At 42.4% G+C, this 51,569-nt stretch overlaps 2 protein-coding genes across 2 annotated transcripts; both read left to right on the forward strand.

The window, feature by feature from the left end:
* Positions 1 to 17,341: 17,341 nt before the first annotated feature.
* LOC121477818 (zinc finger protein 248-like) lies at positions 17,342 to 25,771 on the forward strand. The gene is made up of 5 exons (XM_041732356.1): positions 17,342 to 17,356; positions 22,900 to 23,026; positions 23,303 to 23,398; positions 24,551 to 24,643; positions 25,752 to 25,771. The coding sequence occupies exons 1-5, from the start codon at positions 17,342 to 17,344 to the stop codon at positions 25,769 to 25,771; spliced, it is 351 nt and encodes a 116-aa protein (XP_041588290.1).
* Positions 25,772 to 27,601: 1,830 nt separating this feature from the next.
* On the forward strand, positions 27,602 to 29,110 carry ZNF334 (zinc finger protein 334). The gene has a single exon (XM_041732357.1). It carries the CDS (start codon positions 27,602 to 27,604, stop codon positions 29,108 to 29,110), a length of 1,509 nt encoding a protein of 502 aa, XP_041588291.1.
* Positions 29,111 to 51,569: the final 22,459 nt, after the last annotated feature.

Genomic DNA, 51,569 nt, shown 5'->3' on the forward strand with positions numbered 1-51,569 from the left:
GTGTGTGCAGTGTTCTTCATGTGGCTTCTTCACATGTGTTTTTTTCTTTCCCTCTTTACTTTTTTTTCTTCTTTCCAAGGAATTTTGTGGGGAAAAGTGGTAGCTGGATTGGCCCCCATGGGTTGGAGGCAAAGCTTCAAGATCACCCCATCCATGCCAGTGAAGACCCTTTGTTTTTTGTTTCTTAGCCTTTTCCAGAGTAAAGCAGACCAAGGTAGATCTTAGCCAGATCTGCTTTCCAGGGCTGGAGGAAGCTGGGGTTGGCTTCATTTGCCTTCATTTATTTCTCAATAAATGTACTCTATGCTAGTCATGACTGTGGAAATGTATAAGAACACTCTTTCTTGACATGGGTATGGTTACATTGGCTTTCCTGTCCCAGTCATTTGGTAAACTATACACTTGTTTTACACACTTCTCCATAAGTGGTTTATATTTCACAAATTTATTTATTTTAAAGATTTTATTTATTTGAGAGAGAGGGAGAGAGAAATAGCAAGAAATAGCATGAGCAGGGACAGGGGAGAGGGAGAAGCAGGCTCCCTGCTCAGCGGGCCTTGACCCCAGGACCCCAGGATCGTGACCTGAGCCTAAGGCAGATGCTTAACCGACTGAGCCACCCAGGCACCCTGTATTTCACAAATTTAAAAAGTAAAGAAGGGATCCCTGGGTGGCTCAGCCGTTTAGTGCCTGCCTTTAGCCCAGGGTGTGATCCTGGAGTCCCAGAATCGATTCCCGCGTCGGGCTCCCTGCCTTGAGCCTGCTTCTCCTCCCTCTGCCTCTCTCTGTCTCTGTGTCTCTCGTGGATGAATAAATACAATCTTTTAAAAAAATAAATAAATAAAAATAAATAAAAAATAAAAAAATAAAAAGTAAAGAAAAAATGAATTACCAGACTTGATTCCACAAAAGCTGAGTACCTGATAGTGAACTACTTGAAGACAGTTGGAAAGATCATTGACTTGTTTCAGTTTCCCTGATAAGTGATGATCTACAGTGCTTGTGTGGTTTGTGGAACTGAACATGCCAGGTTTCAAATCCCATATCTGCCACTGAGATGCTCCTCTGACCTTGAGCAAGTTATTAAATCTGTGTGATTCTGTTTCCTCTTTTGAAACACCAAAGTGCTGTTAGGAGGACTGAATGAGATTAGGAAGGAAAAGCTGTAGCACCTTGCTACTCAAAATGTGGTGAAGACCTAGCAGCATGAGGACTGATAGGAATGCAGAATATTGTGCCCCACCCCCCACCAGCTGAATAATTTTAACAAGGTTCCCAGGTGATTCTGTGCACATCATCTAGCACCTAACAGACACATAGGCATCCATCTGATCAGTGTTGTTATTACAAGCTTCTTTACTAAAAATAGAAATGGAAGATAACCTTCCAAACTCTTTCTATGAGGCCAGTATTACATTGATCCCAAAACCAGACAAAGACCCCACCAAAAAGGAGAATTACAGACCAATATCCCTGATGAACATGGATGCAAAAATTCTCATCAAGATACTAGCTAATAGGATCCAACTACATTAAAAGGATTATTCATTACGACTGAGTGGGATTTATTCCTGGGCTGCAAGCATGGTTCAACATCCACCAATCAATCAATATGATACACTACATTAATAAAAGAAAGGATAAGAACCATATGATGTCTCTCAATAGATGCAGAAAAAACATTTGGCAAAGTACATCATCCTTTCTTGATTAAAACTCTTCACAGAGGGAACATACTTCAATATCATAAAACCCATATATTAAAAGCCCACAGAAATTATCATTCTCACTGGGGAAAAACTTATAGCCTTTCCCTTAAGGTCAGGAACATGGCAGGGATGTCCACTATCACCACTGCTGTTCAACATAGTACTAGAAGTCCCAGCCTCAGCAATCAGACGACAAAAAGAAATAAAAGGCATCCAAACTGGCCAAGAAGAAGTCAAACTCTTACTCTGTGCAGATGATATGAGACTCTATATGGAAAACACAAAAGACTCCACCCCAAAATTGCTAGAACTCATTCAGGAATTCAGCAAAGTGTCAGGATATAAAATCAATGCACAGAAATTGCATTTCTATACACTGAGACAGAAGAAAGAGAGATTAAGGAGTCAGTTCCATTTACAATTGTACCCAAAACCATAAGATACCTAGGAACGAATCTAACCAAAATGGCAAAGGATCTGTACTCAGAAAACTATAGAACAGTCATGAAAGAAATTGAAGAAGGCACAAAGAAATGGAAAAACATGCCATGCTCATGGATTGGAAGAACATATATTGTTAAAAATGTCTGTGCTACTTGAGCAATCTATACATTCGTTGCAATTCCTATCAAAATGCCTTCAACTTATTTCACAGAGTTGGAACTAAAAATTGTATGGATCAGAAAAGACCCCAAATAGCCAAAGGAACATTGAAGAAGAAAACCAAAAATGGTGGCATCACAATCCCGGATTTCAAGCTCTATTACAAAGCTGTAATCATCAAGACACTATGGTACTGGCACAAAAACAGACACATAGATCAATGAAACAGAATAGAGAACCTAGAAATGGACCTTCAACTCAACTAATCTTAACAAAGCAGGAAAGAATATCCAACAGAAAAAAGACAGTCTCTTCAACAAATGATGTTGGGAAAATTGGATAGCCACAAGCAGAAGAATAAAACTGGACCATTTCCTCACACCATACACAAAAATAGACTCAAAATGGATGAAAGACCTAAATGTGAGACAGGAATCCATCAAAATCCTAAAGGAGAATACAGGCAACAAATTCTTTGACCTTGGCCGCAGCAACTTCTTGCTAGATATGTCTCAAAAGGCAAGGAGAAAAAAGGTATAAATGAACTATTGGGACTTCATCAGGATATAAACACAGCAAAGGAACCAGTGGGGAAAAAAAAAAAACAAAAGACAACCGACAAATGAGAGAAAACATTTGAAATGACATATCAGATAAGGGCTAGTATCCAGAATCTATAAAGAACTTATCAAACTCAATACCCAAAGAACAAATAATCCAATCAAGAAATGGGCAGGAGGGGATCCCTGGGTGGCGCAGCGGTTTGGCGCCTGCCTTTGGCCCAGGGCGGGATCCTGGAGACCCGCGATCGAATCCCACGTCGGGCTCCCGGTTCATGGAGCCTGCTTCTCCCTCTGCCTGTGTCTCTGCCTCTCTCTCTCTCTCTCTGTGACTATCATAAATAAATAAAAATTTAAAAAAAAAAAAAAAAAAGAAATGGGCAGGAGACATGAACATTTCTCCAAAGAAGACATGCAAATGGCCAATAGACACATGAAAAAAATGCTCACATCACTTGGCATCAGGGAAATACAAGTCAAAACCACAATGAGATACCACCTCACACCAGTCAGAATGGCTAACATGAACAAGTCAGGAAATGACAGATGTTGGCATGGATGCAGAGAAAGGGGAACTTTCTTACACTATTGGTGGGAATGCAAACTGGTGCAGTCACTCTGGAAAACAGTATGGAGACTACTCAAAAAGTTGAAAATCGAACTACCCTACGACCCTTCAATTGCATTACTGAGTATTTATCCTAAAGATGCAAATATAGTGATCTGAAGGGTCACCTGCACCCCAATGTTATAGCAGCAATGTCCACAACTGCCAAACTATAGGAGGAGCCCAGATATCTATTGACAGATGAATGGATAAAGATATGGTCTATATATACAATGGAATACTACAGAGCCATAAAAAACAATGAAATCGTGCCATTTGCAAAGACATGGATGGAACTGGAGTATATTATACATAAGTGAAATAAGTCAACCAGAGAAAGACAATTATCATATGATCTCATTCATATGTGGGATTTAAGAAACAAAACTAGATCATAGGGGAAGGGAAGGAAAAATGAGACAAGATGAAATCAGAGAGGGAGACAAACCATAAGGACTCTTAATAATAGGAAACAAACTGAGAATTGCTAGAGGGCAAGGGGTGGGGGAATGGGGTAACTGGGTGATGGACATTAAGGAGGGCACATGATACAATGAGCACTGGGTGTTATATAAGACTGAGGAATCACTGACCTCTACCTCTAAAACCAGTAATACATATATGTTAATTAATTGAATTTAAATTAAAAAAAAAAAGAAATGTGGGGGATCTCTGGGTGGCGCAGCGGTTTAGCGCCTGCCTTTGGCCCAGGGCGCGATCCTGGAGTCCCGGATCGAGTCCCGCGTTGGGCTCCCAGCATGGAGCCTGCTTCTCCCTTCTCCTATGTCTCTGCCCCTCTCTCTCTCTCTCTCTCTGTGTCTATCATAAATAAATCTTAAAAAAAATAAAAAATAAAAAAAAATAAATGTGCAAATGTATCTGAGGTCAAAATGAATTAATGAGCTCTATCTGAAATATCAATCATAAAATAATTATTTGTTTAAAATAAAGAAATAAAATAAATAAAAATAGCTAAATGAAAGATGCTGCATCTCACAAGAGAAAAAACACACAAGCCTCTACTTAGGTTCTTAACTATATCCACCTTTAGAATCATGAGGTTAGGGTTTAAATCCTCATTTTAATATATAAGTAAAGCAAAACTCATACAGGTGAAATGGAGGAGTTCCTTTGGGCTTCAGATATTTAACTCTAAATTTCATTATCTTTTCAATGCATATTTATGCCTAAAATTAAAAATGTATGCATCATTTTATCTTTAATATCGAAAGAATGTAAAAATATCCTTGGGGCACCTGGCTGGCTCAGCTGGTGGAGCGTGGGATTCTTGGTTGTATGTTCAAACCTCACGTTGGGTGTAGAGATTTCTTAAAACTAAAATCTTTAAAATAATAAATTAATTAAATAAATAAAAATAGCTCAGTCTGAGGTTCTAGATCAAATTCATTTGACCCCCCTCATCCAAGCTCCAGAAAAACAGGAGCTCAAGAGAAAGAATAAGGGGTTAGTTCTAGGAGCACCTTGAAGAGCACCCTGCCTAACCTGAGACCTCTTAGGACAGAGTAAGAGAATCCCTGGTATGTCCCAGATAGCTTGGCTTGAAGCACTTCCTGAGTCTCCTGTTTATAGTGAGCAAAACTAGGATAATATAACCACATCCACAGGCCATCGAGTACAGTGTGCCAGTGGAAGCTGTGGGCAAACTTTGAGAGGTGAGTGGTAAGTCAGGGCAAAAGAGACTGGTAAAGGACAGGGTCTGAGGGGAAAATAAACATTATTATAAGGGTGTTTGAGGGGTTGGCCCTGGAATAAGAGCTCACCAACCCCAGCAGATGAAATGTATCTCCATTCTTCCCTACATTATACACCAATTCTATTTTCTGCTTCCTCTTTCCAGATTCTGCTCTGGTCCTATACCCTATGTGTAACCATACCTGATTGATTCTTTTCCCCTCCATCCTAGCCAAGGTGAAGAAAAGCTTTTCCTCTTAGCTAAAGAAGCACTAAAAGGTAGTATGGGGGTGAACTTTGTAATATACCTAAATCTTGCTCCGTGTTTTAAATAGCAATAAAATTAGGCTAGAATGAGTAACTTGCCACATATATCGTAAGTGACAGAATTAAGACTAGAAATTGGGGGGAACCTCCTCCCACTGTTATTAGATGAAATGGATGAATTTCTAGGAAAATATCAATGACCAAAACTGATGAGAGAGGTGCCTGGGTGGCTCAGTGGTTGAGCGTCTGCCTTTGGCTCAGGGCTCCTGGGATTGAGTCTCACATCAGGTTCCCTACAGGGAGCCTGCTTCTTCCTCTCCTATGTCTCTGCCTCTCTTTCTGTGTCTCTCATGAACAAATAAATTAATCTTAGGAAAAATATGATGACAAAAAAGTATAAAATCTATATAATTCTTTATTTAAAAATTTTTAAAAATTGATTCTATAATTTAAGTTTTAAGGGCCCAGATATTATCACTGATTAATTGTACCAAATACGTAAGGAAGAAGTAACCTAATATTAAAGAATTGTTATAGAGAATAGAAAAAGAAGAAATACTCCTCAACTTATTTTATTGGCCAACATAATTTTGACATCAAAACCAAATAATGAGAAACGCCTGGGTAGCTCAGCAGTTGAGCATCTGCCTTTGGCTCAGGGCATGATCCTGGAGTCCCGGGATCAAGTCCCACATTGGGCTTCTCACATGGAGCCTGCTTCTCCCTCGGCCTGTGTCTCTGCCCCTCTCTCTCTCTCCCTCTGTGTGTCTCATGAATAAATAAATTAAAATCTTTAAAAAATGTATTATAAGAATGTAACATTAAAAGTCAACCTCCTTCCAAGTAGAGTTCTAAACAAAATATGAGCAAATAAAATTGGGCAATATATTTGCCAGTTTTATTGAGACATAATTGACAGTCTGTATAAGACTTATACACTACTGTATAAGTTTAAGATGTACAGCATAGATGTGCAGCATGACTTTTTTTTTTTAAGATTTTATCTTTTTAAGTGATCTCTACACCCAACATGGGGCTTTTACCTACAACCCCGACATCTAGAGTCACATGCTCCCCTCACTGAGCTGCCCCTGACTTGAGTTTCATATTTTATGAAATGGTTACCACAATGAGTTTAGTTAACATCCATCATCTCACATAGACACACAAAAAAACAGTATTTTTAAAAGGCAAGAATTCATGACAAAGTTGGATTTAGTCCAGGAATACAGAATTTGTTTAACTCTAAAAATTAACCAGTGAAGCAAAAATATATTAGCATCATAAAGGTCATATCAGTAATATAGAAAATGCATTTGTTAAAATTCAGAGTCTAATCATAATTTTTTAAATTCATGATTTTAAAGATCCTTAGCAAACTAGGAATAGAAGGAAAATTCCTAAATATGATTGATAATGGACATTTATAAGAAACCAACAGTGAGTATACTGTCTCATAATAGGTACAAATTTCAATATAATACAGCCTCTTGGAGTTTCCAAAATTGTAAAGAACCTCATCAGTTATAAGCAGTAAAGAGCACTAATTGTAGCTTTGTTTATGTTACTGAGATTTGGCTAGGTCATTGTAGCAGATAAACTAAAATTCACCCATTTAACAAGCAAGCTTGGGATTGTTAATGTCCTTGAATGAGCACAGTGTTACCAATGCTTTAGAATATTTTGAATGATTTTGTTACTTTGGCCCTTATTTTAGCATTCACTGTTATTAAAATTTAAAATATTTTAATTACTATACCATTCTCAACCAAATATTCATTAAATGGTAGTGCTCTTAGGGGGCTTAAAATTCATGAAGACCAATTACTTTGAAGTGGAAATTAGATGTTATAATATACTACAAAGACACTTAAACAAACACCATAATACACTGTGCAGTTAATTTAGTGGCGAACGCTCAATACAACATTAGAGCTAAGGCCGATGAAATAAAAAAAAAAAAAAAGCAGTATTAAAGCAGATACATCCCACAATGGGTGTGAATTTATGCTCCCTGAGAATGCATTCTTCCTATTATTCATCTCTTCCTATGGGGATACGAGTACTGAATAATGCAGGTTTTGAATTTCTCCAGGTCTTATAAGCAAAATCTTTGCATAGACTGTTCCACTGTTACATATGAAAGTAATTTTTAATTTGGGGAGTTCAGTTCAGTTTCTGTATTTGGTTTTTACATTTGTTTTTAAGCCCTTAGAAGACATTTATGATTTTTATAAAAAATAGATCAGCACCTTATGTTTCTGTGTAAGAAGAATTTTATTTTTTAAAATACTATAAAACATAAATAAAATATTGTAAACTCTCTCCATGTCAGTTAATGTATCTCTGCATTATAATCTTTCATGGTTACCTGATATATTCCCTACCTTATGGATTCCTACAAGCTCTTTTTTCTTTTTCTGTTTTTCTAGATTTTTTAGATTTAGATTTTTGACAGTGTGGTGCTGATAACATAAATTGTAAGAAATGTACTTAAACATGTAACTTTAGACAATTATTTCTTTAGGTTGAATTTCTAACAATAGAATTGCTGCGTTAAAGTACATGCACCTTTAAATCTTGATATAGGGTGGCCTCCAAATTGTTTTATAAATTACATTCCAAATAGAAATTTATTAGAATGAACATTTTCCCAAACTTATGTCCACCCTGGATGTAATTTTTCTTTATAATCTTTGCCAACCGTAAAGGCCAAAAAATGTATTTAAACATTTGCATTTTTTATTTGTAGTTTATCGGCTGCTTCTGCATATTTATTCCTCATTTGCATTTTCCCTTTTATTACTTTCCCCTTCATATCCATCGATCATTTTTATGGTAGTGTGATCTTCTTATAAATGTGTAAGAGATAATTAAATGAAGTCAATAAACCATTTCTTTCACATATTTAACAAATATATTGTCCAAGTGTGTGTTTACTTGATTTCTTTCTGAAAGTAAGATTTTAGATTTTTCTAGAGTAAAATTCAGCAGTTATTTCTTTTATGGTTTGATAGCTTGCCATCCCTGCCCAGAGATTAAATGAGAAAACTCTTTCATATTTTCTCTGGGTTCTTGGTAGGTTACTGTTCAAATGTTAAATCAAGAGTTGATGTGAAATGTATATATTATAATGTGTCCATACTAGAGACATAAGCTTGCCCTCTCCTCCCACAGCCCCTCATTTCCCAACATGATTTCTTGACTACCTCATTTCTCCCCTCCTCCCACAGTGCTCTTCTTGGAAATTCCACTATTAACATGCTCTAAATTTTTATGAGGGCTCAGGTACCTATTCTTCTAAGAGCAAGAGGCAACGTTTTGAATATTACATTCATATCATACATACACATGTCTGAGGAAATACTGCAGGTTTTTTGTTTTTTGTTTTTTGTTTTTTGGACACCTGGGTGGCTCAATGATTGAGCATCTGTCTTTGGCTCAGGGTCCTGAGATCAAGTCCCTCATTGGGCTCCCTACAAGGAACCTGCATTTCCCTCTGCATAAATAAATAAAATCTTTAAAAAAAAATTTTTTTGAGTCTCAGCTTTTTTGCTAGGGTTTGTTTGTTTTTTCCAGATGAAATTTAGATGTGTCCTGTTAAGTAAAAATAAAGAAGAAGGAAAGAAGGAAGGAAGGAAGGAAGGAAGGAAGGAAGGAAGGAAGGAAGGAAGGAAGAAAAGGAGGGAGGGAAAGAAGGAAACCATGTCACTCAAGTTACTGAAATTTGGGAGGTTTCTTTGTTTAAGTTATTGAGATTTTGATTGAAATTTTGTTATAAAAATGTCGAGCTTTCACATCTAGGACAACAATATGTGTCTTTATAATACAATATATGCCATATCTTTAATGTCACCAGCAGATTTCTTTCTAATAGTTTCTTTTAGTTTCTTTTGTGTAATTCTGCCAAATTCTTGCTTATTTTTTTGAGTATAGTTGACACACAATGTTATATTAGTTTCCAGTGTACAGCATAGTGTTTCCACAGGTTTATACATTAATCTGTGTTTACCACAAGTGTAGCTAAATTCTTAATAACCTAGTCCTAGATACTGAATGCTGTCAATGGAACTTACTTCCTATTACTACCGTTCTTTTTTTTTTTTTAAGATTTTATTTATTCGTTAGTGACACAGAGAGAGAGAGAGAGAGGGAGGCAGAGACACAGGCAAAGAGAAAAGCAGGCTCCATGCAGGGAGCCTGACCTGGGACTCGATCCCAGGTCTCCAGGATCAAGCCCCTGGCAGAAGGCAGCGCTAAACCGCTAAGCCACCAGGGCTGCCCTATTACTACCATTCTTATGTGGCATAAGAGAAGCAATTGATATAAGAGTATATTGACCTGCACATCATCTTAATCATGGGATCAAAGGTAACATTACCAAAAATGGGACAAGCTAACATCACGTATATGAAACTGATCTGATGTGATTTTACTAAGAAGAACACAGCTCTCTGATAATAGAATTTCTGCCAAGAAATGTGATAACCTAGGGCACCTGGGTGGCTCAGGGGTTGAGCGTCTGCCTTTGGCTCAGGTAATGATCCCAGGGTCCTGGCATCAAGTCCCACATCAGGTTCCCCACAGGGAGCCCACTTTTTCCTCTGCCTATGTCTCTCTCTCTGTGTCTCTCATGGAGAAAGAAAGGAAGGAAGGAAGGAAGGAAGGAAGGAAGGAAGGAAGGAAGGAAGGAAGGAAGGAAGGAAGGAAGGAAGGAAGGAAAGAAAAGAAAAAGAAAAGAAAAAAGAAAAGAAAAGAAAAGAAAAGAAAAGAAAAAAAAGAGAAAGAAAGAAAAGAAAGAAAGATAACCTAAATCTAATTGTGAGGAGACAGACAACCCAAATGAAGGAACATTCTTCAAAACAACTGTTACTGACAACTAGGTGGTTCAGCGGCTGAGCATCTACCTTTGGCTCAGGGCATGATCCCGGAGTCCTGGGGTCAAGTCCCACATCGGGCTCCCTGCATGAAGCCTGCCTGTGTCTCTGCCTTTCTCTCTGTGTATCTCATGAATAAATAAATAAATAATCTTAAAAAAAAAAAAACCAGAAACAAAACTGCTCTGTCTTCTGCAAAACAGCCACTGCCATGAAAGACAGTGGAGGCTGAGGAACTGGATTAAGAGTCTAAGCAGTGTGACAGCTGGATCTAATGAATGATTCTGAGTTGGATCCTGGATCAGAAGAAAAAAAAATGTTATAGAAACTATTATTGAAAAAAAAAAGAAACTATTATTGAGACAATGGGTGAAATTTGAATATGGCCTACATATGAATAATCACTGTGTGGTAGTTACATAAAAGAATGTCCTTGTACTTAGGAGATGCACACTGAAGTTTTAGGAGTGATAGTTCATATTTGCAGCTTACTCTCAAATGGTGAGGAGTTGGAGAAGACAGAGGGAGAATTGAGAGTGCAAGTGTGGCAAAATGTTAACAATTAACGTGGGACTCGATTCCGGGTCTCCAGGATCAGCCCCTGGAGGAAGGCAGTGATAAACCGCTAAGCCACCGGGGCTGCCCTATTACTACCATTCTTTTTTTTTTTTTTTTTTTTAATTTATGATAGTCACAGAGGGAGAGAGAGAGGCAGAGACACAGGCAGAGGGAGAAGCAGGCTCCATGCACCGGGAGCCTGATGTGGGATTCGATCCCGGGTCTCCAGGATCGCGCCCCGGGCCAAAGGCAGGCGCCAAACCGCTGCGCCACCCAGGGATCCCTATTACTACCATTCTTATGTGGCATAAGAGAAGCAATTGATATTGATCTGCTCATCATCTTAATCATGGGATCAAAGGTAACATTACCAAAAATGGGACAAGCTAACATCGCGTCATTTAATCAATAAATGATTTCCAAGTGTTCATGCAGAATGAATCATGCTTGCAACCTTTCTGTGGGTTTGAAATTTTTCAAAATAAAAAAGTTAAAAGGATCAGAAAATGATTCAGGATGTGTTTAATGAAAAGATCAAAATAACACATTGAAACTTTTAGAGTCCTGGTTTAACAAAAGTATCACTGAACATGGTCCTCTCCAGGTGGGGAGATTATGAGGGCTGTCCTTGATCAAATCTTCCTTCAATTTTTGCATATCTGCTGTTTTAGGAACAATCTTAGTGTACTTTGAAATCTAATTTTGAGTGGAGATGGTGTTTGCATTCCTGGGAGAAAACTGGCTGGGGGTGGGCATCAATCTTTTCCTATAGTGCTGGGCTTTAAAATTCCTAGTACTTTAGTTAAAATGTTATGTTTTCATGTGTGCAGTGGATACCTACCTTTCCTCCTCAAGGTAGCTTTGAGTCTAAAGGGATCAAAGGGGATCCTTTGGGACCCTTGGGATCCCTGGGATCATGACCTGAGCAGGGTCGTAGGTGGAACCAGGTTCAGATTCCTAATCCAGGAGTCATGGAGGAACCAGGGCTCCAAGCAAAAGTAAAGATGATTTTGGACAAATAACCTAATTCACCAGATAAGGCAGAGACTCTTCCGACATTCCCCAAGAAAAGGGGGCGCGCGGACTGATGGGAAACGGAGTCCCGAATTTGATGGATTCCCCGCAGAGGAGCCCAGGGAACTGGTCCCTCGCAGCTGCTCCTGCGCATGTGCAGTTCTGTCTCATTGTTCGCCCGCTCCCTTGTCTCCAGCTTCGCAGCGCAGGTAACCGTGGAGACCCGTGGTGGACGCGCTGCTCGGGCCGAGTCCTGCACGAAGGATGCGCACTACAGGTGAGAACCTCTTTGCACCGTTGCTTTGCCGGGCGCGGGATAGGTCTGTGTCCACACGTGCTGGAAGCAAAAACTTGAGCGAATCCCACGCGGGCTGAGACCCTAAAGAAAGCCAGGGACAGAGCAGCGTGGCTGCGTTCCCGCAGGTTCCAGAAGGACAGGGGCACGGGTTTCCGGGTCAGAATAAAGTGCAAGGAGAAAAGACATCTGAATGTGAAAGAACTGTTTCCAGGAGCTCCTCGAATTTGCATGTGCCCCGGTTAACCCTTCATCAGCGAGTCAAATCCACGACAGCAGCGGAGGTGGGAGTGAATTCCCAGAACATTTATTATACGCCTGCAAGCTAAGGGCAGGTGGTGGGTCTGCACTGTAGCGGGCTGATGGAAGAGCCCAAGTTTGGGGATGCCTGGGTGGCTCAGGGGTTGAGCCCCTGCCTTGGCTCAGGGCGTGATCCCAGGGTCCTGGCATCCAGTCTGCATCAGGCTCCCCACAGGAAGCCTGCTTCTCCCTCTGCCTACTTCTCTGCCACCCCCCTTTCTCTGTGTCTCTTATGAATAAATAAATAACATCTTTAAAAAAAAAAAAGCCAAAGTTTGAACTCAGATGAGTTTAAATTCTAGCTCAGCCACTGGGTCTCCATGGGCCAAGTGATGAGCCTCTAGGACTCATACTTTACAGTTTCCCTGTCTGTAAAATGAACTTATTCCTATAACCTCTCTCCAGGTTGTTCTGAGGATTGAATCAGATAGCACCTGTAAAACACTCAGCACAGGTCCTGGCATTCAGTAAATACCTGGGAAATGTTTGTTTTGTTTTGTTTTTTAAGAATTATTTATTTATTTATGATAGACATAGAGTGAGAAAGAGAGAGAGAGGCAGAGTGTGTCACAGGCAGAGGGAGAAGCAGGCTCCATGCCGGGAGCCCGATGTGGGGGACTCGATCCTGGGACTCCAGGATCGTGCCCTGGGCCAAAGGCAGGCGCTAAACCGCTGAGCCACCCAGGGATCCCCCTTGGGAAATGTTAATTGCCTTTATCACTGTTCTTTTCAGTAAGAATATTATTGATTTCTAGAGACCCCCTGTAAAATTGGTACTAATCCCATTTTAACCAAGAAGGAAACCAAGACTCTGGAGGTGAAGTGTCATGGACAGTAACTGAAGGAGCTGGCATGCAAACCTCAAACAGTTTTATTTCCAAATCCTGTGTTGGGTTTTGTCCAGCAGCGCATCCTTCACAGCACTTAACAGAGTGGCAAGTCTCAGAGCCAGGCGGAAGAACCTGGAGTGTCCCCAGCTGAGTCCTCTCAAGAGTTCTTGGAGATTTCTTGACATCTGCTTAGAGCCCTCAGGTTTTGGAGGCTTCTCTGCTCTTTCTTCATTGTCCATCTGCCCTGTGACCGCAACAGTTTACAGACTCTCAAGCCAGATTTTTCTGACAGTGGTTCCCAAATAAGCTTGCGGCAGGGCAGGATCACCTAGAGGACTTGTCAAAAACCAAGAGGTGGCTAGGCCCCACCCCTAGAGTCTCCCACCCCATAGGTTTGGGAGGGGCCCCCAAATTTGCATTTCTATCCAGTGTCTGACCGTAGCTGCTCCTGCTGGTCTGGGAGCCTCACTGAGAACTTCTGTTGTAGGGGGTGGGGAAGTCCCAGAGACCATTGGGACCTGGGCTGGAGATTCCCGTTGTGTGAATTTACCTCCTCCAGCCAGGTTTACATTTCCTTGGATCCCACAGCTCTTGTAAGGAAAGAAGGTGGGGCCATCGGGAACAGGATTCCCACCTGGGAGATCCCCACCCTACCCAGAGAAATCCGGGGCACAGCTGCAGGGCACAGATCGAGGAAACAAGCAGGTTCTATCTCTGCTTGCTTGGAAGCAATGACTGTGACCCTTCTGCCCTGAGTAACATCACGGCACCAGGGGTTGTCAAGAAGTGTCCCTCCGTGAAGGTTGGGCCGGCTTTCAAGAGAGAGGTGAGCAAGAGGCAGGCTTTCTGGGATGAGGACATCCACTGGACAGTTGAGGAGGTTGTGGTCTGGGAGGACGGCCATGGAGACACCAGCTCCTCTCCTCCCTGAACTCCTCCCGTTTTTATTCTCCTTCCAGTCCCTCTTGGGGATGCTGCACAGTCCCCAAACCATGGCCATCCCCTTACCTGGAACTTATAGATATGCTACCGCCCTCCCCCACATTCCTGCCTTTGTAGGTGTATAGCAAGGGGCTTCAGGGGTTATGTAACCCCGTCTCACTTTAAAAGTGAGCAGTATTGGGTCTGAGGGAGTCATTAGCATAGGGTTAAGTACAAGGTTTTGGGGGCCCCTGGGTGGCTCAGCGGTTGAGCACCTGCCTTTGGCTCAGGGCGTGATCCTGGGGTCCTGGGATCAAGTCCCACATCGGGCTCCTTGCGTGGAGCCTGCTTCTCCCTCTGTCTGTGTCTCTGCCTCTCTCTGTGTGTCTCTCATGAATAAATAAATTAAAAATCTTTAAAAAGGTTTCTGGGGATCCCTGGGTGGTGCAGCGGTTTGGCGCCTACCTTTGGCCCAGGGCATGATCCTGGAGACCCGGGATCGAATCCCATGACGGGCTCCCAGTGCATGGAGCCTGCTTCTCCTTCTGCCTGTGTCTCTGCCTCTGTGTGTGTGTGTGTGTGTGTGTGTGTGTGTGTGTGTGTGACTATCATAAATAAATAAAAATTAAAAAAAAAAAAAAAGGTTTCTGGAGCCAAACTGCCAAGGTTCAAAGCCCGGCTCTACCACATTTACTTTCATTTCTTCCCTCAATTTCTCACCTATAAACTGGGAGTAATAATACTACTTACACCTTGCTTTATTTTAAGGAATAAATGAGGTAACATATGTAAAGTACTTAGAGCAGTGCCTGTTCCATAGTAAGCGCTATCCAAGTATTGTCAGTATCATTAATATTAATATAATCTCAGTTTACATTATTTGTTAGTCCCAGAACCTAAAGGACCACTGGGGCCCCCTGACTTCCAAGCCCCTGTTCGGTCCACTGTGGCTCAGTTAAGTTGAAACAAGTTTCTTAATTAAAAAAAAAAAATCCCGGGAATCCCTGGGTGGCTCAGCGGTTTAGCAACTGCCTTCAACCCAGGGCATGATCCTGGAGTCCCGGGATCAAGTCCCACATCGGGCTCCCTGCATGGAGCCTGCTTCTCCCTCTGCCTGTATCTCTGCCTCTCTCTCTCTCTCTGTCTCTCATGAATAAATAAAATCTTTTTAAAAATTAAAAAAAAACTTTTTAAAAAATCCCTTGGAGACACTGAAACCAAAGGAGAATAAATCTCTTTAAAAGGGGGGGGGGATCCCTGGGTGGCGCAGCGGTTTAGCACCTGCCTTTGGCCCAGGGCGCGATCCTGGAGACCTGGGATCGAATCCCACGTCGGGTTCCGGTGCATGGAGCCTGCTTCTCCCTCTGCCTGTGTCTCTGCCTCTCTCTCTCTCTGTGTGACTATCATAAAAACAACAACAACAACAACAACTAGGGGCACCTGAGTGGCTCAGTGGTTGAGCATCTGCCTTCAGCTCAGGTCATGATCCTGGGGTCCTGGATGGAGTCCGACATCGGGCTCCCCACAGGGAGCCTGCTTCTCCCTCTGCCTGTGTCTCTGCCTCTCTCTGTGTCTCTCATGAATAAATAAATAAAATCTTTTTAAATATTAAAAAATAAAATAAAATAACAGACTTATAGAGCACCTGAGTGGCTCAGTCAGTTGATCATCTGCCTTTGGCTTATGGCTCAGGTCATGATCCTCAGGTCCTGTGATCTCTCCCCGCTCATCGAGGAGTCCACTTCCCTCTGCCTCTCCTCCCTGCTCCTGCTCTCTCTCTCTCTCTCCCCCAAATAAATAAAGTCTTAAAAAAATAAAAATTAAAAATTAAAAAGCAGACTTCCGTAAAACACATCTATCCCTGTTGTCAGAGCTTCCTATTAATTTTTTAACTCAAGGAGTTAAAAATATAAGTAGGAGGGACACCTGGCTGGCTCAGTAAGTAGAGCTTGCAAAACTTGATCTCAGGGTTGTAGGTTCCAGCCCCATGTTACATGTAGAGATTACTTAAAAATGAAAAAAAATGTAAATATATATATAGATATATAGATATGTAGGAAAGTAGATGAGCAGACTTCTGTCAGGTTTTTGTTGTTTCTTGCATCTTTTTTTACACATTTTTACAAAAGTAAAGAAAATAATGTAATGACTCCCATATACTTGTCACGGCTTCAGCCATTATCAACTTATGACCATTTTGCTTCATCTATACCTGCCCCCAAAATACACACACACACTCACACACACACACACACACACACACACACACACACAAATTTTCCCTTCCACCTTCCATGACTAGATTGTTTTCAATCCCAGGAGCACCCGGCTGGCTCAGTTGGAAGACTGTGGGACTGACTCTTGATCTCGGAGTCATGAATTTAAGCCACACATTGGGTATAGAGATTACTTAAATAAATAAATAAACTTTAAAAAATAAATTAAATCCTAGGGCAGCCCCAGTGGCTTAGCGGTTTAGCGCTGCCTTCAGCCCAGGGCATGATCCTGGAGACATGGAATCAAGTCCCACGTCAGGCTCCCTGCATGGAGGCTGCTTGTGTCTCTGCCTTTCTCTCTCTCTCTCTCTCTCTGTGTGTGTGTGTGTGTCTCCATGAATAAATAAAATCTTTTTAAAAAAATAAAAATAAATAAAGTAAATCCCAGACATCAAAAACTTCAAATATAACATGTTTAATAATGACCAAAAGCATGGCATGTCATGCTTGCTATGCTAAGATTTGTTTAACTGACTCTTTCTTCATTGGACTTTGGCTTGTTTTATATCTCTCTGCTATTAAATCAAAGAAAGTTGTAAATTGTAAGAAACCAGTAAAATAAATATTACCCCCCCCAATGAAAAGCATGCTTCTCTTAGCTCCCCACAGTTATACAAGGGTTATGAGAGTCCCCTCCATGCACCTGCCCCTTCTGAAGGGTCAGAGACATTCTCCCACCGTGTGGCCATCTGTCAGCTACCAGGCGTGGGTTTCTAGGCAAAGGCTCCGAGGACTTTCAGGACAGATCCCATTTCTCATAATTGCTCTGCTCCTTCTCCCTCCTCCAGCTCTGGCCTCAGAGTTCTCAAAACTTTTCCAGGAGCAGGATAAAATGAACACATCCCAGGTAAGTTATTTACTAATTACTTTTTCAATGAAAAAGTGACTTCACCTTTTATTAGTGACCATGTTTTCTCATTGGTTGTTTTTCTTCATTTTTTTCATTTTTTGACTTTTTTCCTGTGATATTATCTGACTTTCCTTTTTTCCTCTTCTGGTGGCTCTGAAGGTCTACCTTTGATTTGTGTTGTCTTATTGATTACCGTTGATGTATGTGACGCATATATGAACCTATCTTCTTGTCGACATCAGGGATTGTTTTCATCCACAGTACCATCTAAGGAAGATAGACTCCTTTATCTCAGGTTCTATGGAAACCTTCTAAATACTTTTCTTCTCCCATTTTCTCTTCTCTCTTTACATAATATAGTTTTTTGAATTCTTTGTTAACAATCACATCACACCTTCTAGCTACTTGAACAAAAATTATTTCAATTTTTTTAAAGATTTTATTTATTTATTTATTCATAGAGTCAGAGAGAGAGAGAGAGGCAGAGACACAGGCAGAGGGAAAGCAGGCATCATACAGAGAGCCTGATGTAGGACTCGATCCAGGGTCTCCAGGATCACGCCCTGGGCTGCAGGCGGCGCTAAACCGCTGCACCACCGGGGCTGCCCAATTATTTCAATTCTAATATACATCTTCTGGTTATTTTTGCTGTCTGAAGTATGAAGATAAGGCGTTATAATGTTATCTACAACTTAGAGTTGCTTATCATGTTCCAGTCACTGTTAAATTCCTTACCTGGCCTAACTCTTTTAATTAGGACAATAGCATTATGAAATTTATTATTTATACTTTTTACTGAAAGTATAAATAATAGATTTAAGTGCTTTTAGCTGGAATGGTTCTAAGGATACATCATTAGAGATTTGGCCAACTGGCTGGCTCAGTCGGTACAGAGCAACTCTTTATCTTGGGGTTGGACTTCAAGTCCTACATTGGGTATAGAGGTAACTTAAAAAAAAAAAAAGCAATTTGGCCATATAAGTCAAATATGTCTTAGTATGCAAGTCCACTACAAGCTTTCACTCATTTTTGAGAGTAAGATACCATCTGCTTCTGTTAAAGCCTGTCCAAGAACTTGGAATGGGAGAGCTCTTAGGCATGAGATTATAGATAAGACACAGGATACATAAAGTATACCTTGCATGAGACATACTTATACTAAAAACCTATTTGTTGTTTAACTGGGTGCCTTGCGTTTTTAGTTACTAAATCTGGGAACCATACTTAGGCAGAAAGAGGGTTTTTGGGTGCACTCTGCTGACCATGAGCTCTGGCAGTCCCCGTCCATCCAGAGGACCAGTCATTCTCTGTATTTTCAGGGGCTGACTTTACTACCTCATTCCAAATGGCCTGTTACTGGACCATCACAGCTTGCCTCAGTTTCCCCAACAATCACCATAGCAGCTCTTCTTCTATAGTTTCGAGAACTCTCAGGCTTCACGCTCACAATACGTTGCTTTGTCCAAAAATGTAAAAATGTTGCCTACATATAGTTTATAAATATTTTTTTGAAGTTTCCTGTTGAGTTACCCTATGCCTCTTTCCTTGCATGGTCTGTAAGTCCCCCTTGCTTCACCTGGAACCAGTTTTTCCTGCTCTTCTCTGCTCACCACACTCTCCTTTTCTGGTTGTATTCCTTCTCTGATTGCTGAGTTCTGATGGAGGCCTCTGGAGAATCTTACAAAATGACTGTGTGGGTGATACGTTTTCTAAGTCTGACTATCTGGAAGTACCTTTCTTCTGCCCTGTTACAGGGATGATTGGTTATAGCATTTGGGTTCAGACTCCTTTTCCTTCAGGGTATGATGAGTAAACAGGATCCCCTAGCATCTGCAGCTAATGAAAAGTTGAATGCCATTTCTGTTCTCACACCTGTTTTATTCTTTCTTCTTGCAAGTTTTTCTCTTTCCTGGGGTTTGAGTTATTTCGCCGGGCTGCGTCTGCCAGTGTGCCTGTTTGGTTAACCGGACAGCTCCTGCCGATGAACACTCAAGTGCTCTGGGACACTTCTAGTGATTTCCCGTGATTATTTCCCTCACACCCTCCTCTTGGTTCTTGCCACCCAGAGCTCCTGGGAGGCTGTCAGTGGCTCTCCGCGGTGGTCCATCTGTCCTCCTTTCCTTTCCTGTCATCCGTTTCATTTTCCTGTGCTTTCATTCTGTGTGGTAAGAGATTTGCTCATTTTTGTCACCCACGTCATTTTGTTTTCCAGCCTTCTTTGGAGGGTTTTAGGTTTTTTGGCTTTCCTAAGTCAGCAACAGAATCCGTACTATCTGGGGTGCCTGTGCGGCTCAGTGGGTTAAGCATCTGCTTTCAGCTCGGGTCATGATCCCAGGTCCTGGGATAGAGCCTTGCATCAGGCTCTCTGCTTAGCAGGGAGCCTGCTTCTCCCTCTCCCTCTGCCTGCCACTCCCCCTGCTTGTGCTCTCTCTCTCTCTGTCAAATATATAAATAAATAAATAAAATCTTTTTTAAAAAAATTAAAAAAGCATCTGTACTATCTGGGCCCCTTTGCTTTTCACATAGCCAACTTTTCTCATTTTATGGAAGTGAGACTCTGACATCAATCTGGGGATACCAGTTTGAAGTCTTAAAAATTATTGTCTTCAGTATCTAAATTAATTTTGTTTTCATAGGCTCCAATCTATTCCTCTTGGTACTTAATTTTTTTTTTGGCTGTTAGTTTTTATTTACATAAAAGAACAATTTGTTAAGCAGTTTTTCTTCGTGTTTATTTTTCCAATGGTTGTTTTTCCTCCAGCATCTGAGGCCCTTTTTAAAAAAGTTTTCTGTGTGAATAGAAAGGCAAAAAACTCATAAGATCGATCTAGGCAGCATAAGGATCTGTTTCCTCCGCCAGCTTTTCCCTCGAATGAAAAGACAGACCTGGGGCCTTTTACGTGGATTGGTGGGAGATGTGTACAGACAGGCCTCTCTGTAGGATGTACAGAGGGGGACAGAGCCCCAGGGGACCCTCCTTTCTCCCTGCCAAAGCTGGCAGTGCCTTACCCAATGACAGAGGGTGTTGATCTGTTTCCCTAGAGTTGCCCTAAAAGCAAAGCTGTGACTGGTTCAGTACCTGACTGAGTTCAGGTACTCAGCATAGTACCTTGCTTCTCTTTTGGGTTGCAAAGTTCACGCAGACTCCTGGAGGCAGTTGTCCTGCTTTTTATAGGGAAGGTTCTCCCAAGTGTTAATCCTTAGCCAACCCCTCTGAGGGATAAGAACGACCTAGGAATGTGGCAGGCCTCATATTCCCACTCATTCCTCTGGGTCTTGAGCCCAGAGCCCACTTCATCTCCTGCCACAGCTGCTTCCCAGCTGGGAGATCCTGCCTGGCTCTGAACAGAACCTCAGACTCTTGCACAGTCTGTGTTTGTTTTAGGGGATGAGCACACTTCCTCCAGTATCTGCCTCCTACTCTATAGCTTACAGAAACCAGTCAGAATTTGTCACTTGCTGACAGCCCCCTTCCCTGCACCCCTCTTCCCTGATCATGTACTGGTGTTGTTATGTCTCTCCCTGCTATAGTTTTGGAAGCAGAAGAGATCAGTGTGTGTGCCCAGCCCATCATGTCGAGTTAGGAGCATCTCTTCTTGAAACTGTCACCACCAGTGGCCTCTGAGACAGGCTTCATTCATTCAACGGCTGTTTAGTGAGCACCATCATGGACCTGCTCTGCTCTATGTGCAGATACTACAACTAACTCCTGTTTCTTTGGTTGCCAAGGTCTTCTCTCCCTCCTGCTCCCTCTTAGGTTCCAAATCTTCCATCTCCCTGTTCTTTGTGGGCAAGCTCCCTACTCAGATGGCTTCGGTTACCGCTGAGATACTCCTGATTTCCAAACTTCACCTTAATCCTGGACCTCCCTCCTGATCTCCAAGACCTTATATCTAACCGTCACCTGGACCTCTCTACCTGTAGTGACCTCTCTACCTGTATATGTCACAGATGCCTTATGTATAACATGTCCAGGATTTCTCTATTATCTATCTATCTATCTATCTATCTATCTATCTATCTATCTTTTTCTCACCCAACCTATTCTTTCTCCTGGGTTGTCAGTCTCCAAATACAGCACCAGCACTGACCCAGTGCTCGTGCTGATAATCTCGGAGTAGTGTTCCATTCATTTCCCCTCTTGCCTTAACCAACTGCTGATTAATTCCATTTAGAATCAACTCCACTTCTGAATGGCCCTGCTACTACATTAAAATCTTCTCTTATAATGGTTATTACCTTCCTCTCTGACCTCCCTTCCCTTCCCTTTAAAAACCCTTCCCAGACTTTCTCAACAAAATCAGTATTTGGGGCCAGATAATCCTTTGTTGTAGAGGCTGTCCTCAGTATCGTAGGATATCCCACAGCATCTCTGGGCTCCAGCCACTAGATACCATAAGCACCCTTTCCTCAGTTGAGACAACCACAAATGTCTCCCGACATTGCCAAATGCCCTTCACCCCCTGCCGACAAGATCAAGTTGAATGAGAGTCACTGCTTTAAAACATTCTCCCACTCTGCTACTAAGCCTTTGCTTTCAAAATATAAATCTGATCATGTTACTTATGTATATGTCCCCATTCCCATGGAAGTAATCTCCAAAGTCAGGTATCCACCCTAGAGAACTGCATGAGACAATCAAGTAGTATAGGTATGTAAAGAAGGTATTAGAATGCCCTCTCACGTTTCTTTTGTATCTAAAAAAAACTAAGAAAGTAAGCTTTACTTTTGCTGGCTAGCTGCAGAGTCCTAGACATTCATAATTTACAAGCTAATACATTGAGGGATGCTTAGGAACTCCGATTAATGGGGTGACTAAGTATCTGGAGGCCACTGGTCTCTGGGGCAAAATCCAGTATTCCTCTGTGTCTGACCACTAAATATCTCTAATTGTTCTGAGTCTCTTCAAAGCCCCCAACCTATTTTGTCACACTGCACTACTTGCAACTCCCTTAATTTTATATGTATTGTTCATTATTATTGGGCCTGAATGTGTTTTGTAGAAAGTCTCCTTCTTGGTCTGTGAACACCTTAATAACAGGACCATTGTCTCCTTTGCCTTAGCATCCTTACAACTAGAATCATTCTAGATATATAGAGGAACTCAAATTTTTGTTGTTTATAAATTAATAAATATAAAGGCAGAATATTTCTATTATGATTTCTGTTTCTTCCATAAAGTATAACATAAAGGAAGGTACCTGGTTATGTCATCCTTTGTAACATTTTCTGGTAAACTCTTAACAATGAACACAGTACGGGCGCCCAGGTGGCTCAGTCAGTTAAGCATCTGACTCTTGATTTTGGCTCAGGTGATGATCTCAGGGTCATGAGATGAAGCCCCATGTCAGGCTCTGCACTGGACATGGAGCCTGCTTAAGATTCTCTCTCTCCTCCTCCCTCTGCTCCTTCCCCTCACCCTCTCTCTCCACCCTAAAAGCTTTTTTAAAAATGAACACAGTAGAAATTCATTCTCATATATATTTCCCATGCCATCTGATCTTGAGCACTTCATGGTGAGCAGGACTGGGCTGTTACAGGGATCGGTGTTGTTCGAGGATATATCCATGGACTTCACCCAGAAGGAGTGGCAGCTGCTGGACCCTGCCCAGAGGCTCCTGTACAGGGATGTGATGCTGGAGAACTACAGGCATCTGGTGTCACTGGGTAAGCACGGCTTCCATGCACTTGTCAACGACATGCATTTTCTATCTTAGGAACCAAATCACTGTAAGGCCCCATGAGTTTCAGGCTTGAGATTTTGGATTAAAAGACCCTCTTAGGGAACTTGAAAGTATGTTATATTCTCACCTCCATTGTGAAAAGGTCTTTTTTAATGAAGGCCCTATCACCTTACAGCTTCTAAAGCTTCTCCCATCTGATTCTTCAAAGGGCCTGAACTTTAAGCAGCTTTGCCAAGTCCCATGTCATTTCCCATAACAGGGCACTGCGTCACCAAACCTGAGCTGATATTCAAGTTGGAGCAAGGAGAAGAGCCATGGGTACCAAAGAAAGAACTCCCAAGGCAGAGCCGCCCAGGTGAGTTCACAAGGGTAGATAGAAGACAACTGGTGGAAACTGGTTCCCAAGTGGCCAGTTCAGGGTATTTTTGAAAGTATTTTAGAAATCTATTTTAGTAGGGCATCTAGGTGGTCCAACGGTTGAGCATCTGCCTTTGGCTCAGGTCATGATCCCAGGGTCCTGGGATCGAGTCCCTCATTGAGCTCCCTGCAGGGAGCCTGCTTCTCCCTCTGCCTATGTCTCTGCCTCTCTGTGTGTCTCTCATGAATAAATAAATAAATAAAATATCTAAAAAAGAAAAAAAGAGAGAAATCTCTTTTAGAGGCTTTTAGAAGTGGCTCAAGACAGATGATCACCCTACGTTAGATAACAAACCTCCAAATAGCACCCTCCTATATAAATGCTCTTCATGTTCTGTTTGACTTTTATATGTAGAAAGATTGGCTTTCATAGAAACCGATTGGTACTCATCCTCAACCTTTATTTCTCTGTTTTTTTTTTTTTCTTTTTGGTAATGACTATTGTTCATCTTCCCTCCTATGCCAAACACTCAGTAAATATGCAGTTATTGGTGCCTTCTTATAGTCAACAAATATTTATTTTAGGCACTGCTATACACCAGTCACATTCTAAGCAGAGAGGATACAAAGTCTCTACTCCTATCAGTAGATCCAATGAGTAAGTTGGCAAATTTAGCAAAAAAAATGGCAACTAGCAAGAAAAAATGTAATATGTCTGGTTGTTATCATATGAAAAATTAAAGTCAGATGATGGGTATAGAGATCAATAGGGAGTGCTATTTTTGGAAAGGAAATTATAGGAGGCTTCTCTGAGGAGGTGAACATTTGAGCAGGAACAGTAGAATAGAGTTGTTGTTTTTTTTAAGATTTTATTAATTTATTTATGAGCAACGGGGGGAGGTGTTGCAGAGACACAGGCAGAGGGAGAAGCAGGCTCCATGCAGGGAGCCCGATGTGGGACTGGATCCTGAGTCTCCAGGATCACGCCCTGGGCTGCAGGCGGCGCTAAACCACTCTGCCACCGGGGCTGCCCTAGAATAGAGTTTTGAAAGGAGGGATGGAGAGAGGGTCAGATTATCTAAGAGATTTCCAGCTCGAGGGAGCAGCAGGTATGAAGTCTCTGAGATGGGAGTGTGCTTGGTGTAATCAGAGAACAGCGAGGAGTCAGTGGGACCAGAGGAGCTTCCAAAGAAGGTAGCAGCTGATGTCAGAGAGTTAGCAAGAACAAAGCTTTATGGGCCTGGTAAGACTGACTTCTAAATCTGAGTGAAACATTGGGTGAGAGGGGAAAGGCAAGGACTACTAGGTTTGCAGGGCCAGAAGGCACACAACTCCAAAAAGCGAGACTAAAAAGAAGTACCCAGGATGGTAGGGAGGGAACCAGAAGACAGTGGTGTCCCAGAAGCCTCGTGAAAAAAGTGTTCTGAGAAGGAAGGAATAAATTCCAGCATGCAGATGGACGTGTAAACTCAGCATTGCCTCTTCTTTTCCTGCATATTATTCAAGGCCATAGAGAAAAGAAAGACAAAATATCAACTCCATTTTCACTGGAGGTTGGAGGCAGTAGAAATCCCAAACTTAAAATAAAAAGTGGAATGGGGCGCCTGTGTGGCTCAGTCAGTTAAGCATCTGACTCTTAATCTCAGCTCAGGTCCTGATCTCAAGAGTTGTGAGTTCAGGGCCCAGGTGGAGCCTACTTAAAAAATTAATTAATTAACTACCTAATTAGTTAAATAAATAAATAAAGTGTGAATTATAACCAGAAGCAATGGAAATTAGGCTCAGTTGTGGTAGTTAAGTAGAGAAAATATCACACAAACTGGCCATGGAAAAAAGTGTCAGAACACATTGTACAGATAGTATTTACTTGCAAACCTTGCCATTAATGGAACTTGAAGTGATGAGATTCTAAAAAAAAAAAAAAAAAAAAGGCAATGGAACAGTAGCGTTGCCCTGAAGGGATGTGTAGATTCTGAGTAGAGCTAAGGACAGAATATGTACTAACCTAGTCAAAACATGAGAGTGGATTTGTGGCTAGAAATGTCCAGTTTAGGACAGCCCGGGTGGCTCAGCAGTTTAGCACCACCTTCAGCCCAGGTGTGATCCTGGAGACCCAGGACTGAGTCCCACATCGGGCTCCCTGCATGGAGCCTGCTTCTCCCTCTGCGTGTGTCTCTGCTTCTCTCTCTCTCTCTCTCTCTCTCTCTCTCTCTCTGTCTCTCCTTAATAAATAAATAAAACCTTATAAATAAGTAAATAAATAAATAACTAAATAAATGCCCTGATCTGATACAATCTGACAGTACTGTAGACTTATGGGCTGATCACTTGAACATGTGTTGTGAACTTAGATTATAAGAACCGAATGTAATCTCTAGGTGTAAAAATCCAATATCAAATTTTCCCTACTAACATATTGGCTTCTGTTTGTTTTATCTGCTACAGAAAAATCATGTATTTTTAAGTATACAATTGATGTTCTTGCATAAAATGAGAAGAACAGAGGATAGTAATAATCACCCATAGCTAAAAAAATTTTAAGGCAAAGATTAATAAAGGCCCTTGGACCAAACTGGATAGCCAGCTGCTTGAGTTTTCACAGAAAAAAGAAATCAGAGAGGAAGAAAACATGATATAAAGGTGGAGTTAATTATGACAGGACACAATCAGTTGGCAAAGCAAATCGGTAGATTGAAAGAGGAAGAAGTAGAGATGTCAATCAGGCCAAATAACTATTGATCTATTCTGAGAGAATCAACTGACAGCACCAACAACCAGAATACAGAGGGGAATTGGATCCTGTTGCAAGCCTGGCTTGTCACCTCCTATGGTTTAACACACGTTTTGAGCATTGTTTTACCACATCACAGCTCTGTGAAGAGATAGGGATGAACTATAGGACTGGACCTTTGGACACAAGGCAATTAGTTATTTCATAAGTTGAATTTGGAGTTAGTATACAGAATGGGAAAGGGGCAGGAGAGATTGGGAAAATGGAGAGTGGAGTAAAGGATTCCACTGCAGGTGGTGAAGCATGGGGAGAGGAGGATATGGTTCAAGTCTCTGATCTGCTGTCAAATTGATCTCGGCTCTGAAACTTCCCCTATTACCACCCAGTCTTCCTTGTCTGTGTCCTCAATATCCTTTGTCTTTGCCTATCCTTTGAAAATCCTCCATCTGGGATGCCTGGGTGGCATGATCCTGGGATCCTGGGGTCGAGTCCTGCATCGGGTTACCCACGGGGAGCCTGCTTCCTACTCTGTCTATGTCTCTGCCTCTCTCTCTGTATCTCTCATCAATAAATAAATAAGATCGTGGGCAGCCCCAGTGGCCCAGCGGTTTAGCGCCACCTTCGGCCCAGGGCGTGATCCTGGAGACCCAGGATCGAGTCCCACGTTGGGCTCCCTGCATGGAGCCTGCTTCTCCTTCTGCCTATGTCTCTGCCTCTCTCTCTCTCTCTCTCTCTCTCTCTCTCTCTCTCTCTGTCATGAATAAATAAATAATTTTTTAAAATAATAATAAATTAATAAATAAATAAGATCTTAAAAAAAAAAGAAAATCCTCCATCCTTGGATCAGTTGTTTTCCTGACATCCTTTTTACTTAGCACAACGTTCCTTATGTCTTTTTTTTCAAACTTACTATCCATCTTGACATCATATTTATAACAAACCAAAGCCCCTTGTATTAAGTTTCCACTTTCTCTCCTTTTTTTCTATTATAATATGTATTTTTTTTCTTGCTTTTCATGTTACCAAACCAAAAGAAGAGAATAAATATTTGCTCAGGACTTCTTCCATCCCAGAACCTATGTCTAAGAACCTAGGAATCAATTCCATATAGGCCACTTGTGTATAATGCCATTTCTTAAGAAATGTGTTAAGATTTGTGATGTATGTCAATTTCTTATATTTCTAGAAGTCCAGGAAGCCAATAACATGAAAGAAAGAAGCCAAGCAAAGGAAGATAAATATTCGAGGAAAGCTTTCTTCTTCAACAACAGAATATTGAATAAGGAGAGAACTAAGACCTTGGGAGAAGCATTTAATATGGCCACAAACCCAGTGCCCTCCAGAAAAATATCCCATAAATGTGACTTATCTGGAACAAGCTTGGAAAGTGTTTCAGAATTAATTATTAGTAATAGAAACCATGTAAGAAAAAAGTCTAATGATCTCAATGGATGTGGATCCCTTCATGCTATGTATGAGAAAATTCATGCAGTGAACAAGCCCCATGAAAGTGATCAAAAGAAGAAATCCCACAGATATAAGGAGGAGTTTATTCAACATGAAAAGAATTCTGTTTTGGAGAAACATCTTGAATATAATAATTGTGGGAAAGTCTTTCACAAAAAGACTGCCTTTGTTACACATAAGAGACCTCACAAAGGAGAGAAACCCTCTGAAGATAATGAATACAGACAAGCCTTCACCCAAAAATTAAAGCTCAGTGCTCATCCAAAAACCCTTAAGGATAGGAAATCATGTGAATCCAGTAAAAATAGGAAACCCTCATGCATGAAGTCAACACATGTACATCAGAGAGCTCACCTAGGGGAAAAACACTATGATCGTAATAAACTGGGGAAATCCTTTAGCAGGAAGTCAAATCTTACTCAACATCAGAAAATGTACAGAGGAGGAACACCTGATGAATATAATGAAAGTGAGAGAGCCTTGAGGAAGTCATACCACACTCAAAGTGAGAGAACTCATGCAGGAGAGAAAATCTGTGACAGTGATAAATGTGGGAAATCCTTCCATGAAAAGCCATGCCTTACTCAACATCAGAGAACTCACACAAAAGAAAAACCTAGTGTGTGTAATGATAGTGAGAGAGCCATAAGGAAGGAATCGCACCTCACTCAAAGTCAGAGAATTAACACAAGAGAGAAAAGCTTTCAAGGTAGCAAATGTGAGAAATCCTCCTGTGAGAAGCTAAAATTCGCTCAACATCAGAGAACGCACTTGGGGAGGAAAACTAATGAGTATCACAAAAGTGGCAGGACCATAAGTAAGAAGTCACACCTCATTCAAAGTCAGAAAGCTCACAAAGGGAAGAAAGCCTACAACTGTAATAAATGTGGGAAAAGCTTTCCTAAGAAAACAGACCTTACTCAACATCAGAGCACACACACAGGGAAAAAACCCTATGAGTGTAATGAATGTGGCAAGTCCTTCTTTGTGAAGTCCAACCTCACTGAACATCAGAGAACTCACACAGGAGAAAAACCATATGAATGTAATGAATGTGGGAAGTCCTTCTGCCAGAAGTCAGCCCTCACAGTTCATCAGAGAACTCACACAGGAGAGAAACCATATAAATGTAATGACTGTGGGAAAACCTTCTGTGTGAAATCAAACCTTACTCAACATCAAAGGACCCACACAGGAGAGAAACCCTATAAATGCAATGAATGCTGGAGATCTTTCTGTGTGAAATCCAACCTTGTTGTGCATCAGAGAACTCATACAGGAGAGAAACCCTACAAATGTCCTGAATGTGGGAAAACCTTCTATGAAAAATCAGCCCTCACAAAACATCAGAGAATTCACACAGGGGAAAAACCCTATGAATGTAATGAATGTAGAAAAACCTTCAGCCAGAGGTCAGCCCTCACCAAACATCAAAGAAAAACACACAAGAAGAAAACTCCTATCAATGCTGCCCGCATGCAGAAGCCTGCATCTACAAATCAGATTCGTTGAACATCAGCAAAATCAAAGGGCAGAAAAGCTAAGATGTCAACACATGTGGGAAAGTCCTCATCAATCAGTTATAGCTTATTGGAACTAGAGGATTAATATAGGAGTGAAACCTTACGAATGCTTTGAACATGCGAAAGCTTTCAACAAGCATTCAAAGATATTGAGGGGAAATTTATCACTTTAAGGAATATGGATAAGAATGTTTTTGTGGGAATGTTTAACTAGAAGTCCTATTTCAGATATGATAACCAAACTTATTACAGAAAGGATAACAGAAAATATTCTGTTAATAGATTGTGAAATATGGAGCTTTTGTAAAAGGAGGAATACTTTAAATTTTTGATACAACAGCATTAAATATATGTGTGAAGGCTTTCTGAGGTATATTGAACTATATATAGGCATGTAGTACATGAATGTGCCATAGAACATGAATTATGGATATGTCGGATTTGTGATAGGAACCCACCACTGTCTGTCTCTGAACCTCAACAGTATGGTATATGTAGACTAAGTAAAAACTAAGCAGTCCTGTAACCTGTGACCCAACAGTTCCACCTCTTGATAACATACTCTAAAACAAGAGTTCTCAACTGGGCATCCTAAAGGGTGTTTGTAAATACTGGAATTGCTTGGTTGTCACTGTGGCAGGTTGCTATAGGTGGTAAGTATATGGGAGAGCCAAAGACACCAAATGTCCTGCAACATGTCAGGAAAAGGACAGGAAGAAGAGACTCATTTACAATGCCTGTGGCTCCATCACAGAAAAATACCACCCTGGAGAAACTCTTGCATGTGTGCACCCACAGACCTATACCAGAATGTTCATTGCAACACTGCAATAATTTTTGGAGTAACAATTTACAAAAATGGAAAGTAAAAAATGTCCATTAACAATAGACTAGATAAATAAATGTTGGTTTTGGTCATACCATGGGGATAATATATGGCAATGAAAATGAATTAATGAATTAAACACTTCAAGATGATTATGTTGAATGAAAAAAATATAGCTATTTTACTGCATTTCAAAAATAAAATTCAAAAAACAAAGAACTCAGCAGTACATTGTTCAGGGAGATAGATGATAGATAGATAGATAGATAGATAGATAGATAGATAGATAGATAGAAAAAATATATAATGTGAACAGTCAAAGTACAAAGGAAAGCAAGTGGATGATTAACAAAATCTAGGATAGCAATTACATCTGTGGAAGAAAGAGGGACTTATGTTTACAGAGAAAAAGAAAGCTTCATGTTTTCTTAAGTAACTCATGAGTATACAGGTACTGCTTTTAATATTTTATATCATATATATATGCATATATAACTATTTCTGTTTATAGACTAATTTTCAAGAAGCAGGCTTCAAGATAATTGCATTAGAACGTTAACAAAAGTGGTATTTTGGCATAAAGATTCATCTATTTTTGGGGCAGCCCTGGTGGCTTAGCGGTTTAGCACCACCTTCCACCCAGGGCGTGATCCTAGAGACCCGGGATCGAGTCCCACGTCAGACTCCCTGCATGGAGCCTGCTTCTCCCTCTGCCTATTTCTCTCTCTCTCTCTCTCTCTCTCTCTCTAATAAATAAATAATCTTTTAAAAAAAACAGCAAAAAAGATTCATCTATTTTTTTTTAAGATTTTATATATTCATGAGAGACACAGAGAAAGAGGGAGAGGCAGAGACACAGGCAGAGGGAGAAGCAGGTTCCATGCAGGGAGCCTGACATGGGACTCCATCCCGGGTCTCCAGGATCAGGCCCTGGACTGAAGCAGCACTAAACTGCTGAGCCACCAGGGCTTCCCTCATCTATTTTTCTGTATCCAACATTTCCACATTGACCCTTTTCAAGAGTCTATACCACTCATCTTTGTGCCTGCCTGGTCATCTTGATTTTCCTTATTGTATTTTGCCTTTTGCTTCCTAGCAAAATTAATCCTAACTTTTTAAAAACAATACAGTGAACATTGACCAAGATAGAAAAAATGAAGTGAAAAAGAAGAATAAAGTGAAAAGAAGGATCAAGGTACATTAAATAGTAAATATAAATAACAATGAAAAAAAACAATAAAAGTTCTCACAAATGAGAATAAGTTGAATTCACACATCAAAAACAGTGGTGGTGGGGATCCCTGAGTGGCTCAGTGGTTTAGCACCTGCCTTTGGCCCAGGGTGTGATCCTGGAGTCCCGGGATCGAGTCCCACATGGAGCTCCCTGCGTGGGGCCTGCTTCTCCCTCTGCTTGTGTCTCTGCCCACCCTCCTCTCTCTCTATGTCTATCATGAATAAATAAATAAAATCTTTTAAAAAAAAACAAAACAAAAACAGTGGTGGTTTAATTGTTGGTTTAAAAACCACCTTATGAAAAAAAATAATAAATAAATAAATAAAAACCACCTTATGTGTGGTTTGCAAAAAAAAGTGTATATATATATATATATATATATATATATATATATATATATTATATATATGTATGAAACCAGGTGACAAAGGAAGTTTGAAATTTAAGGGATTGGGGTGCACCTGGGCGGCTCAGTCAATTAAGCATCCAGTTCTTGATTTTGGCTCAGGTCATAATCTCAGGGTTATGAAATTGAGCCCTGCATCAGGCTCCATGCTGGGTGTGGAGCCTGCTTAAGATTCTCTCTCTTCCCTCCCTCTACCTACCCCCTCTCTAAAAAAAAAAAAAAGAAAAGAAAAAGAAATTTAAGGGATTGGGCAAAAGATGTTATATAGATGGATAGATATTGATATTTATAAATATAGGTATATATCTTTTCTACCTTTTTTTTCATTCATCCACTAAAGCAAAACTACCTACTGGTAAGTCATGTGATTATATCATTTAACTCAACTGTGCTCTTAAATATTAGGTTCTTCAGCCTCCCACCAAAAATAATCTCATAAGGAGGCACCTAGGTGGCTCAGTCAACTAAGCATCTGCCTTAGACTCAGGTCATGATCTCAAAATCCTGAGATGGAGCCCTCCGTCAGGTTCCCTGTTCAGTGAGTAGCCTCCTTCTCCCTCTCTCTCTGCCTCTCCTCCCTGCTGTGTGCTCTCTCTCTCTCTGTCTCTCAAAGAAATAAATAAAATCTTTAAAAAAATGATCTTATAGGGCAATAGCCATTGATATGAATATATGTTCAGGTGATGCGCCTTTCTGTCTTAATGGTTTTAACCTACACTGATTTGAGGATCCAAAGGAAGCTCTGGAAAGAGGAGAGAATGGGCTTTCAAGCATGTGTGTCGTTTTGATTGAAGATGCTCCCTTGGTTGTCATTTTTATTAAGAAACTTTTTTAAGATGCTTATTTTAACTTTACTTGGAATGATGGACAGGGCACTGAGAGTGGGCAACTTGACTTCTCATCTTGACATTGCCTCCAGCCCAATTTTATTAACTTTTAAAACGAAGAGCAGGGCAGCCCCAGTGGCCCAGCGGTTTAGTGCCACCTTTGGCCCAGGGCGTGATCCTGGCGACCCAGGATCTAGTCCCACGTTGGGCTCCCTGCGTGGAGCCTGCTTCTCCCTCTGCCTGTGTCTCTGCCTCTCTCTCTGTCTGTCTCTATGAATAAAAAAACAAAATCTTTAAAAAAATAATAAAATAAAAAAAAAATAAAACGAAGAGCAGATTTAGACCATATTATTGTCTTAGTCCACTTGGACTGCTATAATAATACTACAGAGTGAGGGCCTAATAAACAACAGAAATTTATTTCTCACAGTGCTGGTGGCTGGTCCAAGATCATGGCAGCATCTGGTGAGGGCTCCCTTCCTGGTGCACCGTGTCCTTATGGGGTAGGAGGGGTGAGGGAGCTCTGTGGGGTCCCATATAAGGGCACTAATCCTTCATGATAACTCCATCCTCATGACCTAAGCACCTCTCATGACACCTCCTAATATCATCACTTTGGGGGTGGGGGGCATGGCTAGAATTTCCATATGTGAATTTTGGAGGGATACAAACCGGACATAACAGCTATAACATTTTTCTTGTATTATCATTTTGAACTTTCTATGTCAATTTTGCAGAGCAATCAGCACATCCTTAAAGGCCAAAGGTGATGATCTGGAAAGAAAGTGGAGAATAAGGCAAGCATGGAGCTGGTTGTCCTCAGCTGAGCCTGGTGCTGCCCTCCTACCTCGCTCGCAGACTGGTAATAGTCCTTCTCTGGTGGAGTCTGTTTCCTGCCAGTCCCCTCAGCTCAGATCACGTCCCTGAAAGTTGTCCCAAACCTTCCTTCGTCACCTAGTTCTGACAGTGTCTGCAGAGGGTAACACTGCAAACTTTGCACACTCTGAACAGGAGGATCAAGAATTTCTTCTGACCCAGCTGCCTATCTGGAGCCCTCCTGCCTCTTCTCAGAGCTTTGGTGATAAGTCTCATGTGTGTCTCCTTGGTGGATTATTATTCCTGGGGTATCCTCCTAACACACAAGAGTTCGTGTATTTATGTGGAGTCAGTGTCTGGGCTCCAAGCCCACTTTATATGGAATATCTACCCCAGTAACACATCTCTCTGATGGCACCAGCTGGGCCCTGGAATCTCAAACCTGGCCTCCGGCAAATTCAAACCAGGGGGGCTAAGACTGTGAGCCATCCTGAAGCTACAGAAATTCAATCTGGCCTCAAACTCTAAAGAAATACCAAGAAATCCAAGGACTGGAAGGCAAGAGTAAATTTTAACTCAACATTTGTTTTCTGGGGTCACTTGAGGGTATTTTATTGGGCTAAGTGCTCTGAAGAATTCAAAGATGGTTAAAGTCCAAGTCTGGGTTTTAAGCAGTGTAGTATGGAGCACCTAAGTGGGCTCAGTCATCAGAAGAGCAGGAGACTCTTAATCTCGGGGTCATGAGTCAGAGCCCCACATTGGGTGTAGAGATTACTTAAATAAATAAAACTTAAAAGAGAGAGAGAGAGAGAAACATAATCTAAGCTCATAATTCAAAAATCTAGAAAAAGAATAAAATAAACCAGGGATCCCTGGGTGGCGCAGCGGTTTGGCGCCTGCCTTTGGCCCAGGGCACGATCCTGGAGACCCGGGATCGAATCCCACGTCGGGCTCCCGGTGCATGGAGCCTGCTTCTCCCTCTGCCTGAGTCTCTGCCTCTCTCTCTCTCTCTCTCTCTCTCTCTCTCTGTGCGTGTGACTATCATAAATAAATTTTAAAAAATATATTAAAAAAAAGAATAAAATAAACCAAAGCAAGCACAAGGAAAGAAATTAGAGAAGAGAAGAGAAGAGAAGAGAAGAGAAGAGAAGAGAAGAGAAGAGAAGAGAAGAGAAGAGAAGATACCAATGACATTAAAAATAGAAAAACAATAGAAAAAAACCAATGAAGGTAAGAGTTGGTTCTTTAAAAAGATCAATAATATTGATAAGCCTCGGGATCCCTGGGTGGCGCAGCGGTTTGGCGCCTGCCTTTGGCCCAGGGCGCAATCCTGGAGACCCGGGATCGAATCCCACGTCGGGCTCCCTGCATGGAGCCTGCTTCTCCCTCTGCCTCTCTCTCTCTCTCTCTCTGTGACTATCATGAATAAATAAAATCTTTAAAAAATTTTAAAAATATATATTGATAAGCCTCTAGGAAGATTGATACAGGAAAAAAAGACACAAATTACCAATATCGGTAATGAAATTCAATATCATGACAGACTCTACAGACCTCAAATCTATGAACAGCTTTATATCTATAAATTTGACAACTTAGATTAAATAAACCAATTCTGAGGGCAGCCTAGGTGGTTCAGTTGATTAAGCATCTATCTCTTGATCTCACCTCAGGTCTTGATCTCGAGGTTGTGATTTAAGCCTCACACTGAGCGCCACGATGGGCATGAAGTCTACTTTAAAAATTAAAAATAAAAATAAATAAAAATAAAATTAAAATAAAATAAATAAAATAAAATAGGGACACCTGGGTGGCTCAGCAGTTGAGTAGCTGCCATTGACTCACAATGTGATCCTGAGGTCCGGGTTGGAGTCCCACATCAGGCTCTTTGCCAAGAGCCTGCTTCTCCCTCTGCCTATGTCTCTGCCTCTCTTTGTCTCTCATGAATAAACAAATAAAATCTTTTAAAAATAAAAATAAGATAATAAATAAACCAATTTTTTAAAAAATACACTCTCATAACTCACCCAATATGAAATAGAATTAAAGAAACTGAATTTGTAATGTAAAAATTCCCCCAAAGGCCGTGTCCAAGCCCAAATGATTTCACTGAAGAATTCTACAATATATTTAAAGAACTAACACCGATTTTATGCACTTTCTTCCAGATAATCAAAGAGAAGAAAGCACTTCCCAATTCAATGTATGAACCTAGTACTCACGGATACCAAAACCAAAAAAATTTTAAAAAAGTACACGATAAAAAAACAGACCAATATTCCTTTGACTATATGCGCACAAATCCTTAACAAAATATTGGCAAATAGAATTATTTATTAATTATATGAAAAGGCATTAATATCGAAAAGAATTATATAGCATGGGGTGTTATTGCATGGATGCAAGGCTGGTTCAATATTCAAAATCAATATAATCCATCATCTTAATAACCTAAAATGAAGTTTATCAACTAATGAAGGAATCAACCTTGTACCAACCAATGAAGGAAAACTATTGACAAAAAGTATTTGAAATTCATGATAAAAAACTCAGAAAAATAGGAATAGATAGTAGCTTGATTTTTAGCTACCATCTGCCTTTGGCTTAGATAGTGATCCGGGAGTCCTGGGATCATGTCCCACATCGGGCTCCCCACAGGGAGTCTACTTCCCCCTCTGCCTATGTCTCTGCCTCTCTGTGTCTCTCATGAATAAACAAACAAAATCTTTAAAAAAATAAAATACCATTTTAAATTGCTCCAGGAAAAGCCTATGGTTAGATGTAAATCTAACAAAACATGTGCAGAACTTGCATGCTGAAAACTAAATAATGCTAATCAAAGATGATCTAAAGGATCCCTGGGTGGCTCAGCAGTTTAACACCTGCCTCTGGCCCAGGGCGAGATCCTGGCGACCCAGGATCGAGTCCCATATCAGGTTCCTGGCATAGAGCCTGCTTCTCCCTCTGCCTGTGTCTCTGTCTCTCTCTCTCTCTGTGTGTCTTTCATAAATGAATAAATAAAGTCTTAAAAAAAAAGGGATGTAAAGAAATGGAGAAATTTCTATACCTTATTCGTGGATTGGAAAACTTAACAGAGTAAAGATGTCAATTCTCCTCGTACTGATACGTAGGTTTAATGCAGTTTATATCAAAATCACAGCAGGAGTTTGGTTTGATTTGGCTTTTTTGGTAGAACTAGGCAATATTATTCTAAAGTTTATATGGAAAGACAAAGGAACTAGAATAGCTAAAACAATTTTGGAAAAGAGGAATAAAATGGAAGACTGAGTCTACGGGAGATTTATGATAAAGCTACCAGAATCGAGACAGTGTGTTATTGGTGAATGGATAGACCCACAGATCAATGGAACAGAATGGGGAACCCAGAAACAGACCCATACAAATACGCCCAACTGATTTTTTACAAATGTGCAACAACAATGGAGGAAGAGTAGACTTTTGGACAAATGATGCTGCAGCAATCAGACATGTATAGATGGAGAAATGAACCTCGACCTCCAGAGGAGGAGAGTATGAGCTTTGGATTCGGACACACCTGACTTTTAATTCTAGTTTTGCCCCTTGACCACTGTGGGGTCCTGACTCTGTCGTTAAACTTGGCTAAACCTCCACCCAAGCCTGGAGCCTCACAACGACCCCTTACGGATACTGGGAAAATAGCAGGTGAGTGAATGGGCTACGTTAATTTACTGGGCGATGTTCCCGGAATGGCCGGCAGGGGGCTCTACTCGCACATGAAAGACGCCGCCTTCCAGAAAGCTTGGGGCCCTGCAGGCCCTGCAGACCCTGCCTCGGCATTTCAGCCTCCCGTTTTCATAAATCCACCTGAATGCACAATGCTTAGGAAACCTTTTTCACAGCTCTGTGTGTCCCTGTGTTTCTGTTAAAGAATCAATCGATCATTGTAATTATAAAACCTCTTTTTCCTTGCCCACCTTAATTATTTTCAAATGGGAATAGGCGTACAATCTCAACGGGACCAGTCTGCCCCCAACTGGGTGAAAATTGATTCTTGGGTCCCACCCAAAATCTTAGATACTGCAGTGGTCGATAGCCTTCAGAGGGCCACAGTATATAAACAGGTATACAGTATATCTAAATTAAAATTTCATGAGGAAATAAATAAAATTTAATGAGGAAGGGAACAATTAGGGGGAAAAATATCTAAAAAGGCTTTTCAGCGGGGTGAGTGGGCTGTAAAATAAAAAATAAAGGTTGAGAAGCACTGCAGTAAGGGCAGATGAATCCGGAGAACATCCCATTATTACCCCACATCTGAATTAGGACCATCCTTTCTCTGGCAACTTGGGGTATGCCATGGTGCTGTCCAACCTCAACAGCTCCTCAGTCAAGATCTTGTTATTGCTCAGAATGCACTCCCCCAAGGAAAATTTAAGTTCCAGTGTTCCATTACAATCATTCCCAAAAGTTTCCCCCTGCACTATCCTGTTCCCTCCTTTTTTTTCCCTCCAGTCCGTCCCCAAACAGCTACTGATCTTTGTGTCACTGCAGAAGAGTTTGCCTTCTTCAGAGTGTTATATAAATGAAAGCAAACAGTAGGTACTCTTTCTTTTTCACTTGTTTCACTCAGCTAGTTATTTTGAGATGCACCCATGTTGTTGGGTACATTAGTAGTCCATTCCTTTGTACTGCTGAGTACTATTCCAATACACCAAAATTTGTCCATTCATTCACTTGCTTGTGGATATTTGGTTTGAGTCCAATTTGATGTTACCATGAATAAAGCTGCTGTGAGTATTCATGTGCGAGTCTTTGTGCGGACATGGATTTTCATTTCTATTGAATGAATACCTAGGAGACACGCCACTGGCTTGTATGACACATGCATGTTTAACCTGACTACAAAGGGGCTGATTAAAGTCCCCTTGCCCGGCCTATGGGGCCCCTTTCCCACTCTTCTGGGAAGCTACCTTGCACAACTCTAAAGGAGTCTTTCCTGGGAAGCCTGCTCAAGTGATGCCAGATAGCCACACACTCCCTTTGGAGACTGGGGAGTTGACAACCACTTTCATGATGCCTATGCCAAGAAGATTTTCTGGAACCTCTCTCCAAAGGAGAGAAAACACACCTACACGCGTGTAATCTCTGGAGTGACAGAGTGCCTCTGCTACAGTACAAAAATGTGGGAAATACAGAAAAATACAAAGAAAATTAAAATGGCCCACGATACTATCACTTAGAGGTAAGAAAGGCCAACGATCCACTATATTTCCTTCCAGTCTTTTCCTAGATGTATTATACATAAAATGTATGATCCTGTGCCTCTTCTACGCTAAATACATATTTTTCACAACTTAACTTTCCTGATCAGCTGGTTCATCATCCCGTTGAAAAGTCACAATCTGGGGCACCTGGTGGCTCAGTGGTTAAGCATCTGCCTTTGGCTAGGTTGTGATCCTGGGTTCCTGGGATCCAGTCCCGCATCAGGCTCCCTGCAGGGAGACTGCTTCACCCTATGTCTCTGCCTCTCTCTGTGTCTCTCATGAAGGAAGAGAGAAGAAAGAAGAAAGAAAGAAAAAAAGAAAAGAAAGAAAGAAAGAAAGAAAGGAAGGAAAGAGGCCCCATCTTAAAAAAAAAAAGTCACAATCCCTCACTCAGCTTCCAGATGCGAGCCCACGTTAGGGTTCCAAACACATCAACTCAAGGAGAGGCTGGATCCCTAGGAGGGCCCTGTAAGACCATGACAGATAACAGTATGCTGGGAAAGAGGGAGATGCCAGTATTTCAAAACCACTGGCACGGGGTCCAAGTTGGCAGGTATCCCCGCAGACCCATTTGAGATAGTGTAGAAATGGACATATTTTATTCCTTTCATTTTAATTCAGCCTTACTATTTATTTTACTCTATTATTTCCTTTTTCTTGTTTTTGCTGGTTTGATAACATGGCCATTATCTTTTTTTTCTTGTAGAGTTTAGTGTTCTATACTTTTCCGTTCTGACAGCAGTTACCTTTTTCCCTTTTAGCATTTAGAATAAAGTACATAATTGCAATTATGTAATCTTCTATTATATAAAAAAAATACCATCTATTTCCCATTTATAATACTTTTAAGATGACCCATTTATAACACTTTTACATCTCCAGGCTCCCCGAGGCCCTAAGAGATATAAAAGCTTTTAGCCTCCTCTTCCATCTGCCCCTCCCCCGAAATACCAGGTGGAGGTCCTCCCATATTAATAGTAGACTTTCCCATAGGATTCCTTTTCTCTCAAAAGTCTGTAGATTATCCTTACACCATCATGTGCTTCCGTGTAGCAGATAAGAAGTCCAGTGCCTGCCTTATTGGTTTTCTTCTTTGTAAGTTACTTATTTTCCCTCCCTGGGAGCAGGGAAGCTTTTAATTAGCCTCGGAACTCAGTCTATTTTTCAGGACATGCCTAAAGGTGAGTATTATTTTTTCTAAGTTCTGCTTGTAATTCAGCAAACCCTTCAAATCTTCAGATCAAGTATTTATGGAGAAAATTTCAGGGAAGATTTCCTCCATTCTGTTTAATCAATGCATGTCTTCCATTTCCTCTACCTTATGAGCTTCCAGTATTTCAATAATAGTAATTCCAATACTGAATAATTCTAATGGCCTGGTATTCAGTGGCCTGCGTCATTTCCTCAAACCTCTCTTTTTCACCTTATAATTTCCATCCCTTCAAATTTTTGATGCGTGTTTTACGTCTCCACTGGGTAGTATTCCATGTCGGGTTCCAGCAGCGACCATCCCCTCCTCTGCTCCTCTGCTGAGATGTTTAGTCTGAGCATGAGATTTTCCATCCACCCAGGACACATATATCGCCCTGCACCTGTAGCTCCTCGGCGGTGCTCTCATCATTGATTTCTGTTCAGGGCATCCTCTCTCTCCTCCAGTAGGTTTATGCCTGCTCTTCTCCAGGATGTGCTAGTTCTTTCTCTTGCTCTCCTCTAGGTCCCTGTACACGTGTTCCTATTTTCCTTTGCTGGCTCATCAGGGCACGTGGTCAGCTGCTGGGGATCTTTGGCAGAGCAATGGACGGACAGCCCAGCGACCTTGGCCCCTCTGGGTCAGCAGTTCCTTAGCTGGTAAGTCGTGGTTCCCAGAAGGACTCTCTCTGCTCTCCAATCTCCTCAGCTGACATTTTCCTGGGGAAGAGGTAAGAGGTACATTGTTTATTTCCCCACAGCATTTTGTGTTTGTTTCTTTGTTTTTTAAGTAGTTTCCATGCCCAACATGGGACTTGAACTCATCACCCTGAGATCAAGAGTTGCATGCTCTACCCACTGAGCCAGCCAGGCGCACCTGTCCCACAGCATTTTAAGTGCCCCAGAGCAATGAACCCAAAGCACCGTCACTTGGACAAGTGCAGCATCTCTCTCAGGATGTACTAAGAATGTCTATAGGGGATCCCTGGGTGGCACAGCAGTTTAGCGCCTGCCTTTGGCCCAGGGCGCGATCCTGGAAACCCGGGATCGAATCCCATGTTGGGCTCCCGGTGCATGGAGCCTGCTTCTCCCTCTCCCTGTGTCTCTGCCTCTCTCTGTGTGTGTGACTATCATAAATAAATAAAAATTTTTTAAAAAGATGCCTATAGATCAAATATTCCCATATTTAACAGTTTTCCTTCTGACCATGACTCCTTGCTCTGTGCTTCCTTTTTTTAAAAAAAGATTTTATTTTATTTATGTATTCAAGAGAGACAGAGAGGGGGAGAGAGAGGCAGAGACACAGGTAGAGGGAGAAGCAGAGGGAGAAGCAGGCTCCATGCAGGGAGCCCGAACTGGGACTCAATCCGGGACTCCAGGATCTCGCCCTGAGCTGAAGGCAGCTCTAAACTGCTTAGCCACCCAGGCTGCCCTCGCTCTGTGCTTCTGGTCTCCAGGCTCTCACTAAGAGTGAGAAGCAGAGAATTTCTCTGCCACTCCCTTCTTCTGGGCTCCAGATCAGCAAGGTCTTGCATCCACCCTTAACCTCAGAATCTTCTTGCTTCAAAGAATGTTCTGTAGTTAGCTTTAAGTTGAAGGAGGATGGCGGCAAGGATGTATTCAAGAACCATCTCCCCAGAATTCCCAGAGGAAAATTCACTATATTCCAAAATACCATAGGCCATTTCATAGACCATGGTGCAATAGAACAAAGATCATCAACTAGAAGAGCTAAGCAAAAAAAAAACCCAAAAACTTCACCATCAACAAAACCCTCACGGGCATAAATATCAAAGTTCACTCTTTTAACTATCTGTGGGGTAAAGAGAAAATCAAGATAGAAGTTATGAATTATTTCTAATAAATAACCATGAGAAGAGAAAATACCCAAATCTATGAGATGTGACCAAAGGAGAATTTGAAAGAAGACATAGAGGGATCCCTGGGTGGCGCAGCGGTTTGGCGCCTGCCTTTGGCCCAGGGCGCGATCCTGGAGACCCGGGATCGAATCCCAGTCAGGCTCCTGGTGCATGGAGCCTGCTTCTCCCTCTGCCTGTATCTCTGCCTCTCTCTCTCTCTCTGTGTGTGACTATCATAAATAAATAAAAATAAAAAAAATGAAAGAAGACATAGAGATTTATATAACTGTATTAGAAAAACAAGCAAAAGATTAAAAGTAATGAAGAGGCCCCAGGTAAAGGTAGTACATTGAATATTCAAGACTAATTTTGCTTCCACTGAGACACCTATTAAAAAGAAAGAGATTTCACTTTCACCTATGTTTTGAAAAATTTCAAATCCCCAGAAAAGGCAGAAGAACACTACAATAAACATGTCTGTATGAACCACCTAGATGCACCAGTTGTTATGATTTTGCCACATTAGCTTTATCTCTCTGTCTCTCTCTTAGTATGTAGATACACATTTTTGTTCCTGAATCATCGGCATTAGTTACCAATATTATGACACTTCACTCTTTTCTTTTAAAGATGTATTTATTTCTGTGAGAGAGTTAGAAGAAGGGGGAGGACAGAGGGAGAGAAAGTCTCATGCCAAGTCTCCCCACACGGAGTGCAGAGCCTGACGGGGGCTCCATCCCAGGACCCAGAGATCCTGACCTGGGTGGAAACCAAGAGTCAGACACTTAATCAACTGAGCCACCCAGTCAGACACTTAATCAACTGAGCCACCAACTGAGCCACTGATCCAGGCAAGAGTCAAGAGTGAATGATGACACTTTTCTCTTAAGCCTGTATCCTTAAGAATAAGGACAACCTCCTATGGTCATAGCTGGCTTTCTCAGAAGAAAAACTCCAAAGCAGAGATTTGCATGTGGAGCATCCCTGGGATTCACATCTGTGAAAGGGAAGGAAGGTCTAGGCAGAGGGAGGAGGTGGGCTGTTATGCAGATTCAGTAAAAGCAGGTGAAGCCTCTAGAGGAGCTTGGAAGCTTATGCTGGCACTTCAGAGTTGTCCCAAGTTGGTGTGAGGGAAGCTGGGCCTTTATACTCCCCTGTCAACCAGTAACTGGACATGGGCTGCCAGGGGATCTGATCTTGGGTGAAGCAGTTTTCTTCAGCCCAGGCACTCCCTGAAGAGTGCTGACAACTGAGGACTACGTGCTGGCAGTGTGGAGGCCGAGAAAATTAAGGCCATTCCACCTTAGGTTCAGTGTAAGCACAAGTACAGCCATCTCAGGCCCTGTGAGTAAGAGCTGAACTTTACCTTACTTCAGTTAAGCCCCATATCAGAATGAGAACAGAGCTCAAGCCAGTGGCAGGAAGCCCCATATCAGAATGTAAACAGAACTTGAGAAATTCCTCCCCCCCTTCTGTAGGGCCCCTAGACCAGCCCATAAATCTAAGCTGGAACCCACCTCGGGGTCCAAGTCCCTGCTCCGCTGTGTCGGGTACACTTGGACCCAAGCTCGAGCTTGTAAATAAACCCTCGTGTGTTTGCATCGGTGTTGGCTCCTTGGTGGTTTCTCAGATTTGCAATCTTGGGCACAATTTTGGGGGGCTCATCCGGGATCCAAGAGACCCCTCGGACCCCAACCGGAGGGTTTCACGCCTGGTGAGTGCACTCAACTTTTCCCACCTTTTGTGTGCATATTTTCTGAGAGCTCTAAACTGTATTTTCACCTGTAGGAATTCCAATCTGTATTAGGTCGACATTGGCTTAGGTGGACTGGACGGCTGGCGGGCCCTCGACCGGGGGTCTTGAGGAGATGTCCCTTGCCCCCGCCTGGAGGACAGGGTCCTCATCTGTAAGGGGGACTGACTGCCAGCCCTTCGGTTTACTTTCTGTTTGGTCTCCGCGGCCGCACTGGAACGTTTGTCTGTGTTATTGTGTCCTTGTTAATCGTCTTTACTGTCTGTGTCTTGGTGTGGATTGGGGACATAATGGGGCAGACACAAACCACTCCCCTGTCTCACTCTCCCACTTCTCAGACGTTAGGGAAAGAGCTCATAATCTGAGCACAGACATACGGAGAGAGAGATTTCAAATTTATTACATATCAGAATGGCCAACCTTTGACATGGGATGGCCCCGAGAAGGAACTTTCCACCTACCTATTATCTTACAGGTTAAGGCCGTGATCTTCAGGGACAAACCAGACAGCCACCCTGACCAGGTGCCCTACATCCTGGTCTGGCAGGACATTACCGAGGATCCCCCTCCTTGGCTAAAACTATTTTTACCCCCCAAAGCAGGACCTACCGAGATTCTAGCCCTGCGGAAAGCCGAGAAGGAGACCGATTCTACGACCAAAGCGCCCCTTTATCCGGTCTTGCAGGATTCCTCCCTGGAAGACCTGATTCTGCCGCCACCCTACCTGACGCTCTCTCTCCCTTACGCCCCTCCATTGGGAGCACCAGGGGCTGCAGAAGGGGCGCCCCCCCACCCCCAACGAGGGAGTCTCTGTGCGAGGGCCAGCAGCGGGGACACGCAGACAGACCCACCAGGTGAACCCACCTCCAAATGCAAGGCCGGACGACTCCACCGCCCTTCCCTTTGGGGCCCTGGCCCCCCCCCCCCCACAAGACTGGCGGACAGCTAATGTTATACTGGCCGTTCTCCACCAGTGATTTATATAATTGGAAAACCCAAAATGCAAAGTTCTCTGATAATCCGAGACATCTAATCGGGCTTTTAGATCCTGTTCTGTTTATCCACCAGCCTACTTTGGGATGACTGCCAACAGCTCTTGCAGATTCTCTTCACCACTGAAGAGAGAGAATGAATTCAGGTGGAAGCCCGGAAGTGTGTCCTGGGAGAGGACAGACAGCCAACTCAAAACCCAGACCTCATAAACGCTGCCTTCCCCTTATCCCGCCCCACCTGGGACCACAACTAGGCTGAAGGTAAGGAGAGACTCCGCCTCTACTGCCAGACTCTGCTGGCAAGTCTCCAGGCTGCCGCGCACAAGCCTCCCAATCTGGCCAAAGTATATGATGTGAGACAGGGTAAGGATGAGAGTTCAGCAGCCTTCTTAGAATCATAGAGGCTTTTAGGCAGTACACCCCTAGAACCCAGAAGCCCCGGAAACAAAGGCCGCAATTATCCTGGCCTTTGTTAACCAGGCCGCTCCAGACATTAAAAAGAAATTGCAAAGAGTAGAGAGACTGGGAGAGAAGAGCTTGCAGGACTTAGTAATAGTAGCAGAAAGAGTCTATAATAATAGAGAAAGTCCGGAAGAGCAACAAACCAAACTAAGTGACCGGCAGACCCGAACCCTGGCTAAGATCCTGCTGGCCACAACCATGGACGACCCACGGGAAAGACGGAGGCACCTCAAGAAGCTGGCTTCAGGGTCAGGTAAGGAGGATGGCCCTGGTCCCCATCGGGAGCACCATAAACTGAACAATAACCAATGTGCCTACTGCAAAGAAAAGGGCCACTGGGTGAAAGACTGCCCTAACAAAAGATCTAAGGCCCCTGCCAAGCTCTTGGAGATGGAGGACCTGGACGACTAGGGGAGTCGGGATTCGGCACCCCTCTCCGAGCCCAGGGTAACTCTCAGAGTGGAGGGGCAACCCATTGAATTTCTAGTGGACACTGGGGGCACAACACTCGGTTTTATTACAACCCCAAGGGAAATTGGCAAACAAGACTTCATGGGTGCAAGAGGCCACGGGCACCAAACAGTACTCATGGACTACCCGAAGAACTGTGGATCTCAGCATGGGCTGGGTATCCCACTCCTTCATGGTCATCCCTGAGTGTCCCTACCCATTGTTAGGTCGGAATTTACTCACCAAGATGAGGGCACAAATTTGCTTCCATCCCAAAGGGGCAAAAATCCTAAACAAGGAGGAGCACCCAATTCAGTGTGCTCCTCCCCACAGGGAACAAACACAGCTTGTCCTGAGTTTAGAGGATGAATATCGTCTCCACCAAACGCCCTCAGCCCCAGTGACTGATGTTGACCGTTGGCTGCAGGAATTTCCCCAAGCATGGGCAGAAACTGGGGGAATTGGGCTGGCCCAGCACCAACCGGCCATATACATAGAACTAAAGCTGGGGGCAGACCCTGTCAGGGTCCGCCAATACCCCATGCCTCTCGTCTCCCTAACCCAGACTGGGACCCCCGTCTGCATGACTGTCAAGAAATTTTGGCGCAGGTACATGGAATCAGCTGATCTCCAGGACCAGCCACTGCTGAATGCGGACACCACCTGGTACATGGACAGCAGCAGTTTCATTCAAGAAGGAATCAGATACGCGGGGGCAGCTGTAACCACGGAAACAAGACCCGATCTGGGGGCACCGACCCTGCCGGACACCGGATACTGATGTTGATTTACACTGGATCAAATGCTTGCCTATGACCCAGTGCTTGCGTGGCTGGTGGAGGGCCACAGACTCCAGCATCATCCTGCCAGAGGAACTAGGACTGCGAGTCCTATCCAAGATGCATCGGGGTACTCATATGGGAACAAGGAAGATGGAAGACCTCATACGACATGCAAAGACCACTATTAAAGATTCTCAAGCAAAGATTGAGCAGATTGTGGCAAGCTGCCACGCATGCCAGTTAACTGGCATCGTGATCCTGACCACTCCCACCACTCTGAAGGTTGGCGGGATTACTCCCTGGGTCCACTACACCTACGTCCAGCCAGCTGACCCACACGCCTTTCTCAAGGACTTTGTTCCAGAATAGAAAGGCCAACCAGGCAAGGACAATCCCCTAAAGCTAAGACTGCAACGTTCTCACTTATTTCCCACCTCCCTAGTCTGAGGTTGTTCTTCAAAATAAAAAGGGATTAGACTTAGTCTTCTTAACAAGGGGTGGTGGGGGGGTATGTGCTGCCTTAAACGTAAGATGTTGCTTCTTCACTGGGACATAAACGGGAGCAAGAACAGCAACAAGGTTGGTTCGAATCCTGGTTTAATCATTCCCCCTGGCTCATTCTGAGAGCAACCTGGACCCATGATTGGGTCCTTCCTTAGGTTCCTCTGAGAGGGGGAAACGTGGAGGCTGAGAAAATTAAGGCCATTCCACCTTAAGTTCAGCGTTAGCACAAATACAGCCATCTCAGGCCCCTGGGAATAAGAGCTGAACTTTACAGGAAAAACTGCAGAATGTCCTTGACAGGGAATCCCATATCAGAAAGACAACAGAAAAGAGAGAGAGAGAGAGAGAGAAGAAAGAAATAAAGACAACAGAGCTCAGAATGCCCTCAGCAGAGAATCCCATATCAGATCTTAAGAAACTCCCCCACACTTTCCCCCATATTGGAATGGAAAAAATTCCTCCACCCCTTCTGAAAATCCCCTAGACCAGCCCATAAACCCAGCTGTAACCCACCTCAGGGTCCAAGCCCCTGCTCTGCTGTGTGGAGTATACTTGGACCCAAGCTCGAGCTTGCAAATAAACCCTTGTGCATTTGCATCAGTGTCAGCTCCTCCGGCTCCTCCGTGGTTTCTCGGATTCGCAATCTGGGGCACAACAGGCAGTATCTCAAGCAGCTGAGCAGCCATGGGTCCTTCCCTCCTGAAGGGGGATCGGGGAGTGCATTCAGTGTCCACACTGTCCACCCCTGCCACTCAGCACCACTTCTTCACTTCAGTTCCAGAACTCAATCTATCCCTTTCAAAACCAGTAGCTCTAATAAGGAAAATAGGCACCTAGAAGAATTAGTAAAATAGTCCACAAACTCAAACAAATGTTTCTTCATATACAGGATATGTATTTTTTGTGTGTACATGACCATTTACCAAAATTTATCATCTACTGGGTCATGGAAAAATGTTGAAAATTTCAAGAAATTAGATATCTCATAGACTTTCTTATCTGCTCATCATTCAACTAAAAAAAAAAAGAAAGAAAGGATTTAAAAGGCCACCAAAATAATACTAACTACTTGGAAATTAAGTGTAAGAAACACACTGTTTAGTAACACTCGAATCAAAGAAAAGCGAAAGTAAAATTACAAATTGTCTAGGGAAACAGAAAAGGAGACTTCGCTGGAAAACTTACATGGACAGAAAAAGCTACACTCAAAGGAAATTTAGTAGCCTTAAATAATGCCATTAATACTGAAGAGAACTTGCTACTTGTATATGATTCACTTTAACCATTGCTTCATATCTGGAGCCACATCCTACACCTCCCTCCTCTTCCCTGCTTCTGTCACCCCTCCCTCCCTCCGTCCCTCCCTCCCTCCCTCCCTCCCTCTGTCTTCAGGCATTGCCCTGCTTCAGCAAACATGATTTGTTGGTCTTATTACACACCAAACTTCAAGGAGCAAACACATCACCTAGGTCTCTTGTTAAATTTCTGACTCTGTTTTAGTAGTTCTGGGTGGGGCCGGAGATTCTGCATTTCTAACAAGCTCCCAGGTGATGCTGTTAATCCTCTCCCTACACACATCCTTTTTTAAAAAAGAAAACTTTTTAAAGTTTTACTTATTTAAGTAATCTCTACACCCAACACAGGGTTTGAACTCACAACCCCAAGATCAAGAGTCACCTTCTCCTCCTGCTGAGCCAGGCCAGGCACCCCACACACATACTTTTAAGTAGCAAGGATATACACCATCACCTAAAGCAGTTAGCCTGATAGAATAGTAGGGTGGCCAGTCCAAGGCTTGGTTAAGGCATCAGCTCAGTTATAATTATACCTTTTAGGATTGGGATGCTGTCCTCCAGAATAGGGCATATGCACCAAACCAATGGCCTATGTATGGTAGGGGTGGTATCCCCGGGGAACAAATGAGTGGAGGAGATAGGACTAGCCTCCCACTATCTCCTGGCAATGCTAGAGTCTTCAAGCCAGTGGATTAACAAACAAAGAAAGAAATGACTCTACCAGCTGGGATAGTCCACCTTGCAGCTCCAGGAATGAAAGTAGCTGCCATATAGTGGGGCTCAGTGTATGTTTGGAGCCCAGAGAATCATGGGGGCATCTCTTAGGCCAGAAAATTCCAGGCTATTGTAACCTCCACAGTTAGACAAGGCCTAGACCTCTTGAGTAAGAGCCTAGACCTCTTGAGGAGGAAGGTCTGACATCACCCCACCAGGCAAGCAGCATATGTCAGTTAAAGTGATGGCCATGGGGGAGAAAATTCTAGAATGGGTGGCACAGGAGGAAGCTGATAAATAGAAATTCCTACCCTGGAATGAGCTACCAGTGCAGAAACTGTATGTTAGTGTGCTAACCCTCTTAAAACTCCTTCAGGAACTGCGACAAGTGATCATCTTGAAGGACTGACTTGCATCTCTCCTCCTGGGGAAGAAATGAAGGCATCTTATTCTTAGATGTGCTCCAGATACCACAAGAGGGGAGAAGTGGATCTGAATGGTCCAAGGACTGGATATGCTAGACTTGCATTGTGCACCACATCATATCTCTGGCATTCTCCCTACAACCATCCCGCCCACTAACTCATACCTACATTGCTTGCTTTGATTCATAGATGGAAGGGCTCAACAGCGAGCCATTTCCTGGTCTTTTTTTTTTTTTAAGATTTTATGTATTTATTCATGAGAGACACAGAGAGAGGCAGAGACATAGATGGAGGGAGAAGCAGGCTCCTCACTGGGAGCCTGATGTAGGACTCGATCCAAGGACTCCAGGATCACAACCTGAGCTGAAGGCAGACACCCAACCAATAAGCGACCCAGCCACTCTCCTGGTCATTAAGTCTGGTCATGGTTGCCTCTACCATTGACAACACTGCAGATTGAAGACCCCCATGGTAGCACGGGCAGAAAAAGAGAGACAGACCATTATATGCACTAGACAGGTCCCAGAGGCTCTGGCTTCCCTAGATGCCCCCATACAGCATGGGTGTGCCCTGTTAGTGCCCAGTGGGCAGATTTTGAACCAGAGGCAATGGAGGGACAAGAAGGAGCCATGAATAAATTTTGCTCATCTTCTCCAAGACTAACTCATGCAACTAGCTAGCTACACTATTCCAAAACTCTCAGTAATGCTCTGGCACACCCTGGCTCTCCTCCCTGACTCACTTTTCCCCTCAGCCTGATTTCTCTGAGGCTGCACTCATCCACAAAGTGTTAGCATGTAGACTTTTGTCACAGGCTCTGTTTTCTGGGAAGCCCAGGCTAAGACAACACAGTCCTTGAGAAATAGGAAAAAGAATAAGAAAATAAACTGGAAGCCAATTAAGAGAGAATTCATTAAGATAGTGAGATGATATTTTAGGAATAATAGGGGAAAAAATTCAAAATTGCTTTCTTCAAGGAAAGTAATCCCAGTATATCACTCAGGGTTCTGTGTGGTCAGCGATACAAGCCGATTCTGAGGATGATGCAGCAAGCAAGTTTGTTAGAGATATTGAGTAGATAAGACTATTGCTATGAGGGCTGAAAAGCCAGACTCAAGAAGAAGTAATGTCCCAACCCTACCCATGCTGTCTGCTGATAAACTGCCATTCCTGTCACCGCCCCTCCCCCATGCCAGGACCTTGACCTTGGAACCACTGCTGGCAATGCCACCTGCAAAGCTCATTGCCTGTGCCACCTGGACCTACAGAAACAGCAACTCCATGCAGAACTGGATTCCCCATGTAGCCAGCGCACTTCCCATTCATTCCATGAGGATCTAGTGCCCACATCCTAAGGAAGAAGGAGCTCTGGGAACTTGAGTTCTGATCCAAGCCTGGAGAGACAGGACTCATGACTGAATTTCTCCAAATCCGAGAGCGCTGTCCCGAATATGATGGGAGGTGAGGAACATGAGACAGATGTCTAGTAGAAGCAATAAGACAGCTACACTCCTGGTGAGGCAGATCATAAATAGGAAATAGTCCTCGCAAGCTGATTTTTGGCTGATTATTAGCTGATTATTGTCAAGCTGTCAGATATGATGGTAGTTGGGGCTCCTGGATGGCTCAGTTGGTTAAGCATCTGCCTTCAGCTCAAGTCATAGATTCAGGGCCCTAGGATCGAGTCCCACAGTAGGGTCTTTGCTCTGTGAGGAGTCTGCTTCTCCCTTTGTCCCTTTCTATCCATTGCACATATGCTCTTTCTCTTTCTCTCTCTCAAATAAATGAATAAAATCTTAAAAAAAAAAGAAAAGAAAAAATATGATGGAAGCTGTGATATCATTAAAATGGTTCTAGCAGCCACATTGAGAAGAATAAAAAAGAATTATGTGAAGTTAGTTTTAATATCTAATCCAACATATCCAAAATAGTGTGATTTAGGGGCACCCTGGCGGCTCAGTTGGTTAAACATCTGCCTTTAGCTCAGGTCATGATCTCGGATCTCCTGAGATGGAGCCCCACATCAGGGCCCCCGCTCAGCAGGGAGCCTGCTTCTCCCTCTCCCTCTTGTCACTCCCCCTGCTTGTGCTCACTCTCATACTCAAATAAATAAATAAATAAATAAAATCTTTTTAAAAATAGTATGATTTCAACATATATAAATATAATCAATCACTATAAAAGTAGTGAGACACTTTACATTCCATTTTTTTTTTTGTCCTAGGTCTTGGAAATCGGTATATATATACTTTTTTTTTAAAGATTGTATTTATTTCTTTCAAGAGATAGAATGAGTCAGGGAGAGAAGCAGAGGGAGAGGGAGAGAGAGAATCCCAAGCAAACTCCACACTGAGCACAGAGCTTGATACAGGGTTTTATCCCACAAACCCAAGGTCATGACCTCAGCTGAAATCAAGAGTCGAATGCTTATCTGGCTGAGCCACCCAGGCGTGCCAGAAATCGGTGTATGTCTTAAACATACAGTTCATTTCAGTTGGCCCAGTCACATTTCCCACGCCCAAAAGCCATGTGGCTTAGTATATGTACCTCAGGGCTACTATATTAAATAGCGCAGAAATAGTAGAAATAAAACCAGAACCCTATTTCACATGTCATTTGAACAAAAACAAATTCCAAGTGAATTAAAGATTTGAATCTAAAAAATAAGG

This window comes from Vulpes lagopus, chromosome 18 (assembly GCF_018345385.1).
Source record: "Vulpes lagopus strain Blue_001 chromosome 18, ASM1834538v1, whole genome shotgun sequence".
In the NCBI taxonomy this organism is placed as follows: Eukaryota; Metazoa; Chordata; class Mammalia; order Carnivora; family Canidae; genus Vulpes; species Vulpes lagopus.

Coding starts and splice junctions, on each gene's coding strand:
- LOC121477818 (XM_041732356.1), top strand. Junction 23,399..24,550: donor CCCAAGGCAGAGCCGCCCAG/GTGAGTTCACAA, acceptor TGGTGTAATCAG/AGAACAGCGAGGAGTCAGTG. Junction 24,644..25,751: donor AACAAAGCTTTATGGGCCTG/GTAAGACTGACT, acceptor TTGTGAACTTAG/ATTATAAGAACCGAATGTAA.
- ZNF334 (XM_041732357.1), top strand. CDS start 27,602: ATGTATGAGAAAATTCATGCAGTGAACAAGCCCCATGAAAGTGATCAA.